Here is a 71,857-nt window from a genome sequence, read left to right as displayed (position 1 = left end):
AGGGCAACCAGAATGATCAAGGGGATGGAGCGACTCCCTTACGAGGAAAGGTTGCAGCATTTGGGGCTTTTTAGTTTAGAGAAAAGGCAGGTCAGAGGAGACATGATAGAAGTGTATAAAATTATGCATGGCATTGAGAAAGTGGATAGAGAAAAGTTCTTCTCCCTCTCTCATAATACTAGAACTCGTGGACATTCAAAGAAGCTGAATGTTGGAAGATTCAGGACAGACAAAAGGAAGTACTTCTTTACTCAGCGCATAGTTAAACTATGGAATTTGCTCCCACAAGATGCAGTAATGGCCACCAGCTTGGACGGCTTTAAAAGAAGATTAGACAAATTCATGGAGGACAGGGCTATCAATGGCTACTAGCCATGATGGCTGTGGTCTGCCACCCTAGTCAGAGGCAGCATGCTTCTGAAAACCAGTTGCCGGAAGCCTCAGGAGGGGAGAGTGTTCTTGCACTCGGGTCCTGCTTGCGGGCTTCCCCCAGGCACCTGGTTGGCCACTGTGAGAACAGGATGCTGGACTAGATGGGCCACTGGCCTGATCCAGCAGGCTCTTCTTATGTTCTTATTGTTGGATGTTGTATCTGGCGCAAGCAGATGCCCAGGATGCAGAACAGTATAGTGACAGGCTAGATGCCAGTTGAAGCAATGAGCCAGACAAGTAATAAGTTTTAAGAGTCACTTTACTGACAATAGAATATATCTCAAGCTCTCTCTCTGTACAAACTCCTCGACCCCCACACCAACTGGCCAGATTTGCTAAGTCTTATAGATAAGGCCAGCTGGTTGCCTTGGATACTTGTCCTTGAGATCTGCACGGACTCTGTGCTTCTTGGCGTAACTCTGCTGTGGAAAAATACATTCAGGCACTCTTTCTTTGCCAACACCCCCCACCTATTTTTCCATAGCATAAACCTTTATCATTTACATTACATCTTTCATGTTTCTTCTAACTTTTGTTATCACAATTACAGTTACATTTCTTGCAGTCACTTAAATTACATTTCTCCACATGATACATTTCTTTTCTTCAGTTTACATCAGCATCATTTGTAATACAGTTACTCCATTGCAATCTCAGCATCATTTTCATTATATTTCTTTCAGCAATTATTTTTCATGATTCCCATCATCCCACTTTTTCCAGTTACTGAAGTCTATATGCTTAATGGAATTTATTTTAAATCTAACAGGTGGAATACCTTTGGTTGTTCTCTCTGATCTGCGTGGTTGTATTTCTGCCTTAGTGTGTTTACACACGTGGCAGTCTACATATTTTTCACAGTTTCTCAATGTCACATCATTACTGTTCTCTGTTGTTTTCACCACATTTTCATATCCTATATGGCCTAGTTTTCTGTGCCATAAATGAACACAATTATTATGGGGTTTCTTATTAGCACACATGAGTACATGATTTGTTTGTTTCACGTGTAAGAAGAACAATGAGTTCCTCACTATTCCTTTCATGAATATTTTTTCTCCTCTCATTACATGTACTGAACCCCTTTTGAACATTACTGTGAACCCCATTTCATTGAGTTTTGACACAGCCATAATGTTACATTCGATATCAGGAACAAACAGCACATCAGTCATAATGGTATTGAAACCTGCTAATTTCACTGTTCCCCTACTTTTGATCTGTTTCTTAGATCCATCAGCCATTATTACATGATCCTCTACGTCACAAAATGTATGAAACATAGATTTATCTTTGATTATACTATGTTGCCCCACTGTCAATAGCCCATAAATCTTTACAGTTATTTCCCTGCTCATTGTTAATACATTGCTTATTCTTACTAGCATAGATCACCTGTACACATGGTTTTCTTCCTCTTTCTCTTCTTCTTGCTTCACAATTCCTTTGAAGATGTTGCTTGGAACCACAAAAATAACATGCCTTTTGTCCATACAGTCTCTCTTGCGCTGCTTTGTTGTTCTGCTTTTCCACGTGTTTAGACTCAGTCCTTTCTTGCTTTGCCATTTCCTGCCTCCTTTGGAATTCTTGTAAAAGTTTGCCTTCTATATAATCCATATTGAGATTTGCATCGTCCATTGCTTCCAAAGAGCTCACCAGACTATCATAACATGAATCTAGTGAAGATAATGTGATGTACACTTTTTGCGTTTGAGAATGTTCAATTTCACGTTCTGACAACTCAGTAAACAGTCTGTTTATTTCCAACAAATGCTCTGACATGGTTGTATCTCCAGATAAGCGCATCTGATACAATCTTCTGGCAAGATATATTTTAGAACTGGCAGTCTTTTTCACATGAATATTTCTTAAAGTTTCCCAGGTTTCCTTAGCTGTTGTTGCATCACGCACGTGCAGTAATTGAGAATCATCAATAGCAAGAACAATTAACGCCTTTGCCCTCTCATCCAGCCTTCTCCAATCTGCTGGAATTGGCACCACGGCGGGTGGGTCTTCTGCGATAGCTTTCCACAGGTCTTCTTTCACTAGAAAAGCCTGCATTCTCTGTTTCCAAGTGCCATAATTTTTCCCTGTCAGCCTTTCCAAGGGAATCCCGGCCGATAACGTAACAGACACACTTTCACTTTTCACAGTTCACCGCCTTTGTAATTAGAGTTTCTCACCTCTGTCCTTCAGTTAGTTTTTTTTTCCCACGGCTCTCTCACAGCTTTCAGCTCAGCTTTCGGTTTCTCCATCTCTCTGCTGGTTTTCTCGCTGGTCTGCAGTTCTGGCTTTTCTCTGCCACTTTTCTGCAATCCTCAGCACCAGGTAATCCTCAGCACCAGGTAACCATCAGCACCAGGTAACCATCCTCTGCTACCACTTGTTGGATGTTGTATCTGGCGCAAGCAGATGCCCAGGATGCAGAACAGTATAGTGACAGGCTAGATGCCAGTTGAAGCAATGAGCCAGACAAGCAATAAGTTTTAAGAGTCACTTTACTGACAATAGAATATATCTCAAGCTCTCCCTCTGTACAAACTCCTCGACCCCCACACCGACTGGCCAGATCTGCTAAGTCTTATAGATAAGGCCAGCTGGTTGCCTTGGATACTTGTCCTTGAGATCTGCACGGACTGTGTGCTTCTTGGCCTTGTAACTCTGCTGTGGAAAAATACATTCAGGCACTCTTTCTTTGCCAACACTTATGTTCTTATCAGGCTGCATCAACTGAAACCGATCCCAAGAAGTTGCAGCAGACTTTGCAATGGACACCTCACTAGGGACTACAGTTGATGTAGGGGGCATCAAGACTGCTACGGAGGCAAGCAAATTTACCCTCAAAGTGCCTAGCAAACAATTCAAAGTGGGCCTCCAAAGTACGTGGCCTCCCGCCCTTCCAGGCCCCTCACTTTTTCTTGCAACAGCACCACCATCTTGCACTTGTTGCACTTGTGTGCCATGTTGGTTTCAAGCAAGAAAACAAATCTTGGGTGATGGAAGGCATGTGCGTGCAGCACACTGATGCAGTGATGCAGGAGGTAGGTGGGGTGGGCAAGCCTATTTAAGCCAGCACTGCTTGCATGGCAAGTGTTGCCTGGGAGAGTGGACTCCTGCTCTGCAATCCACAGCAGCATCAGGTTGCTGGGTGTGATTTGCCCCATGACTCAATGCCAGCACAGATTGCAGATTGGGCACTTCACCCTCCCAGCATATGGAGGGTCCTTCTAGGCCACAGGGGCCCTTGGCCAGTCTCTGACCTGGCCACCTGCTGGAGCATGCCTGAATATAACATACAAAAAGGCATAGTATTTTTGCACACATGCCAATCTCTGAGTGGTGAGAGACTTCCGAGTTCCAGTGCTTACTGAGAGTTTGATTTCCTTGGAATGAAGGTTGGGAGGCTGTGGTCTCTTTAGAATATATGGGTTTATTTACACATATATACAACCTGAGTGTAAGATAGAGGGGCTCACAGCATCAACACCCCAACAGAACTTGCTTCCCCATTTGGCTTCTAGGGAGGTTTCTCAGACCTCTGGATTCAGCCCAGAGAGTGAGGAAGCCTCTCTGTGACTTTCCAGCTTCACCTCAGACTAACATAAATAAAACATCCTGCCCCAACCAGATGAGGGGGAGGGATACCCTTGTTTCTATGGCAACACATTGCTTTCCTCATGTCTTCAGACATGAAAATCAGGTTCATCAACCAAACAGACAAAATGACAGGCTAGGAGGGCACACATACACACAGCATCCAGACTAAACCCCAATCCTAAAACAATAGTAAGGAAAGTTGTCTGTGTATGTTAGGGAAGGTGCACACAAAGAAACTGATGGATTTTTGTGAGAACTATTATTTATTCAGAAACTAACAGGTCCAATAATTTTGAAATAGGGTCTGGAAACATTGAAGACTACTGCTGTAAAGCTTCTGCCATTAAAAAAAGAGGCTGCAATCCTACCCCCCAGTTACCTGAATTTCATCGGACTTGCTTCTAAGAAGACATCGGTGGATTATGTTGTGTCCTTAAACTGCCATAAGACTCTTTGGTGTGTTTTGCTGCAAAGGTCTGATACTTTTTTACCTCTAGCAAAAAACTAATACCATTATTTTAAAAGAAAGACGAGAAATGCCAAACAGCAGCTTGCTAGTTACAGGTAGATGTGAAAGAGGTTTGCTGTACTGCTTGTTCCCACAGAAACTCAAACCTGAAGATGCAAAGAACCTTGCTGTGTTCTACCCCTTTGCACTCTGACTCACGAATAAAGGTTTTTGCAAAGATCACATTGCTCATAATCATCTGCTAAAAGGATATATTGTTTTAAAAAATTATCCTGGAAAAGCATATAAGATTTGAATAACTAACAAATGGAAGCCAGCGCCCTTCACTGAACAATCCCTATAAATCAACCTGTACAATTAAGCCTGGAGACGGGAGAAACAACTCAAGCAAAATAGAGAAATTGTTTGCTGTGTTAATATGAGATAGATAGAAACACAGTACAAACATCCTTCCTCATATCAGTGTAATGAGAAATTTTAAATGTCATTCTTTGCGTACAGGTTCCTCCCAGATGAACACAATGCCTCAGTTCTACCCGAGTTTACTTCTTGCTGGGCTCTGTGCTTTTGCCCACTCTCACTACATCCCTGACCACCATGAGGACCATGACCACCACCTCCATCCTCCTGCTGAAGATCACAGTGATCTTCCCTCTTCAAAGATAGCCTTAGGCAATACTGAGTTTGCCTTTAAATTCTTCCACTAGCTTGCTTCAGAGGGTGCTGATATGAATGTTTGCTTCTCACCTCAGAGCATTTCCACTGCCTTTGCCTTACTGTCAATGGGAGCTAGATCCACCACACAGAGTCAGCTTTTGTCAGGACTTGGCTTTAACCAGACTGAGATTAGTGAGCAGGAAATACATGAAGGATTCCATCATCTCCTCCATCTGTTAAATAGCCCTACTGCTGAAATCCAGTTGAGCATTGGGAATGCCATGTTCACAGATGCCCAAATGAAACCCCTAAAGAAGTTCTTGGATGATGCTCAACATTTTTACGAGACAGAAGTTTGTCCTACTAACTTCAAGAATTCAACAGAAGCTGTGCACCAGATCAATAGCTACATAGAAAACTCATGGAAAATTGGTTGAAGTTGTCAAGGGTCTTGACCCAGAGGCTGTAATGGTCCTTGTAAACTATATTTTCATGAAAGGTAAGTCGGACGGGTTTGTTTTATACCCTGTTGTAGCCTTCCTTTGCTTCTTCTCAAATGTTTACAATTTAAGGCCTAGCCTTAAGCTTTGGTTCCAACTACAGATTTGTTGCTGCTTTAGTCACAGCAAGGTGCCACAAAACAGCAGTTTTCCTCAGTAGCTCACAGTAGTAGTAGTAGTAATATTAACAATAATAATATTCTGTCCCACCCTTCTTCCCAAAAAGAGTCCAGGGTGGCAAGCAAGGGGGGAAATGCTAAAAATATCTTAGAACATCTTAAAAACAAAACATATTTAAAACACCTTAGTAATAAAATATCTTTAAAACATCTTAAAATAATCTTTAAAAACAACTCGGATAACAGAGCTAGAAAGGCAGGTATTTCATCATAGCAAGGTACCACTAAAAGAGCAGCTTTCTGCAGTCTCTGTGCATATAATTATTTATTAATTAGATTTCTGTAATGACCTTCCTCCCAGAAGGAGCCCAGGCTAACAAACAAGGGACAAAACGCTCAAAACATCTTAAAAACAAAATGTCTTAAAAACAAAATATCTTAAAACATGTTTTTAAACAATCCTTAATAACATCTTAAATAGCAATTGCAGAACAGACTCAGATTAGGATAAGGTCTCTACTTAAAAAGGTGCCACAACACTAAAGACCTGCCTCCTATGTTGTATGGAACACATCCCTCATGCGATGGTACTGGGTATACAAAGGGTAAGACAATATTTCAGTTATCCTGGTCCCAAATTGTATCGGGCAAAACTAGCACCTTCAACTTGGCCCAGAAGCAAATAGGCAGCAAGTGTGATTATTCCAGCAGTTGGTAACATGTTGGCAATATCTTGCCGCAGTGAGCAGTCATGCCACAGAATTTTGCACGATCTGCAGCTCCATACCAGTGGAGCCTGTCAGAGTGAGGGAGGACTAACAGGAGGGACAGCTCCACTTCATCCAAATCCCCACCAGGCAGGTGGATCAGGAGATAAAATTTAAAATGTGCCAACAGTTAAACAATTCCAGTAAAATCAGCTTACAAGATTTAAAATGTTTTGGGGCTACACTGTTTTCATCAGTCCTGGCTATAGGAACCATTAAATCTAAGATCTCTAAAAATGAAAAACAGAAAAGTATTAAGAATAGCTGATGATTAATGTTCATGCCCTGAAATCCATTAACATGATTTAAGATTTATGGGTATCCATGTAATTCAGCCCTTAATTTGCAAAAGGAAAATTTTTTACACTTTCAAATACTTATTTTCAAATTCTAACATACTACTGAATGTTGAATTTGGGTAAAGTAGTTTTCCATCATGAACAAATTGCTTGGCGCTCTCTCCAATAACCTCTGTGCTCTTGTTCTTTTCATAAGCCTATTGGGAAGATCCTTTCAATCAAAGTACTAGAGAAGATGACTTCTTCATGGATGAGCAAACAACGGTGAAAGTCCCTATGATGAACAAAGTCAGCATCTTTGAGACTTACTATGATGACGATCTGCTCTGTCAGGTGGTGAAGCTCCCCTACAAGGGTAATGCTTCAGCATTATTCATTGTTCCTGACCAAGGAAAACTGAAGCAGGTGGAAGATGCTCTGGGGCAAGACGTTTTGTCAAAATGGTTGAAATCACTGAAACCAAGGTACATGTGTTGTAGGGGAAAGAGTGTATGACCAGGAGTGTGTATGTTTGGGTGTGGGTGTATACACACACAGAGTTGCATTTAAAGCTAATCCTACTCAGTGCAGACCCACTGAAAGTTGTGGACCAAATTTAGTCATGTCTGTTGATTTCAATAGATTGTCTCTGAGTTGGACTAGCATGAGATACAACCCATTGTTATAAAAAGGACATTAATATCTTCCATTTAAATTGCTTCCTTTTAATAAGTTATTCTCAAACATTTTTAATCTAGCCAAACTGTAAAATCCTATTATTTGTATTCTATATTTTCAGCAAGTGGTATTGAACAGGCCTCTGGTTCTTCTTTCAACAGAGTAATATGTCTATCCCTTCCAAGGCTCTCAATCTCTGGCAGCTATGTTCTCAAAGGGATGTTAAGAAGAATGGGCATTACTGATGTATTCACAGACCAAGCAGACCTCTCCGGAATTACTGGGAAGCCAGAGCTGAAGGTTTCCAAGGTGGGCGTCTCAAAGTTCATCATGCTGCAAGAAGCATGGTTAGGCATGTTTCTTTGTAGGCCAGAGGTGCGATCCTGTCTGAAAGTTCAAAGAAATGTCATTTGGGGACTACAGTACTTGCATCTGCCTCCGAGTGTTGCATCACCAATGAAGATTGTCTCCATGTAAAAATAATCAATGTCCACAGTAGCTTTGCCAATGGATGCAATTGCAGCCTCATAGACCCTTGCACAATTTGTCACATGTGGACGGATGCACACCTTTCTGTCTTTCCAGAAGTAGTGGAAGCAGTCAGGCAATGGGTGGTAAGGAGGGACAGGCACATATTCACCCAGTTTGAGAAGGAACCAGTGATAAGCACTATGATTCTGGAGCCAAGTGTGGATCCACCTGATAGTAGTTCCATCCAGTCCACATTTAGCTAGCTTGCTAATCGAAATATCATGGGGCACCTTGTCAAAAGCTTTGCTGAAGTTGAGATATATTATGTCCACAGCATTCCCACAGTCTACAAGGGAGGTCACCCGATCCAAAAATGAAATAAGATTGGTTTGGCAGGATTTGTTCTTCATAAATCCATGTTGTCTCCTAGTAATCACTTCATTGTTTTCAAGGTGCTTATAGATTGGCTGCTTTATAATCTGCTCCAGAGTTTTTCCAGGCATTGATGTTAGGCTGACTGGTGTGTAGTTCCTGTTGGACAGTGACGTAGGTTGTGAGACTCACAGACAAGGATGTTTTTAGTAGAGAGAGAGAAACCTGAAGCAGAAGGGTTAAGCTGTGAGAACAGAGTTCCAGACAATCAAGGTCAGTGGCTAGCTAGAAGTGTGATAAGGTGGGAACAGGCTGGAACTCAGAGTGTGGGGGAAGAAATGTCAATGGAGACGGACGTGTCTAATGTCTTTGCCTAGTAAAGACTCTTACATGAAACTTGCCTGGCCTGTCTTTATTCCTGTTCTATACGGCTTTTGAACTCATACCATGTCAGACCTACACACGCACGCACCAACAGTTCCCTGGTTTCTCCTTCTTGCCCTTTTTGAAGATCGGGACAACATTAGCTCTCCTCCAGTTATCCAGCACTTCACCAGTCCTCCATGATTTTGCAAAGATAGACAGCAGTTCTGAGAGTTCTTCAATACTCTAGGATGCACTTTGTCAGGCCCTCCCAATTTGAACTTGTTCAAAGTGATTAGGTATTCCTTGACCGTTTTGTCTGTCAATCTCAAGCTCCAATCCTGCCCCTTCTACTTCATGTTTCCCGGGAGGCCCATAGATCCTTTTTTGGAGAAGACTGAGCCAAAGTAGGAATTGAGCCCTTCTGTCTTTTCTTTGTCATCTGTTATCATTTTGTTATCCTCATTGAGTAGCTGTTCCACCATTTCCTTTCTCTGTCTTTTACTGTGGACATGCCTGAAGAAAGCTTTTTTGTTGCTTTTAGCATCCCTCGCTAACCTCAGCTCATTCTCAGCTTTAGCCTTCCTTGTTGCGCTGTGTATATTTGCACAGTGGGGAGGAGAGCCTGGCTGGGAGTCCAAAGTCTGTGAGTTCAAATCCCCGCTCATGTCTCCTGGGCGTAAAGGGCCAGCTAAAGATCACCCCCACAGTGAGTGGCTCAGGGGTTACATGCCCTGCCACCCGTGCAGCCGTGGGCAAGATGCATAGTCCCAAAGAGCACAGTTGCCCCCCAGCTGGCAGTTGTGGACAAGAAAGGGGCTGGCTTGTGCAGCTGTGGCAAGCTGAGCAGGCCCTAGCCAGCTAGGGAGGACTAGCCTCAGAGGGAGGCAATGGTAAACCCCCTCTGAATACCTCTTACCATGAAAACCCTATTCATAGGGTTGCCATAAGTCAGCATCGACTTGAAAGCAGTCCATTTCATTTTCCAATTTAGTTTTAAGCAACACCACAGCAAGCAGAGTAACAGCAGATATTGAAATGCGAGTGTGCCAGCGTGTGTGTGTTTACCTAAGAAAGCAGGCTTTTACCCTGAATCAGCATCACTGAGACTTGTAAAAGGTAAAGGTGTCCCCGCACTTTATAGTGCAACGTTTTACTAGGCAGACCGTATATATGGGGTGGGATTGCCAGTTGCTTCCCTGGCCTTTCTTTACCCCCCAGCATATGCCGGGTCCTGGATGGATACAAGGCTGACCTCGACCCCTTTTACCAGAGATTCGACTTCCTCCTTCCGTTGGAATCGAACTCCGGCCGTGAGCAGAGCTTCAGCTGCATTACTGCCTCTTACCTCTCTGTGCCACGGAGGGTCTTGAGACTTAGTAAAATAAGAAAAGCTACTTTATTTATAGAAATACATAGTCGATAGAAAAGCAAACCTAGTTCTAACTAACTAACTAAGTTGGAGGCGTAACGCCCAGGTGCAGGAGTTAGCCTTATGGCTTGGAGAGAGCAGAGACAAAGGGATGTCTCCTCTCTCCTGGACAGTCAGAGAAGAAAGGAATGGAAAGGGCAGAAGGAGGAGGGGCAGGTAAGCTTCCCTAAAGGCATCACAGTCTAGTGACAAAAGGAAGTCATTCAGAGCATCACAGGTAAAAGGTAAACAAGCCTATCCATCTGAAGGATCCTAGCCCTATCTTCCCTCTGGAGCACAAACAAAAAGAACAAAACAGGAGTTGCTCTTGCTCCACTTCCAACATTCCTGATGCCATCCCTGCAATTCCGTGATACCTGCCTGTCACTTTTCCTTTGTGGCCTGGCCTTCTTTCTGCTTCCTGTATGTGTCCTTTTTTGTTTTCAGGTCATCTCTAAGCTTTTTGTGAAGCCACATTGGCTTCTTCTGCTGTTTTACCCCTTTTTTCCTTGTTGGAATTGCTTCCCATTGCTCTTTTCGAATTTCCTTTTTTAGAAGGAGGAGGATGCATATCACAAAGGATCATTTGGGAGCAGGGCAGTTCTAGAGACTAATTGTTTCAAGAATATGATGCTGAGAATTGTTTTGGAGAGTGAGAGCAATAGATCAACCAGGCGAGAAATGACCATGTTGCAGTCTCTTAAGTTATTCAAGGAGTAGGTCTGTTTGAAGGACTAGATGTTTGCATAATAAAATCTGAGTCTCTATCTTGCACTAATTCTTGCTTACTTTCTCTGCAGGCTATTCACAAAGCTTATTTAAATGTCCATGAGAATGGCACTGAAGCTGCAGCCACCACCATTGCTGAAGAGGTTCCCATCTCCTTTCCCCTTGAAATGAAATTCAATAGGCCCTTCCTGACTCTAATCATACAAGGGGATTATATTCTGTTCATGACAAAAATTAAAAATCCTGCACAGGCATGATTTCTTATATGCAGCATGCGTGAAGAGATCCAGTCCCTGTCATGCATTCCCAAACTAGTTAAACTCTAAATGAGTCTAAATGTCACAGATTGGGAAGGAAGGATTTGTCACTTTTGGTTCTCTCTGTTTCTCATTTTTCCAATCTTAAATTCAGTTCTCCACATTTCCACAGCAATTTGCAATTTTTTAAAAAGAAATCCTCCTTATTATTATTTTTTTATTATTTATTATTTCAATTTATATACCGCCCTTAGCAAAATAGCTCTCAGGGCGGTGAACAAACAAGATAAAATACAATATATCATAATAAAATACAAAAACATATACAAACAAACAACAAAAAGCACAGCAAAAACAAAATAAATACTACAAAAATTAAAAATACAGATTAAAAGATTAAAAAAGATTAAGAAGATTAAAATGCCTGGGAGCATAAAAAGGTCTTTACCTGGCGCCGAAAAGATGGAAGTGTAGGCGCCAGGCATACCTCTTCGGGGAGGCTGTTCCACAACTCAGGGGCCACCACAGAAAAGGCCCTAGATCTCGTAACAACCCTCCGGGCTTCCCGATGGGTTGGTACCCGGAGGAGGGCCTTAGATTCTGAACGAAGTGAGCGGGTAGGTTCATAGCGAGAGAGGCGTTCCACAAGGTATTGAGGTCCCACGCCGTGTAAGGCTTTATAGGTCAAAACCAGCACCTTGAATCTCGCCCGGAAGCAAATAGGAAGCCAGTGCAGACGCGCCAGGACAGGTGTTATATGCGAAGACCGACTGGTCCTCGTCAATAATCTGGCAGCTGCGTTCTACACCAGCTGAAGCTTCCGAACTGTCTTCAAGGGCAACCCTACGTAGAGCGCATTACAGTAATCCAATCTTGAAGTTACCAGAGCGTGGACAACGGAGGCGAGGTCGTCCCTGTCCAGATAGGGGCGTAGTTAGGCTACCAGACGAAGATGGTAAAACGCATTCCGTGCCACTGAGGCCACTTGGGCCTCGAGAGACAAGGAAGAATCGAGAAGAACCCCCAAACTACGTACCTGTTCTTTCAGGGGGAGTGTAACCCCATCCAGAACAGGGTAAGCATCCACCATCTGAGCAGGGAAGGCGTTCACCAACAATGTCTCGGTCTTGTCTGGATTGAGTCCATCATCCAGTCCATTATCGCGGTCAGGCAATGGTTCAGCACATCAACAGACTCACCTGAGAAAGATGAAAAGGAGAAATAGAGCTGCATGTCATCAGCGTACTGATGGCAACGCACTCCAAAACTCCTGATGACCGCACCCAGCGGCTGCATGTAGATGTTGAAAAGCATGGGGGACAAGACCGATCCCTGGGGGACTCCACAATGGAGAGTCCATGGTGTCGAGTGATGTTCCCCAAGCACTACCTTCTGGTGACGATCCGCGAAGTAGGAGCGGAACCACTGCCAAGCAGTGCCCCCGACACCCAACTCCACGAGTCTCCCCAGGAGGATACCATGGTCGATGGTATCAAACGCCGCTGAGAGATCAAGGAGAATCAACAGAGTCACACTCCCCCTGTCCCTCTCCCGACAAAGGTCATCATACAGGGCGACCAAGGCTGTTTCGGTGCCAAAACCGGGCCTGAAACCGGATTGAAACGGATCTAGATAATCGGTTTCATCCAAGAGCGCCTGGAGTTGGCTGGCAACCACCCGCTCCAAAACCTTGCCCAAAAAAGGGACATTCGCCAGCGGTCTATAGTTATTCAAATTATCTGGGTCCAAGGAGGGTTTCTTTAAAAGAGGTCTCACTACTGCCTCCTTGAGGCTACCAGGGACTTGTCAGCTCTACACTGCGTCAGCAGGGCCGGTGGGGGGCTGGAAATTCCTGGGTGGTTGGCAGGGAAGTAAAGTCCTTAGCCGGCAGTCTGGTCATAAATCTGCCAGGTCTAGGAGGAGGGGAGCTGATAAGGGCCAGGCTTGTCCGAAGTGTACTTGCCGAGTCAGGAGTCCAGAAGTGAGGTCAGTAGAGGTCCAGGATCAAGTGCCAAGGGGTCAGTCTGAAAGAGGGTGCCAGGAAACTAGGAACACACAAGCCACGCCTGACGTTGCAGTCAGCAACAAGCTGCAGCCAAGGTGTGCCTTATAAAGAGCAAGGTTGACAGCAGGTGTGAGTCCTCAGCGTTTGGGCCTTAAGGAGACAGGCCTGCCTCTCTTCTGCCTGACCTTCTGCTGTCTACGTTCTGCAGGTGAGGGGGGAGTATCCTGTTCACTGTCTGTGTCTGGCTGCAGGGACTGTGCTGTATCTGGGGTGCTCTGCAGCTGAGGGGGAGAAGGAGCTGGATTCTCAGGATTCTCATGCTCCTCCATGTCTCCTTCTGAGTCTGCTGCTCCTGGGTCTGCTGCTGTTACTCCCGAGTCGTCCTCATCTGAGGAGTCCTCTGACGGGGCCATGACAGACTACTCCCTCCCTCAAGGAGGCGTTAACCACTTCCTTGGCCCAACCGGTGGTCCCAGCCCTGCTAGCTTTCACTAGCCAAGATGGGCAAGGATCCAGAACAGACGTGGTTGCCCGAACCATTCCAAGCACCTTGTCCACTTCCTCGAGCTGCACCAACTGAAACTCATCCAATAAAGAAGGACAAGGCCGTGCTCCGGACACTTCAATGGATTCATCTGTCACAACATCAGAGTCAAGGTCCCTGCAGATACATGCGATCTTATCTTGAAAGTGTCCAGCAATTTCGTTGCAGCGGGTCTCAGATGTTTCCATAGTATCGTGGGGGCCAGAGTGTAAGAGCCCTCGCACGACTTTAAAAAGCTCCGCTGGGTGGCATAAAGATGATCTAATAGAGGCAGCAAAATAGAGCTTCTTTGCTGTCCTTACCGCTTTTGTATACAACTTATTGGTGGCACTTACCAAAGCATAGTTGTATCCACTGGGAGTTTTCCTCCATCTGCACTCCAGCCTCCTCCTCTCTTGTTTCATCGCTTTTAGCTCTGGAGTATACCACGGAGCTGTATGAGCTCGACACCGGAGGGGGCGTGCGGGAGCGATCGTGTCAATAGCCCAGGTCAGTTCCGTATTCCACAGTGCGACCAAGGCCTCAACAGGAGCACCAGTCCTATCAGCTGGAAAATCTCCCAGAGCCCTCTGAAAACCTATGGGATCCATCCGGCTCCAGGAGCAGATCAACTTAATAGATCCTCCACCTTTGCAGAGGGAAAGAGCCACTGTGAGTCTAAATCTCAACAAGCGGTGATCTGTCCATGACAATGGGGTAGATGAAAAACACCCCACCGCCAGATCACCATCTCCATGTCCAGTGGCGAAGATCAGATCAAGAGTATGTCCCGACACATGCGTTGGGCCAGTAGAAAATTGAGACAGCCCCATTGTTGTCATGGAGGCAATGAAGTCCTGAGCTGCGCCAGATAAGACAGCCTCGGCATGGACGTTGAAATCCCCCAGTACCAAAAGTCTAGGGGATCTCAAGAGCACCTCCGAGACTATCTCTGTCAGCTCAGCTAAGGAAGCTGTTGGGCAGCAAGGTGGACGGTACACCAAATTGTGCAGCATTCATGCATACTTTCTCTTAATATATATATTTATCAACTTTCTTTGGTTGGAGAACTTCATCACAAAATTCAGATAAGTGCACATTTCAAAGGATGGCTGTGTTCTGGTTCCCATAATTGTTTCGGAAAGTGCAAACGTGATAGATTCAGCTTTAAATGAAACTGAATCAAATTTCTCATGCATCCCTAATCACAGATCAAATATCATAGGCAAAATATTCCATCAAGGTTTCCTATCTCCTGTCACCAATGCAAACATAATACACTTCAGTGGAAGCAACTACTTTGCACATTAATCTGCATATAATGGAATTATATGGTAACGTACAGGATGAATAATCTCTAAGATCAGTCTTGAAAAACAGAATTAATTTCATGTGAGCAACATGCACTGTACAGCAGCCCGCTTTCACCTCACAATGAATTTGTAGAGGTTGGTGTTGTTTGTAAAATCAAATGTTGCTCTTTGGCACACATAATAAACACCTAGGATGTACAGTACACCTACTGGATATATTTGTATTCATTTAATATATATGCTGCGTGTAGCACATGATGTCAAGACAAGATATTTGGGGGGCTGTCAAGGTCACTTGGGCATGGAATGATTCTGTTGTGTGATCACAGATTCGCTGCATTCAAGGCTAAATGTTTGTAATAGGAGCTAAGGACTGTAGATCAGAGAAAACACAGCTCTTAATCAAAAGTAGTTTCTGACACCAAACACACATCTCAGTTCCCAGAAGAAATGAGGCAGAGAGGTTGGTGGACAAGACCTCCAGAGACATTATACGACAGTAATGCCTCAGTTAATGTGGTAGATGTATTCCTGGACATTACTTCTTTAACAGAAACATTGGTACCATAGGTAGGAATAACATGGAAAGAAAAGGGATAGGTTCCTACACCACAATGAAGAAGAGCAGTTCAACATATTTCAGCAAACGTTTTACTCAAAACTAACAATATGCATGTCTGAAATGAAACAGCCAGGTCAGCCTTGCATACAGACCACTTGAAGGCTTCTTCCAAAATGCATCCAGAGATGCCTGCCTTGCCTTTTTCATTTTATCATGTAGCATCTTGCTATAGCAATCGGAGCTCTGAGCACAGTTCTCCTCTCTGTACACTCGAGCAGGCAGGCAAAGGGTAGCCACCATCACCATCCTGTGCTTCTCTCTCCACCATCCTGTGCCCCTCTCTCCCTCTCCCCACTCCCCACTCCCCCCTATCCCTCCCTCCCTCCCTCTCTGCCATCCTCCTCCAGACCGAAGCAGGCGTGTCTGCAGTAAACAGTGCTTCCAGGTGTGAGAGAGCTGCCTGCAGCAGCCACAATCCAGTAGACTAGGAGCCACATTCTGACTACGTAGGAGTATGCCTGCTCCACACACCCCAAAAGAAGACTTCGTTAAAAGACACTTCTTTCCTGAAGGATTTGTTAACTGGGGTATTACTGTGTCTTCTTCCAGCAAAGTTTGTAAACACTGTACTATGTATACTACTGCCACGAAGATAGTTCCCCCTGCTGTCAGGGAGAATGAGGGTCTTGGGGAAGGAGAGCATCCCCCTGAGGAAGAGGGAAATGAATCTTTAGAAAAGACTCATTCCTTTGGGGATGAGCAGCTATTGCAGCAGAACGTTGAAATAAGACACAAACACCATGAGCTGGGTTGAATTAAGGGCCACTTTACTAAACTTTAAACACAACTTTTTAAACTAAACCTCCAGAAGGCAAACATAGGTGCAGGGGCTGTCTATGAGCAAAACTGCTAACTACAGCTATAGGGCAACCAGCCCCTAATGGGGCAAGGGCAAGCCATTCTGCCTACCCTCTACCCCAGCCACACCCTGAAAGTGAGTTGGGGGGCCTTTCCACATCACCACCCCATGGAGCCCTACATCTCCAGGCAGATGAGATAAGTTGACCCCAAAGGCAGCACATATCCTGCCCCCCGGGCCCTATAGCCCTGAACTGCAGGCCTCCGGAACCACCAATCACCTCCACAGGTGCCTAAGAGGGCCACCTAGCTGTCCTAATCTGTTCCCCTTCCCACACCTTCCTGCCACAGGAAGGGGACAAATCTCAATTTAGACCCCCTTCATGCCACATCTGAGAACAATGTCTCAAAGGCATCTCCTTCAGGTCTGCCAGAAATATGTTGTTACCCTCATCTGTCCGGTGAATGCTATCGGGCCTATATAGCTCAATCCTAGTGTACTAGATCTCAGGGCGATGTAAGACAAAGCCCCCCAACCCAAGGAGAGCCAATCTAAGCTCCTGGTTGACCTTCTTGCAGGTCCTATTTATGCCCCTCGGATCCCCAAACAGTTCCACACCCTACAAGGTAGGATATCAGACAAGACCAAACAAAAGTGGGGCCAATGTTTCTTGATGTCCCAGAGGTCATGGCATGCCTGTAAACTAAGGGCCTTGCCCTTCCACAAACCAAGATCATCCTCTCCAAGTGAATGACCAGAACATGCAGAACTGTCTGCACCAAAGTTTGCTGGGACAACAAGGATAGAAGGCTATCACAGGGCATCCCCCTGTTGCCCAACCACTGAATGCAAAGTCTAACTTAGTGGTATCAATTAGATTAAATAGGAAACCTATTAATATAACCATCGAGCAAGTCTATGCTCCAACAGCAAATGCAGAAGAGGAATTGGAGAGATTTTATGCAGAAGTACAGGGAAAAATTGATCACACACCAATCATGGGGGATTGCAACGCAAAAGTAGGGAACAGAGAAGAACTAGGAATTGTGGAGAAATGGGGCTTAAGAGACAGAAATGTTCTGTTTCTGGCAACTTAGACATTATTAGCTGTGATAATGTGTGATGGTTTGTAAATGTTTTTAGATACTTTTAATGTTTTAAATGCATTCATTTATTTTTAACTGTATTGTCTGCCGTCCTGGGCTCCTTTGGAGGAAGGGTGGGATAGAAATTCACTTAAATCATCATCATCACATGGCATGCAAACCCCATGCAACACAATCCCCCCATTCCCCAACTTAAGATCCCTCAAGTCCTTGTCAGGCAATTTATACTTTTCCCCTTTAAATTTAAAAGTGTTACAATTCTGCATCCCCAGGTGACCTCCCAAATATGTAGAAACCACTCCCTTATGTATGGGTGGTCCTCCTTTGTTTCCAAACTGATCGGCACTCACCAGCTGAGCTCAGTATTAGGGAGAATAAGTGGCACCTGCAAAAAATGTATCCCTCTTACATGGTCATAAGAAAATGGAATGATGACAAATATTTAGGGTTCTGATAAATGCTCATTCATCTAAATCAGGTGTGTGGAATCTTTCGCCTTCCAGATTATGCAATAATGTTAATAATGATGATGATGATGATGCTGTTGCTGAATTACCACCCCCATCATCCCAGGCCATTGACCATGCTTGCTGGGGCTATGAAGGTAGTAGCTCAGCAATATATGGAGGGCCAAAGATTCCACATACTTGATCTAAAGTAACCATCCAGGAGTAACTTACATCTTTTCAAGAAAAAGAATTATCCCTGCACAAAGTCAATCACCTGGAAGACAATAAAGGGGAAGGCAAGGGAGGCCTGAAATATGCAAGCTTGCCATTGGATTTTAGAGCAGAATATAGCACCAATAAAATTCCAACCTGGCATGGAATGTCAGACTTTAAATTGTTAAGCAGAGCAGTCATCATGGATAGTTGAGGAGAAAAAAACAAAATGTGCTGGAAGATTTAGCTCACTGTTTAACTCAAAGTCAGAGAGGGCTATGGGACAAGATATTGAGTAAGAAAAGTTCCCTTTCTCCACCCTGTGGATGTTTCAGTCCAAGTACCACTTGATGTTTCTTGTGTTCTGTAATGCAAGTGGCCTCTACAGCTCTTCTGTCTAGATTTTAGGATTTTTAGCACATAGTTCCATGCCTCTTCTTGCATTGGCTGTACTTCCATGTTTAAATACATACCTGTTGCACACAACATTACCCTTTGGGGAATTAATGTCACACGACTCTGTTGCCTAATCTTTTTCTTTCAAGCTTACTGGGAAAACCCTTTTGACACTCACTTGATCAGGGAAAAAGACTTCTTTGTGGATGAAAACACAACTGTGAAAGTCAACCTGATGTATCGAAAAGGCTACTACAAGTACCTCCATGATGAAGACTTGTCTTGCTGGGTGGTGGAACTTCCTTACAAAGGAGATGCCGCTGCATTCTTCATTCTACCTGATGAAGGAAAACTGGAGCATGTGGAGGGTGCTTTGAGAAAAGAAAGTCTGTTTAAATGGATAACATCTTTTAAGAGACAGAAATGAAGCAGGAGAAAGACTTATTGAATTCTGTGAAGCCAATAATCTGTTTCTTGCAAGCACATTTTTTGAGCAACTGAAAAGATGACTGTTCACATGGACATCACCAAATGGTCAATATAGCAATTGAATTTATTATATAATTGGTAGCAGAAGATGGAGAAGTTTCAAACTTTCTGCAAAAACAAGACCAGGAGCAGACTGCAGTATAGATCATGAACTGGTAATATTGAAAATCAAAGTGAAGCTAAAAAAAGAAGAACAAAGCAATCATAATCCCAAATACAATTTAAATAACATCCCAGAAGAATATAAAGATCAAATAAGGAACAGGTTTGAGGCTTTAAACTTAGTTGACAGAGAACCAGAAGAATTATGGACTGAAGTCAGAGACATTATCAGGAAAGAATGCAAAAAGAAAATACTTCTAGTTAAAAAGAAAGACCTCAATGAGTGACAGAAGAAACTCTTAAAATGGTTAAAGAGAGAAAGAAAGCAAAGGCAGATCGAAACACAGTCAGAACCCTAAATGCAACAATACAGTGAATAGTAAGTAGGGACAAAGAGAACTATTACAATTGTCATTGTATAGAAATAGAAGAGGACAACAAAAGGGTAGAACAAGAGCCCTGTTCCAAAAGATTAGAGAAATGAAAGGGAAATTTAAACCAAGAGTAGGGATGTTGAATAATCAACAGAGGAATACACTGACTGACTGAGATGAAATAAAAGATGGAAGCAATACACTGAAGAACCCTATAAAAGAGATGCAAGGATGACAGATTCATTTATGGGGGAACTGTATGATGAAGAACCAGAAACTCCTCATGGGCCTGTTGTCAGAGCCATCTCGGTGAGTGTTGTACACCATAACCAAGGGGACAGAGAGGGGGGAATAAAGAACAGTTTGCCTCCAGAGAGAAGCTCCCCCAAACCCCTTTCATCGGAATGTAGGGAATGGGTTCAAACGCAGTTCTCAGAGCCCATCTATGTCAATTGTATCCAGGTCATGGGAAGAGTGGATACGGGGTCCGAGATTACCAGTATTGCTGAACACCTGGTTAAGCCAGAACAATATGTCCCAGACTTACAAGCGACTGTCACGGCGTATGGACCCAAGACAGTGCAAGCTTGTGTAGCTGAGCTGGTGCTTTCATATAAGAACTGGACTGGGCGCCACAGAGTTTTAGTTCACCCAACTAACAGCTTATGGGACGTTTTAATAGGATCAGACCTGCTTTTTCTACACCACAAAGAGACTGTACGCAGAGCAGAGAGGGATGCTCTTGCTAGGTCTCAAGTTCTGTTAAACGCCTTGGAATGTGATGGGAAGGAAGCCAAGGCTTCAAAAGAACAAGCTGTGTGCTTGCCTGAGCCGCAGGAAAAAGTTCCCTTTTGCAGCCCAGAGAGGGAGGGCGGATGGAATGTAAACTGCCGCTTGCTGGCTCTCACGACATTAAGACAGTTTTATTGGAGGAGGGAAGCCTCCAGAGTTGTAAAAGCAAGATGGAAGCTAATCCAGCTGCTTTGTTAAAGACTGAGAGACCTAATTCTCTTAATGAACATTTAATTATGGCTTGCACTAAGGTGTGTGAACTTGCAGAGGATTCTTTGGACTTGGTTACAGAGAGTCAACAAGAAGGGGGGATAACTGAAGCTACCCTGCCTGAGGGTTTGACTCCTGAGCAACAAAATCAATTATTCCAAGTCCTGACCGAATTTAAACCCATGTTTTCCAGTAAGCCTGGGAGGACTGATTTGGCTATCCATTCTATTGACACTGGGGATCATCCCCCCATGCAAGCTTCTCCGTACCGCGTCACAGGACGGAATGCGGAGGTGGTAGAGAGGGAAATCCAAGCTATGATGGAAATGGGAGTCACTGAACCCTCTACCAGCCCCTGGTCCTCCCCCATTGTGCTAGTGGCTAAACGGGAAGCTAATGAAGTACGTTTCTATGTGGATTACAGGAAACTGAACCAGATTTCCCAGGTGGATCCGTATCCTTTGCCTAGGATGGACCATTTAATAGAAAGGCTGGGAGCAGCAAAATACATCACTACTCTGGATTTAACCAAGGGGTATTGGCAAGTGCCTCTTGATGGGGACGCTGCTGCGAAATCTGCTTTTGTTACTCATATGGGCTTGTTCCAGTTCAAGGTTCTCCCATTTGGACTTCGTAACGCTCCAGCGACATTCATGAGGCTTATTAATTCCGTGATTAATGGTTTAGGCGAATTTTCTTGCGCGTATCTGGACGATATAGCCATATTTAGCCCTGACTGGAATTCACACATCAATCATTTAAGAATTGTTTTACAGAGACTGCAAAGTGCTGGACTGACCATCAAGGCTCAGAAATGTCAATTTGGGCTGGGGGAAGTTGTCTATCTTGGCCACAGAGTGGGTCAGAACTGTGTAAAGCCCCTGGAGGCTAAGATAGAAGTTATTCAAAATTGGCCTGTTCCTAAGACTAAGAAACAGGTTCAATCTTTTTTGGGGTTAGCTGGCTACTACAGAAAATTTGCCCCACACTTTAGCAGTGTTGCTACCCCCTTAACTGATTTGTGCAAAAAGACTATGCCTATGCGTGTTATTTGGACTGATAAGTGTCAAAATGCTTTTGATGCCTTGAAGACTTTGCTAGTAAACTATCCTGTTTTGAAAGCCCCTGATTTTTCAAGCCCCTTTGTAGTTCAGATGGATGCCTCAAACTTTGGGCTTGGAGCTGCCTTGCTCCAAAGGGATGCTGTTGGAGATTTGCACCCCATTGCATACCTTAGTAAGAAATTTATTCCAAGGGAACGCAATTTGGCTACTATTGAAAAGGAGTGTCTTGCTTTGGTCTGGGCTCTTGACAAGTTACGCCCGTACCTATGGGGATGTCATTTTCAGTTGCAGACAGACCATTCCCCTTTGTGCTGGTTAAACAGGATGAAAAACGCCAACCAGAAATTGTTGCGTTGGAGCCTAGCCCTCCAAGATTTTGATTTTTCGATCCAGTTCATAGAAGGGCGTGATAACGTAGTAGCTGATGCCTTATCTCGCTTACCTGTTCCAGTTGATTGATATTTGGCTCATACCTATTCCACTGACTGATTTCCCGGCTCTGATGACTTTTGGACTGTTTTTAGACCTTGTTTTATTCTTTTTACTCTTTTAACATGTTTTTTTTGACTTTTAAACTGATCTTATGGCTTATGACCTTTTTTGGATTTTTTGGACCAGCTTTTGGATTACCCCATTTTTATCATAGCTCTTTATTCATTTAATAAAGTCTTCTTTTTTATTGTTTCTATTTTTGGGGTATTTTAAGGATCCCTTAATTTTCTTTGGTGTTATTTTGTAATCTCTATTTGTATCTCTTTGAAATTTATTTAGAAAGCATAAGTCAAGAAGTAGCTCACTTGCTTTATTGTATTAATACTATATGTTTCTTTTAATGCTGTATATAGTGCAATTATGATGTATTGAGGTAATTTCTTGATGTTTCTCTTATCCTTGGTTGCTGTGGCGATGAAGCAGAACTGTTCAGAGTTCTGGCATCATCTTCCCAAAAAGGGGCGTGTCATGAACCTGTAATGTTCATGAGTTATTAAAAATCTAGAAGCAACACTTTGGCTCAAGCAAGGGGCTCTGGGAGATTTGGCAGTTAGGAAAAGACAGGCCTCTGCCAATGTACAATTTTGAGTTTTATTTTCCAGCTGAAGACGGTTAGAAGAAGCCTTAACAAGCTGCACCTGTTTATCTTTGCTGATTAGCAAGTGCCTGGTACCCAAGGTCATCCTTGGCCTGTACCGTTGGAAAACACAGTTGGGAGGGGGGCCTGCAAGGCGCAAAAATGTGAGAAACATCGAGAGGAAAGTTACATCAGCCAATTCCTGATTGGTCAATTCATCTTGGACCGTTAGGATCCTTTTCCTTAAGTATAGGGCTAGAGACCCATAGCCTTTGTTCTCTGATCTATGCTGCCTGGGCATCAGAGTTCCAAAGCCTTCTACCTTTTATGGTTCCAAGGGGTTGCTTATGGGAAGGTAACCTATGCCTGGTTCCATTGCTTTATGTTGAACATCCATCTCTCTTAGGAGAGATGCCACTACAACCAACTACCTCCTGTGTAAGTAGTTAGGTAAGCTAGTTTGTTATTTTCTTGTTGTGTGGATGAATTCTCTTATGAGTACCTAAACCCCTGTTTGGGTGTATGGTCTTAAAGGATTACTTGCTGCTATATCTTATGTGCACTTATATATCTTAATAAAACTACTTCTATTTAACCTGGTGTGTTCATTGAGAGAAGGGGTGGTTCTGGATTCAGTACCTTGACCATTCTCAGTCACTAACTACCAAAGAGGGTTAAGAAGTTAAAAGCTTGAATTTGAAGTAAGAACCAGAGGTGCCAGGCAAGGAGTGTAACTGTAACTCTTGCCCCATAGGACCTTGGTTTTACCTATCTCTGGGCTCAGAGATCCCCTGGCTCTGAGTGGACCAGTAAACAGGGGTGGTGGCAGCCTACCTTCTACCTTGCAGGGTTGTTGTGAGCGTACACAGCCTTGGCAAGGGTGAAGTAATAGTCTTTTGGTTCCAGTCTCATTTCCCTAAGGGTGGGGGTCTGAGTCTGACGCATGATCCCTGTGTCTTGACGGTAGGGATTCATGACAGGCATCACTTACACCAGCTTTCCCTGAGTTGGATTACTCCTATAGTTGTTTAGTTATGTATGTTGTTTGAGATTTATGTTTCATTATGTTATTTAAATGTGGAAATAGAGTATTGCTTGGTCTGTTTCTTATGTTGAGTCTTCTACTGGTACATGTAAACTGCTTAGAGATTTCTGTTGAAATAGAAGAGAGAGGAGGAGGAGCTCTGGTGAGACTCCGCGGCGCTCACTGCGAGGGAGAAGGGACTCGGGATTCCTGACCCTGAAAGACTTGGGAGGCAGCTGACCAAGAGAGGAGGAGGAGCTCTGGTGAGGTAAGAAGCTCATCTGCATACTTTCTTTCCCACCAGACTCAGCGGCGCAAGCCTAACAGCGCGCGAATTAAACACACAGACACACACACACAAACTACAGTCCATTCAACTAATTCCTGGCACTGACAACAGGAACAAGACTGCCACTGACAACAGGAATAGTAAACAACAAACAGAAAATGGAGAGGGATCAATCAGTTGTTGTCACCTGCAAGGTGTGCGCTATGTTCATCTTCTTGATGGAAACCAGCCGTGATTACACTTGCAGCAAGTGCAGATTGGTGGCACTCCTAGAAGAAAAGCTCAGGGGGCTGCAGCAACGCATCGACACCCTGCGACGTATCAGAGAAGATGAGGACTTCCTCGATAGAACACAAGAGGAAATAAGGGAACGACACAAAGTACAGGAAGAAAGCGACAAGGAAGAAGAGGACTGCAACAGCAACAAATCCCCATGGAGAACTGTCACTGTAAGGGCAAGGAAAAACAGGAGGGATTCACAACTGCTGCAACTAACAAATCGCTTTCAGCGTCTCTTGGCAGACAGCACCTCTGAAGAGCCTCAACAAACTCACCTGCATCAAGAGCCACTGGCTGCAAAGGAAGACTCCACACCCCAGAAGAAGGAAGCTGATGCAACCACCGCTCGCAGCAAAAAGAGGAGGGTGCTGGTGGTTGGAGACTCGTTGCTCAGGGGGGTAGAGGCACCTGTATGCCATCCGGACAAAATGAATCGGGAAGTCTGTTGTCTCCCTGGGGCACGCATCTGGGACATCGCTGACAACCTGCCAAGGCTCATTGGGAACCAAGATAGGTACCCCTTTCTCCTCATCCATGTGGGCACGAACGACACGGCCAGAAACACCTTGGAACAGATCACCTCAGACTATGAGGCTCTGGGTAGGAAGGTCAAGGATTTTGGGGCGCAGGTGGTCTTCTCGTCAATTCTTCCCATGAAGGATGGAGGACTACAAAGGGAAAGGAAGATACTGCAGGTCAATGACTGGTTACCCAGATGGTGTCGACGGGAGAGGTTTGGATTCTGGGACCATGGTCTAAGCTTCTTGGAGGGGGGACTGTTGGCAAGAGATGGGCTGCACCTCACGAGGACTGGGAAGAATCTCTTTGGCAGAAGTATGGCAAAACTCATCAAGAGGGCTTTAAACTAAAGCCTCTGGGGGATGGAAATCATAGCTTAAATACCAATCCAAAGACAGCGGGTTGTAAATGCAAGGATTTGAAGGGTACAGGAGACACTGGGAGAGAGAAAGGGATGCACGGCAAAGCTCACGGTATATTAACGGACGAATCCAATCAGAACAAAAGAGACTTCTGGTGTCTATATACCAACGCGTGGAGCTTGGGAAACAAGCAAGAGGAGCTTGAAGTCTTAGTGCATCAAGGCAAATATGACTTCATAGGGATAACAGAGACTTGGTGGGATGACTCCCATGATTGGAATATAGCCATTCAAGGATATAAACTCTACAGAAAGAATAGAAGCAACAGAAAAGGAGGGGGAGTAGCATTATACGTCAAAGACAAATACACCTCTATGGAAATCCAAGAGAGCAAACAAAGTGGTCTGATAGAGACCATTTGGGTAAAAATAAATGGAGAAACAAATAAAACCAACATGATAGTAGGTGTCTACTACAGACCCCCTGGCCAAGAAGAGGTGGTAGACGAGGCCTTTCTCAAACAAATCTCTGAAACCTCAAGGAGGCAAGAAGTAGTAGTGATGGGGGACTTCAACTACCCGGATATCTGCTGGGAGACAAACTCTGCGAAGCACAAAGCCTCCAACAAATTCCTGATGGGCCTTGCTGATAATTTCCTCTTTCAAAAAGTAGAAGAAGGAACAAGGGGATCGGCAATCCTGGACCTGATCTTAACTAACAGGGACAAATTGGTCACGGGAATTAAAGCGGTCGGTACCCTGGGGGAAATTGACCACATAATGCTGGAATTCCTGATTCTGGGGAAAGCCAAAGAAGAATATAGTCAAATATGGACCTTGGATTTCAGGAAAGCTGATTTTAGCAAGCTCAGGGAAATGATGGGTAGGATCCCGTGGCTAGATAGACTAAAGAAAAAAGGAGCCCAAGAAGCGTGGCAGTTCATGAAGAACGTATTACAAAAAGCGCAATCGCAAACAATTCCAAAGAGGAAGAAAAACGGAAGACATCGGAAAAAGCCAATGTGGCTACACGGAAGACTGGTGGAGGAGGTAAAAATAAAAAAGAGCATGTATAAAGAATGGAAGGAAGGACGCATCACCAAGGAAGAGTACCGACAAGCGGCTCGGGCTTGAAGGAATAGCGTAAGGAAAGCTAAAACGGAATGAGCTGAGGCTGGCGAGGGAAGCGAGGAACAACAAAAAGGGGTTTTTTCAGATATGTTTGAAGCAAGAGAAAGACCAAGGAAACGGTGGGACTGCTGCTCAGTGAGGATGGCAAAATGTTGACAGATAACAAGGAAAAGGCAGAAATGCTCCTCGCCTATTTTGCCTCCGTTTTCTCCCAAAAAAGGAACAGTGTGCAACCTTGCATCGGTAGCAATCTCAGTAAGGGGTCGGGATTTCAGTTCAAGATTGATAAGGAGATAGTCAGGAAATACCTAGTTAACCTAAATGAGTTCAAATCTCCAGGGCCTGATGAACTGCATCCCAGAGTATTGAAGGAACTTGCTGATGTACTCTCGGAACCTCTTGCCATCATCTTTGAGAAATCCTGGAGAACGGGAGAGGTGCCGGAGGATTGGAGACGGGCAAACGTCGTCCCGCTCTTTAAAAAGGGTAAAAAAGAAGATCTGGGGAATTACAGGCCGGTCAGTCTGACTTCAATACCGGGAAAGATATTAGAACAGATAATAAAAGAGTCCATTGGCAACTATCTAGATGACAAGGAGCCAGCATGGGTTTGTCAAGAAAAAATCCTGTCAAACTAATCTCATCTCTTTTTTGATCGAGTCACTAGCTTAGTAGATGGTGGAAATGCTGTAGATGTCATCTATCTAGATTTCAGCAAAGCGTTTGACAAAGTCCCCCACGACCTTTTGATTAGCAAACTGGTGAAATGCGGACTAGATGGAAATACTGTCAGGTGGATTCACAACTGGTTGGAAAACCATACTCAAAGAGTGGTCGTCGGTGGCTCTGCTTCGGACTGGAAGGAGGTTTCAAGTGGAGTGCCACAGGGTTCTGTCCTGGGACCGATACTCTTCAACATTTTTATCAATGACTTAGATGACGGGGTGGAGGGAAGTCTTATGAAGTTTGCGGATGATACGAAACTGGGAGAGATAGCTAACACAATGGAAGACAGGAATAAAATCCAAAGGGACCTGGATAGACTAGAAAATTGGGCTGAAATTAATAAAATGAAATTCAATAAAGACAAATGCAAGATTCTGCATTTAGGCCACAAAAACAAAATGCACGGGTACAGGATGGGAAATACCCGGCTTAGCAGTAGTGCGTGTGAGAAGGACCTTGGTATTGTAGTGGATCGCAAGTTGAACATGACCCAGCAGTGTGATGCTGTGGCAAAAAAGGCAAACACGGTTTTGGGCTGCATAAACAGAGCTATAGTTTCCAGGTCGAGGGAAGTAATAGCCCTATATTCTGCATTAGTCAGGCCTCATCTGGAATACTGCGTTCAGTTCTGGGCGCCTCATTTTAAGAAAGATATAGACAAGTTGGAGCGGGTTCAGAAGAGGGCGACGAGGATGATAGCCGGTATGGAGAACAAGTCTTATGAGGAAAGGTTGAAGGAACTTGGCATGTTCAGTCTGGTGAAGAGAAGGCTGAGGGGTGACATGATTGCACTCTTTAAGTACCTGAAGGACTGTCACATAGAGGAGGGTACAGATTTGTTCTCTGCTGCCCCAGAGGGTAGGACTAGGTCTAATGGTTTTAAGTTGCAGGAGCATAGATTCAGATTGGACATTAGAAGGAACTTCTTGACAGTAAGGGCGGTTCGGCAATGGAACCGACTGCCTAGGGAGGTGGTGGGATCCCCTTCGCTGGATGTCTTCAAGCAGAGGCTGGCCAGCTATCTGTGGGAGATGCTCTAGCTGTGGATTTCCTGCTGTGAGCAGGGGGTTGGACTCGATGGCCTACAAGGCCCCTTCCAACTCTATGATTCTATGATTCTAAGAGGTATATAAATCAATTAAATAAATAAAGCTACTAGTACTATTAAGCATTACTATCTTAACACACACAATCTCATAACAGAGAGCTATACAGGTAGGGAGATAGGATAAGAAATATAACAATGAATGTTAATGGCTACCATCATCACCTCAATAAAAGAGAGTTCAATGGAATTCACATTTCCGCAGATTAACATTAGTATAACAAATCATAGTTAAGTATGTCTTGGATATGAAAACAGCATCATTAAGTTCATCATACATAGATATAGATACATAGATACACACACACACACTTAATTAATATAATTAAAGATTACTAGCACTCTCAGGACACAGTGTGGAGGAGAGTCTGGCTGGGAGTCCAGAGTCTGTGTTCAAATCCCCACTGGTGTCTCCTGGGTGTAAAGGGCCAGCTAAAAAGATCACCCCCACAGTGAGTGGCTCAGGGGTTACCTGCCCTGCCACCTGTGCAGCCGTGGGCAAGCTGCATAGTCCCAAGGAGCCCAGTTGCCCCCCAGCTAGAAGTTGTGGACAAGGAAGGGACTGGCTTGTGCAGCTGTGGCAAGCTGAGCAGGCCCTAGCCAGCTGGGGAGGACTAGCCTCAGAGGAAGGCAATGGTAACCCCCCTCTGAATACCGCTTACCATGAAAACCCTATTCATAGGGTCACCATAAGTCAGGATTGACTTGAAGGCAGTCCATTTTCCATTTCAGCACTCTCAGGGTAAGCAACCAGCTCACCCCATTGGAGAACAAGCAAACAGCTGCAGAGCTTGTATTCACATTTGATTATTGCTAAATTCTCCACCATCTCTAGTATGCGCCATACATTTAAAGCACCTTACCGTCCCCCAAGAATCCTTGGAAATGTAGTTTGTGACACTGGGAATAGCTCTGTAAAGGGTATGGTTTTGTACAGTCTCATGCGCTGCCATTGGTCCATTTAGCTCAGTATTGTTAAGATTGACTGGCAGCTGCTCTCCAGGATTTTAGGAATGAGTCTCTCCCAACCCTACCTAGAGATACCAGGGATTGGATGAGGGTCTTTCTGCATGCAAAGCAGATGCTCTTCCACTGAGCTACAGCCCTTCTCCTGAAGCCTGTGGTGATCTAGGGTTGCCAGGTTCAGGGCCTGAGACCAGAGCTTAGAAAAGTTACTTTTTTGAACTACAACTCCCATCAGCCCAATCCAGTGGCCATGCTAGCTGGGGCTGATGGGAGTTGTAGTTCAAAAAAGTAACTTTTCCAAGCTCTGCTGAGACTGATCCTGTATCTTTAGGAGAAGAGAAAGTCAGCCAAGTGCAGGTGTTCTTGCAACACTGTAATGAGAAAAACCACAAGGTGGAATTCTCCCTTCCTCCTGCACATCTTTTAAAGACACAGAAGACCTCTCAGTTGCCAGGCCCTGCCTCCAAGAGGTTTTCTACATCTTTAAAAGTTGTGCAGGGGGAAGGGAGAATTCCACCTTGTGGTTTTTCCCATTACAGTGTTGTAAGAACTTGGCTGACTTTCTCTTCTCCTAAAGATACAGGATCAGTCTCAGGCCCTGAACCTGGCAACCCTAGGTGATACAGAGAGCCTTCTGTTATTATGGAGGATCTCTAAGCTAGCAACTTGTGTAAATACATTTGCAAAGCTGTATGTGGTCCCTGTTTTTGTGTATGGTTTAGTTTGAATCAGTTTTGCCTCAATCCAAATACATCATAGAAAGGTTTCCACGTGCAAGCTGTTGGAATGAAAAAATGGACACCCAGCAACAATTCCTTACAAAATGCCCTATGGTAGGGCCAGCACTACCAAAAATAAATAAAAGAAGGAGCTCTTTTCTGGATAACTGGAGGGGAGTGAGCATCACATTTCCTGTCTTCTTGCTTCTCCTGGCCTCATGCAACCTAAGACAACTCACAGCCTACAGAACTGAAGGCTAGGTGCAGAGGCTTCACCATCATCATGGAAATAAATTTAGCATGTTGAAAAAATCACAACATGAAATTGGGCTACTGAGAAATTAGTGGCCTGTGCTCACTGTGGTTAGGGGCAATTCACGTTTATTTGTTTAAAATCTGACTCGTGATACCGTTGGGCAAAGGTCAGAAGCAAGCTACAAATCCATTGCATCACATTTTGCCCTCACTCTATTTGATCATCCATATTTGCTCTGCTTAATGGTTAATAATGAATACTGAATGCAAGTCTAATATAGAAATTACAGATTGAAGAGGATTGTAGTCCAGGAGGGTGCTATAATATTCTTTTGGTGATCTGTAAGTATGCTATATATTCTTTTCTCTCTTTTTTTCTAGCTTGGTTTGTCATTGCTTATGATTTCTGCAGTATACCCAATCTTTATCCCATTCCCTTTTTTGGAGGTTAAAATCCACACAGGACTAAAACAATCTGAATGTAATGCTCAAATAGATCAGGTTTATCAGTTAGGCTGGATCAATGGCTTTATTCTATGTGGGCATAAATCTTAGATACAACATCTTGGAGATGCATGGTTGCATGGAATCTCACCCACTCCTAATACAGCACTTGTTCATCAAAAATGAGGGTCAAAGTTCCACAACAGGTAATTTATAATAGCCCCAAACCGAAAGGGCATGGGTTAGGCTCCTTGTATAAGCATCACAATGAATATGAAATAGTCTTACTATTTAGAAGATGATCTCAAAATGATATGGAGAAATATAAGCATATAATACACACACAATTAAAGAAAATTGGGCAAAATCAATATTACTGTGTTAGAGTAAATTGCAAGAAGTGTGAAAACTTTACAATATCCCACAGAAATATTCCATATTTAGAATGTTTCAGTGTCATTTTTTTTAAAAAAAAATACCAAAATATTGAAAAAACACAGTTGTGGAAAGAATTTTCTATCAAAACTTTAGTGAAATTAACAAAATTCTTTCTCATGCTACTCGCAGGAAAGGTGAATTATTTATGTTGTGTAAATTTATAGGTCTAGGACAGAATCCATCTTTGTTGCAGAGTACCCATGCATTTCTGGTTTATCCTCTAATGTCTTATGTGGGAATTATTAGCAGAAGAATTACAAATCCCAATGAAGTCCATCATCAACCTCTCCTTGTTACTGATTAGTCTCCAAGCCCATTGTCATCACCTCCCAGGATACAACAATGATCAGGATGGTCAAAGTGATACAAAACTACTGGAATACCCACATCTTTCTTTGGAAGAAGAACTGGTACAGAATTCCCCAGACTTTCATAAGATAGTTCCCGGCAATTCTGACTTTGCATTCAAATTCTACAGGACCATAGCTTCCAATGCAGCTGCGAGGAATATTTTTTTCTCTCCTCTTAGCATCTCCACAGCCTTTGAATTGCTGACCTTGGGTGCCAAATCTGAAACCCAGGATCAGATTCACAGAGGACTTGCTTTTAACCTATCTGTGATTGAAGAGAAGGAGATACAACAAGGATTTCACTATCTCATCCACGCACTTCACCGTCCAAATAACAAAGCACAGGTGAACATTGGGAATGCCTTGTTCATTGAAGAGTCATTGAAGTTCCTGCCTAAGTTTTTAGAGGATGCCAACACCTTGTATGAAGCCGAAGGTTTTCTCACTAACTTCAGTGTTCCCAGAATGGCTAAAAAGCAGATAAATGATTATGTGCAGAATAAAACCCATGGGAAAATAGCCCATGCATTTGAGGACCTTGATCCAAAGACTGTAATGGTTCTTGTGAACTACATCTTCTTCAAAGGTAAGATGGAAAACAGTAACAGGTGAGACTTGCAACACAAAGTCGCAGTATAGCCTAACTATTTATGAGTACAAGGACTTCTCCAATTCAGGGCTCCAGTCAGCCTGGAATAGGAGCCTTGTAGTGTTGTTCAGGGAGTTTCAGTACTGGGATAAGGGATACCTTTCCTCTCCTTCCTCCCCCTGCTGTGGTAAACAGCAATAGAAGACTGCCAGCCCTAAACCTGTTTTTTAGCTACATGGTAGAAATTAGCATGCAATGCTGGAAATTGGGGAAAGAGACAAAGTGCCTTTCTTTTCTTATGTGAGAGGGGGAAAGGTTCCCATTTCTTTCCCCTGCTGCCTCCTCCTCCTCATTATTATTATTATTATAATCAACAACAACAATATCATTCACTATGTTAATAATATTGGCATTATTACCATTCAGAATAAATTTTAAACCATCTCTCTTCACTCAAGATACTGAACAGATACTCTTTCTATATCCAAAAGATTCTGTTTCTGGCAACTTAGACATTATTAGCTGTGATAATGTGTGATGGTTTGTAAATGTTTTTAGATACTTTTAATGTTTTAAATGCATTCATTTATTTTTAACTGTATTGTCTGCCGTCCTGGGCTCCTTTGGAGGAAGGGTGGGATAGAAATTCACTTAAATCATCATCATCACATGGCATGCAAACCCCATGCAACACAATCCCCCCATTCCCCAATCCAAGATCCCTCAAGTCCTTGTCAGGCAATTTATACTTTTCCCCTTTAAATTTAATTAATTCTGCATCCCCAGGTGACCTCCCAAATATGTAGAAACCACTCCCTTATGTATGGGTGGTCCTCCTTTGTTTCCAAACTGATCGGCACTCACCAGCTGAGCTCAGTATTAGGGAGAATAAGTGGCACCTGCAAAAAATGTATCCCTCTTACATGGTCATAAGAAAATGGAATGATGACAAATATTTAGGGTTCTGATAAATGCTCATTCATCTAAATCAGGTGTGTGGAATCTTTCGCCTTCCAGATTATGCAATAATGTTAATAATGATGATGATGATGATGCTGTTGCTGAATTACCACCCCCATCATCCCAGGCCATTGACCATGCTTGCTGGGGCTATGAAGGTAGTAGCTCAGCAATATATGGAGGGCCAAAGATTCCACATACTTGATCTAAAGTAACCATCCAGGAGTAACTTACATCTTTTCAAGAAAAAGAATTATCCCTGCACAAAGTCAATCACCTGGAAGACAATAAAGGGGAAGGCAAGGGAGGCCTGAAATATGCAAGCTTGCCATTGGATTTTAGAGCAGAATATAGCACCAATAAAATTCCAACCTGGCATGGAATGTCAGACTTTAAATTGTTAAGCAGAGCAGTCATCATGGATAGTTGAGGAGAAAAAAACAAAATGTGCTGGAAGATTTAGCTCACTGTTTAACTCAAAGTCAGAGAGGGCTATGGGACAAGATATTGAGTAAGAAAAGTTCCCTTTCTCCACCCTGTGGATGTTTCAGTCCAAGTACCACTTGATGTTTCTTGTGTTCTGTAATGCAAGTGGCCTCTACAGCTCTTCTGTCTAGATTTTAGGATTTTTAGCACATAGTTCCATGCCTCTTCTTGCATTGGCTGTACTTCCATGTTTAAATACATACCTGTTGCACACAACATTACCCTTTGGGGAATTAATGTCACACGACTCTGTTGCCTAATCTTTTTCTTTCAAGCTTACTGGGAAAACCCTTTTGACACTCACTTGATCAGGGAAAAAGACTTCTTTGTGGATGAAAACACAACTGTGAAAGTCAACCTGATGTATCGAAAAGGCTACTACAAGTACCTCCATGATGAAGACTTGTCTTGCTGGGTGGTGGAACTTCCTTACAAAGGAGATGCCGCTGCATTCTTCATTCTACCTGATGAAGGAAAACTGGAGCATGTGGAGGGTGCTTTGAGAAAAGAAAGTCTGTTTAAATGGATAACATCTTTGATGCATGAGTAAGACTTTTCTCCGCACTGTTTTTTGAATGCTGCTGCTAAGTAGAATAGTACAGGCTAAAGCTCTTTGTTTTAAAATGAGACCAGGTATATTTTTAAGTATACTAGATGTTTTTAAAGATACTATATGATGTATTATTTATTTATTTATTTATTTATTTATTTTATTATTTCAATTTATATACCGCCCTAGCGAAATAGCTCTCTTGCTCCAGACACTGCCTAGAGTCAGGTGGGGAATCTCAGGCATGGAGGTCAAATGCATCCCTTCAAGCCTCTCTATCTCGCCCACAGGATTCACGCCACACCCCTTTTCCTCAGGCCATGCCCCTTTTCCTCAGGCCACACCCCTCACCAACCCTGCTTTGCACCCTTCCTGAGGGTTTTTGCCTAGCTAGAAAGTGTCCTTGAACTCTAATAATGCCTCTTGCTTGCCTGGATAGAAGATTCAAGGGGTTATGTGAGTATGGGCAGAAACTAGCCTACTGCTCAAAGGGAACATTTGCATTCATTGTTCCACTGACTTTTACCTCTGGCCCTGCCCACCACTAGTAGGTGACCCCTAGCAGGGCTGAAAAGATCTCTCAATTTTGGTTCTCTCCATTTCTTATTTATCCAGTCTTAAATTCAATTCTCCACATTTCTGCATCAATTTGCAATCTTTAAGAAAAAAAATCCTCATGAAAATTCTCCTGCATTTTAGTGTGAATTTCTGCCAATAAAGACGTTTTGTAGGCAGTCTTGACTAATGTACACATTTTTGCAAGCCATTTCTCATCATATGTTTTGATGTTCATCCCCATATTCATTTTTATGAACACTTTCTCCTAATATATGATTTTTTTGTAAACATTGGTTGGCAAACTGCATAGCAAAATTTGAATAAGTGCAAATTTCAAAGGATGGTTGTGTTTTGGTTCCCATAATGTTTTGGAAAGTGCAAATTTGACAGATTTGGCTTGAAATGTGAATTCTCGCCCATCTCTAGTTCCTAGAAGGTGGTCCAGAAGGGAATATGGCCCTTAGTCTGAGAAAGACTCCCTGCCCCTGCCCTAATTAGTAATAAGGACAGGGTTTTCTCTTATTTTTCCTGTTAATTTGTTAGATACTTAGGTCACAACAACACCATACATGCAATGCACATTTAAAACACATGGTTTACCCCCAAAGAATCCCGGAAACTGTAGTTTGCTAAGGGTACTGGGGATTGTAGCTCTAAGGACTGTTTGGGGGAAGCTATGTGCTTTAAATGTGATCTACATGTATGGTTGTGGATGAGGTCTTAGGTTAAGGGTCAAACTACATGCATGTTAAATGAATGTCAGCACTTAATACCCTGGCCTTCCTCTGTGTGACTACCTTTCAAGTACTTGAACAGTGCTATCACATCTTCCCTCAGTCTTCTCTTCTCCAGGCTAAACATGCCCAGTTCTTTCAGTCTCTCCTCATAGGGCTTTGTTTCCAGTTCTTTGATCATCGTTGTTGCCCTCCTCTGAACCTGTTCCAGTTTGTCTGCATCCTTCTTGAAGTGCAGAGACCAGAACTGGATGCAATATTCAAGATGAGGCCTAACCAGTGCTGAATAGAGGGGAACTAGTACTTCACACAATTTGGAAACTATACTTCTGTTAATGCAGCCTAATATAGCATTTGCCTTTTTTGCAGCCACCTCACACTGTTTGCTCATATTCAGCTTGTGATCACCAACAATCCCAAGATCCTTCTTGCATGTAGCATTGCTGACTCAAGTATCCCTCATCTTATAACTGTGCATTTGGTCTCATTTTCCTAGGTGTAGAACTTTACACGTATCCCTGTTGAATTTCATTCTGTTGTTTTCAGCCCAATGCTCCAGCCTATCAAGGTCCCTTTGAATTTTGTTTCTGTCTTCCACGGTATTAGCTATCCCTCCCAATTTTGTACCATCTGCAAATTTGCTCATGTTTCTAAATCACATGTAGAGCAGGATCCCTTCTTCGTACTCACCACCACCACCACCACCACCCAATAACAGCAACAGTTGAATTGTAATGTTGTAAGTTTGGGGGTTGAAATAGATAATTTCAATGAGTCCCCTTCAAGCCTCCGATTTGGAATCCTGTGCCTTGGGGTGAGAAACTCGCTCTGCTGGTCAAATGAGTTTCTTTCGTTAAGGTAATAGAGTGGCCAGGTTTGTTAATGGGTCTACCAGGTGCCCATCAACTGGTGAATGGGCCAGGAAGACCCTTTTGATATTGAAACTCTTCAGGAGAGCCTTCCTCCCCTCCTGGCCGCTAGGAGAGGCTTGTGTTTGAGTCGTGAGCAAGAATTGCTGGGAACTGGAGGCAGGGAGAGAGACTAGCTCTCTGCACCATGGCATTTGGAGTGCCTCCTGTGACACTGATGGGGAAGCTGAATATTGAACTGCTGATGCCTTGAACCCCTCCATCCTAAGCTCAGGTTGGAATGTGTGTAAATAAATAAGCCATTTTTCATAAAGACACCACAGTCTCCGCTGACCTTCTTCCCAAGGAAATCAAACCCAGGGCGAGTGCAGGGACCCCTGGAAATCTCACCGCTTGGAGATTGGGATGGCATGCAACAGTATATTAGCCCTAACATCTGAGGGCAGGGAGCATTCCCCCTTCTGTGAGATTTACAGTCACATGAGGTCTGGGGAAAGCCTGAAGGAAGTGTACAAGCTCCTGCACATTCTGTTGTTTTTTACTACCTGATGTTATCCAAATGGAATTACTCCATGCCCATTATTTAATGGAGTCACAATCAGCCTTGATTGTGATTCTTCTTATCTGAGAGAATAGGAATGGTTTTGAAATTCTCCTTGCCTAAACTTCTCCACTGGGGTTTTGAATCATCTCTTCTTTCTCCTGAAGTGGAATTGATATGCTGTATTATCCAGTGTTTGTTTCTTTTTTTATTTCTGGATTTTTTTTATGGAGTGCTCTGTTTCTGTAGTTTTCCACAATGTTCACTTCATTAGTGGGTTTCTCTGCCTCTGTCTCTGTCTCTCTCTCTCTCTCACACACACACACACACACACAAACACACAGAGACACATTACCTCATTCATGTGATTGTGTATTTATGCTTTTTGTGCAGAGTTTTAACAATGCATATGTGTACTTATGGTCATTCAGAAAACCATTGACATGATTGTCCATTTCACTGTATCAAGATTCTTGTGGTCTGGTGTTTTAGAATCTACAGGAGTGTACATGTGCTCATCAGTAAAACACCACACAAGAAGAATCTTAATGAAATGTTATGTGCAGCCACACATCAGCGTTGCCCTTTTCACAAACGCACATTATAAACTCAGAGTTGAAGACCATTGCAGATGAACTCATATTTTGAAGCTGAAATAGGTAGTACCAGGCAATTCCAGCATTAATTTTAGTAAGTCTCCTAGTTAAACCATAACAGGGAGCTGCCCTGGGGTCCTACTGGGAGAAATGGCAGGATATATTATTTATATATATAAATCTAAAATAAAATAACTGAAGAAGAATGGAATCCAAGGCTGGTTAAAACAGAACACAGTAAAAGAATGGAGACAGAAACCTTGTCCTTTCTATCCGTGACTCATCCAAAACCTCCCTTAATACCTAATCCTAAAATACCCTGGTTTTAATGGTCTGAAACTCAACTGCAAATGCAGTTTGTTTTCTACCACATCGAAATAAGCCTATTTGTTGTCCATTATTTAATGTAATCAACTTCGGCTTCTTTAGACCTGAGACCTATTTTTAATTATAAAATGTGGGAGCCATTTTTAGTTTATCATATGCCAAAATAATCAACACCAAAAAAGACAATTGTCACCAGCCTGATCAAACTAAGGGTTAGGTTGCAATATATAGATGTGTGACCAGGCGGGCTCCAAGTTCACAGAGAAACCAGAATGGAACAGTAGCACCTACTATAATGTAGATAAGTCCAAGTCACATGCTGTAAGATCAGGTCAAGGCAGGTAAGGCAGAGTCACATCTGATAAGATCAACCCAAACAAGTAAATCACAATCCCATCCAATAAGATTAGATTAAGGCTAGTAAGGCACAGCCATGTCCAGTAAAGTCAGATCAAGGCAGGTATGGCAAGATTTGGTTTAGATGAGGCAGAAGCAGTCAGGGCCTTGGACAGAGCACTGTGTGTCTGGCTGGACCTTTCTTGCCCATGGAAGGGAAGATGCTGTTTCAGCAAAGTATGTGGGCCTTCTGAAGACTAGTTGATCCCAGAACTGCTACCTCCAAGAACTGCTCAGAAGCATGTGAAGTTGAGCTATCTGTGCTCAAAAAAGGCTGCTGCCTTGTTTTACATCCATTGGCTCTTATAGTGTGAGGTGATGAGAGTTGCCCTGGGAGTGAGTCTTCTGAATCTGAGGAGTCCCATAAAACAGTGGTAGCACTCCCAATGTGTGGGCCTAATCAGGGTCAGCAGACATCCTAATTTGTCCCATTAGGTCATTTTCCCTAAGCTACATCAACCTGCTCATGCATGATGTCATATATGATGTTAGGACATGGCTCCTTGCTGAAACTGGAGTGTGCAGGTGCTGCATATCAGCTGATTATCAGCACCTACAAACCCCCAAACCTTTGCCAGCATGGTTTTCAAACCACCCAGGCAAAGGACACAGGGTTTGCTGGTGGTGCCAATCAGCTGATCACTGGTGCCTGCAAACCCCTGAGCATTTGCCCAGGTGGTTTACTTTCATCTGATATCATGGTGATGTCAGCACTACCTACCTGCAAAAATGCCCTACGATGGTTAGATGAGATCAAGATCTGGCCTACTGCACCCCTGCACTAAACCAATACATCCTCGCCTGGAAGGACCTGGAGTGGAGAAACAGTGATCCTTTAATAGGCAAGTCCTTGGCATCAGTGTTCTCTTATATGATTAAATGTGGATCAAGACCAGGGACCATGACAGTGTGGGTCATGACTCAATAGCTGAACACCAATGAATTAATGTTTGGGTGGTTTTTGTTTTTCTTAATCAGAAATATACGTCTATACATCCCCAAATTTTCCATTTCTGCATCATATGATGTCAAAGACTTATTGCAGAGACTGGGTGTGACAGCTGTCTTTAATGCCTCTGCTGATCTTTCTGGAATTACCGGAGAACGCAATCTGATAGTTTCCAAAGTAAGTGCTTTCCCTCTTTGATCAAATGCTTTTGTAAACTGTCATAGTCTGCCATTAGGCTCTTGATTAATATAGTTGACAAATCACCTCCAAAAACTGCTCAGAAGCATATGAAGAACATTGCAAAGCACCCCTGTATTTGCTGCTATTTTTTGTTTTTCTGGGAAGCCATTACAACGTTGCAAAATGGGGGTCTTAGATTTATCATTCTTCAGGCTTCAACATACTGTTGCAGGGGTCTCACAGTTAAATGTGGATTGGGTGGTGCATCACATGTCGTGTGGCTATTTGTTTATTTATTTATCAGGCATTCAGTAACCAAGGCTGTCAGGACATTGGATAAAAAATAACCTTCAAACAATTAAAATTCCAACAAAATCAGTGAATATGGCACAAAAATGTACCTTAATTCATGGACATGGACACTAACAATGCTAGATTGGTGCTTGGAGGGGTGATGGGCTGGATGTATGCCAATAAATTGAACCTGAATCCCAAAAAGACAGAGGTGTTACATGTTCCAAGGTATTAAGTCCAGGACGTAGGATGATGTCCTGTTCTGGAGATTGTTGCACTCCCCTGAAAGGAGCAGGTCTGTAACTTGGGGATATTCCTGGATCCAACACTGTCACTGAAGGCTCAGGTGGCCTCAGTGGCTAGGAGTGCCCATTTCCGGCTTTTTGAATAGAGATGACTTGGCCATTGCATTCCATGCTCTTTTGCAATGCAATCTATGCGTGGCTGCCCTTGAAAACAATTAGGAATCTTCAGCTGGTCCAAAATGCTTCAGCCAGATTACTGGCTGGAGGTCCATTTAGAACTCATATAACCCCTGTTTTAAAACAGCTGCATTGGTTGCCAGTTCGTTCCCAGGCCCAATTTAAGGTGCTAAATGACTTAGGTCCCAAATATCTGTAAGACTGCCTCTATCCCTATAGACCCTCTCAGGTCTGCTTCTATGGTGTGGGAAACAGACCTCCTGATGACATGGTATCTGCAGGCGGCCCTTACCTGCAGAGCACGCTGCATAAGACTTTATAAACCAAAATCAACTTTGTATCCAGAAGGTCCCAGTTTCAATCACTAGCATCTCCAAGAAGGGCTAGAAGAGAATCCTGTCTGAAATCCTGGAGAGCGGCTGAGTCAGTGTAAACAATACTGAGCTAGATGGACCGAGGATCTGACTTGGTATAAAGCAGCTCCCTAGGTTTTTCTGGAATTTCTGTAACTCAGGGGTCTCCTGTGTGATGTCTAGGGGCACACATATGCCATAGTGGCTTCCCTGGCACCCACAGGACCCCCCTGCTGAAATTAGCCTTGAAGGAAGCATCCTGTTATAGACAATAGAACAAGTTGTGTATGCGCTTGGCTAAAGTGTGTGGTGCCCAGGGCAGTTTCAGTCTGTTTGCAAATGTGCCCACAGGCCCAATAAGTTTGGTGAAACCTTCTTTAACTGAAAGAGGAAATACTATATTGGGTGTTAAGGCAGTTGCAGGCCAGCCATCACAGAGCAAGTATTTATTTACTTATCTGTCACCTTTCACACATACATCTCAAGGTGATATACATGAAACAATAAAACCAGTTAACAACCAGCTAAAAACAGCACAATAAACAATAATAATTAACAGTAGCAAATGAATTTGAAAAACAATACAAAATAGACGCCCATGGCAAAGGCCCATTCATCCCACTGGGAAAGCTTGTCCAAACAAAAATGTCTTCAGTTGTTTCTGGAAAGTGCAAATAGTAGGCCCCTATCGCATCTGAAGAGGAATGATGTTCCAGAGAATAGGGCAGCCAGTTACTGTGCAGCAGGCTTCTGTTATCTTTGGAGCTTGCACGAGAAGCTCTCCCACATACCACAGTGTAGGAAGTTGATCTGTGAAAAATTGAAAGATATGGATCAATAGACAATAACATGTTGCTCTTTCCCTATAGGCTGTTCACAAGACTGTGCTGGATGTCAATGAGAGTGGCACTGAGGCAGCAGCGGTCACCACTATAGAGTTCATGTTCCGTTCAGCTCTGCCTCCACCTGCACTTACCATCATGTTCAACAGACCCTTCCTGATTATAATTTGGCATAAGACAATATCAAGCATTCTCTTCTTAGGAAAAATCATGAACCCTTCTGAAAACTGAATATCAGAAGAACAGAGGCTGAAAATTACAGCCTTTTTAGGAGATTAAAAATGGATTTCCCCCTTTGCATTTTCTTGGCTTAGTCCCACTGGTGCCATAACTAGCTGTATTAGGGATGAACAAGACAATGACTGCAAAACCATTTTTATAATAAAAATGATTTTTAAAACATTGTGATCCTGTAAATTAACTTTGCACCACCTTTTTTAAAATCTGCAATATGCTTGTCTTTGAAAAGAGCCCATTAATCCCTAGGTGACTTCCTAAATCCCATAAAACATAACTTCCTAAGTGACGGGTGGGCAGATGGTAGATCAGGATCTACTGGCAGATCTCTAGGTAATTTGCAGGAGAGTTTCTGCCTCCCAATTATTCAAACAATAGCAAAACAACTCTTCCCATGAAAATTGGGCTGCTGAAATTATTATTATTATTATTATTATTATTTGATTTATATCCCGCCCTTCCTCCCAGCAGGAGCCCAGAGCGGCCAACAAGAATGCTAAAAACACTTTAAAACATCATAAAAAGACCTTAAAATACATTACAACATTTTTTAAAAGCTATAAAAAATCTTTTTTAAAAAAAAAAAACAGGGTTAAAAACGTAATATTGAAGAAAACATATTAAAAGCAATTCTAACACAGACGCAGACTGGGATAGGTCTCAACTTATTTAAGGGGAGGGAATTCCACAGGGTAGGTGCAGCCACACTAAAGGTCCATTTCCTATATTGTGCAAAATGAACCTCCTGATAAGATGGTATCTGCAGGAGGCCCTCACCTGCAAAGCGCAGTGATCGACAGGGTATATAAAGGGTAAGACGGTCTTTCAGGTATCCTGGTCCTGAGCGGTATAGAGCTTTGTACACCAAAACTAGAACCTTGAACTTTAAATGGGCAGCCAGTGCAGTTCTTGCAGGTGGGGGGTGACATGTTGGCGATACCCTGCCCCAGTGAGTAGTCTCACCGCCACATTTTTCACCAGCTGCAACTTCCAGACCAACCTCAAGGGCAGCCCCATATAGAGCACATTACAGTAATCCAGCCTGGAGGTTACCAGTGCGTGGACAACAGTGGTCAGGCTATCCTGGTTCAGAAACGGCCGCAGCTGTCTTATCAGCCAAAGCTGGTAAAAGGCACTCCTAGCAACTGTGCAACTGGCTGTAGCTGGTGGCTCTTGAGGTCACCTGGACCTCTAGTGACAAAGACGGATCCAGGAGCACCCCAGACTATGGACCTGCTCTTTCAGAGGGAGTGAAACCCCATCTAAAGCAGGCAACTGACCAATTATCCGAACTCGGGAACCACCAACCCACAGAGTCTCCATCTTGCTAGGATTCAGACTCAGTTTATTGGCCCTCATTCAGAAATGAAGAAAGCTAACCAGAAGTGGGCTTTTATTTGAAAGGATTGTAAGGCCAGTTCAGTCCCAGTTCTGAAAATGAATTCATAGGCTGAATGTGCAGAGAGGCACCCTGATCCAACTGTATCTCTAGATATTGAGGCTCTGGACAAAAACAAAAACAATAGATCGGACAAGTCTTCCATACCCCTTATCCTCAAGAAAGATTCCCACATGGAGACACATGGCTGAGACTATGCCAAGAGGATCAGGCATGATTCTTAGGTGCATGCAGATGTGGGGTTTATTTCATTAGTTTTACTGGTTATAATGCTAGTGCTTCTGTGCTGATTTCTAATGTTCCCTTCACACTGCAGTACCTGTTGCAATGTGGAACGGTGGCTTTTTGATTGATATACCCCCATGCCACACTAAATGTCATTCATACCAGTGGGCCTGGTGTGGCACAACACTCATCAGACATCTTGCCACTCCCCTACCCTTTCCACATATGTGCACTTCTGTTCCCCTGGAAACAATTAACACAGAAAAAAGTGCAAAACACCTGCTAGATTCCACTAGATTTGTAAAAGTGGGTTTTACAGTGTGTGAAAGGACACATAAAATGCAAAAATCAAAAGGTAAGGAAATGCCAGGAAGGTGGAGTAAAGTGCCATCTGATTGCAGCCTTAGTGGCTCTCAGTTTTGTTCCGTGGGACAAAGTAAACAGGATGCAATCCAGACAAGTCAATCAGGAAGTAAATGTGTGATGAGAAAGGCAAAAGAAAAAAGAATGTTGCAAATGGAACAGCTGACTGAAGTTCTATAAAAGCGGCATTTGGTGCTAATATAGTGTTAGGTGTCTAAAATGAGACAACCTTCCCAAGCAGAGGTGGAGAACCTTTTTCGCCCAGAGGGTTCATTCCTGTCTGTGCTGGTCCTGTCGGTAATGAACAGGACCAAGAGCAAAAGTGAACGGATGGACAAAAGTAAATGTTACCTTTGCACAGTAGGGTGGTTTCTACACCCCTCTCTAAACTCCATTGAGATAAGCAGGAGGCGTGATCAGAGTTCAAGGGCACAATCCTGCCAGGCACAAATGCCCAAGGTGCCCAGTAGAGCCAGTGAGGGGTGTATCCCGGAGAGGAGGGGTGGCCTGTGGAGAGTTGAGAGAGTCAGATAGAGAGGCCTGAGGTTCCCCACCCCTGCTCTGAAACCTAAAGAGATGAGGAAACATAGTCAGACAGCCTCAGCCCCTCAAAGGCATCTTGTCATTTCTGTTGATGACATCATCTGGGACTATCGTAGAAATCAGCCAAAAGAGCACATCCATGTCAAGACAAAAAAAATATACTTGTTACAAAGGGGTTTTCAATACCACTGGGGTTATATTGGACTCCATTGAAGGATTTTTGTAAAAGTTAGGAGCTACCACTTGGGGGGGGCTGTGGGCACATTTGCAAACACGGGCACCAACCAGGCGCCACAGCCTGTTCTATAGGCTACAAAGGAATGCTTCTTTCAAGCCTAATTTTAGCAATACAAGGGGACCCTGTGGTTGCCAGGAAAGGCTTCTGTAGGCACCTACGCACCCACAGAAGACATGTTGGCAATCTCTGGTATAAGATGGAAATGTGGAAGAATGCCATATCAGATGGTAAAGGAGCAGAAAAGCACAAAGAATGTATGAGACTTGGTGCATTCCAGTTCTTTAGACTGACAAGCAAGCGTCATCTTGGGTGCCAGGCTTCATCTCCCTGCTGCCACTGAGGGGAGTTGATCTATAAGCATTCTCTGCCACTGGATGAAAGGATTGTCCACTTGACTAGAGCATCCTGTGATCTTCATTTCTTAGGGGGTCATGCTAATGTGCTCGAATAGCATGATTGGCTTCTCAAAACACTTAAAACTAGTTTGCATAGAGATGCAGGAGTGTTGCATGTAGGGACAGGAGAAAAATTCAATCAGTTTGCATTTAAATGCAAACTTACCTAATTAGCATTTTCCAAAACAATGCATGAACAACCATACCATCATCCTTCAAAATTCACACTTCTCTGAATTTTGCAATGCACTTCTCCAGCAAAGTAATGTGTTCAAACCAACACATACAATAAAAATGCATATATTCTTGAAAGTGGCATCAAAAACGCATTATATAGGCAAAATTACTTTGCAGTGTATATGTACATTAGGCAAAATTGCACACAAATGTGTATTTTAAGAGAAATTTCACAGTAAAATGCTGATGGATTTTCATGGAGAACTTTTTAAAAAGGAAAAAACAAAACCATGAAGTGATGTAGAAATATTGAGAACTGATCTTAAGACTAGAAACATGAGAAACAGAGAGAAACAAAAACTGACATATTCACCCATCCACAGGTGCATGGGATCAAGGAACGTATGTTACACAAACACAGTGTTGAGAGGAAACATCTAGTGCTCTCTTTCTTTCTCTGTCTCTCAAAAAAGGCACCCAAATCCTTCTGACCAGCTGTTGAGGTATATATTATATTGTCATATCTCTGATGTTGATATTTCCTTTCTGTTAAAATGGAAAAAAATTCCCAGACATTTAATTTATTGACTATATAATGCATACCTATTTAATGTATGTGTTTGGGATTCATTTAGTCATCCCAGGGATAGCATTCATTGACATGAATGGGCCTATTCTCATCTGGGAACTGTTCGTACAGTATGAGAAGAGCTGCAGGGGCGCAAAATGGCTTGCGACCATCAGGTGTAGAGACCATTCAAATGACCCCTTATCTTGGCTGCTGATACCATTATGCAAAGTCCAGAGACCAGTTACAAATCCATTGCAACACATTCTGCTCTGTGTCCTCTTTGATAATCCATATTTGCTCTGCTTAATGGTTAATGCTGAAAACAAGGCCTTATGTAAGTCTGGTACATAAATAACGAAGCAAGGAGTTGCATAGGACAGCAGAATGCCCTAAGATTCATTTGGAGATTCTGTAAGTATGATATACATGTTTCTTTTTCCATTTACGCTTTGATTGATTTCTCTGCATAGGAGCAGGAACAGTACAAGAGTTTTCATCCCTTTCCTCTCTTTCCCGACCTTCCTATCCCTTATCCCTCAGCCTGATTTGTAATGGAACTCAGGGCTGGAATGTGTGACAGTCAGAAGGGCAAAGCACACTCATTAACTCAAGCACACAATTAGAATCATAGAGTCATAGAGTTGGAAGGGGCCTATAAGGCCATCAAGTCCAACCCCCTGCTCAATGCAGGAATCCAAAAGCATTAACAAAACATAGGTCAGAAATGGTGGAATTAAAATTCCACTGAAGTCAATGGCAGATCTCCACCAACATGCTGGACACATATGGGTGAAAGAAGACCCAACATCTTGTTGTTCAAAGACTAGTAGACTTAGATCTACAGTACCTGAGAACTGCACCTAATAAATCTTATTACTCTGAAATAACTCTTTAAATTATGGAGTCATCCCAGCTCCATACTTTATGCATTAACCATTTCAAAGCACAGGAGAACATTTAGTCTGGTTTTCTTCAATGTGCTGCTTTTAGTACTGTTACATGGACAATTCAGTAAGACCCCAGTTAATGAACAGCTGTATTTGTGTGGAGCGGGAGCAATAGAATCCGTTGGCCATGTTCTTCTGAACTGTAACCTGCATACTGAGTGTAGGGGGTAGTTAATTATTCCTCTATTAGGGATCAAAGAGGATCTCCTTAAAATTTAGTGTGCTGTTTAAGGAATGCATCCTCCTATATCACTGAGAGGGTTGCCAAATTTCTGCTGATCTCAGTGCACATCGGGAGAATATTGTTGGCAGAGAGGGGGGTATATTATGTGCATTTGATTGTAACTGTTCTTATGTATCTTCAATTTGTATATTAAAATTTATTATACAGCCACAAGAGTGGCTGTATACTATAACCATCGTGGATTTTTCACATTCCACAATGTTAAATTGAAAAAAGCCCCCCATGCCATTCTGATGCTTCCCATAAGCTCATTTCAAAACAAAACCTTACAAATCTTATAGTCCTGAACTCAGAAACGCTTGCTTAACAACCCTCTCAATTCTCATAGCGATACACAAAACAGTCAGAGAGAATAGAGAATTCAAAGTCTAAAAAGAGAGAGAGAAACCCCAGAGCCTTTTTGGACTTTTTTCTGTCAGAGTTCTCATAATCTGTTGAAATTCATTAAAAATCAGCCATGTTCAGAGAGTACCTGCAGTCCTATTACTGACCTTGCCCCATACTCTCACCTTTACCTTCTGCAGTTTAAAAGTTAAAAAAAATCTCTGGCTGATTTTTAATTCATTTAAGAAATTTTGGCTGGAACCCAATGATAATGTCTGGCATGCTCAGAAAGAACCAACTGTCAGAGTTGTAAAAGCCAGACTCACAGCTGCTGAGCTTGTCTAATCAGGGGGCCATACCCACACCAGACATTGATTTCATGTGAGACAGTCATGGCTTCCCTCAGAGAATCCTGGGAAGTGTAGTTTGTGAAGGGTGCTGAGAGGAGACTCCTGTTCCACTGAGAGAGCTCCAGTGGCCAGTGTGGTTTAACAGTCAGTCATTCTGACTGAAGGTCTGTGAGGGGAACAGAGCATCTCCTAGCAACTCTCAGCACCCTCCACTAACTGACTTCCCAGAACTCTTTGAGAGAAGCCATGACTCTCCAAAGTGAAAGAAAGGCCTGGTGTGGATGTGGCCAGGGACAGCTTTGGTTTAAATTTGGGTGGGAGGCTACATGTGCCTGCTGTAGAATAAAAAGTTGAGCCAAACAGTGAAAAGCAATGATATTGTTAACAATGTTTTCCTTTTGGAAATGAAAGGGGCTTTCCCTCTGCCCAGTGCCCACCCACCCAATCTCCTCGCTTCCCCCTCCTCCTACCCTCCCTGGCTCTCCCCTGGGTCAGTGTTGGCCTACGACCTGGGAGACCAGGGTTCAAATCCCCAAAAAACCATGAAGCTCACTGGGTGGCCTTGGGCCCATTCACTGCCTCTCAGCCTCAGAGGAAGGCAATGGTAAAACCACCTCTATTTACGATTTACCATAAAAACCCTATTCACAGGGTTGCCATAAGTCAGGATTGACTTGAAGGCAGTCCATTTCCATTTTCAAACACAATTGTACAGAAAAATCCCATTGAACTCAAAAAGAATGCAAATGATCAAATCCACCCTCCCTTCTCCTCCCTCCTATCCCCTCTCTCTTGCCGCTTCCCTTCTCCTTCCTTTGCCCTGCATCCCCATTCTCATCCCCTTCCAATCCCCTCCTTCCCCTGCCCCCTCCTCCCCTCCCCTTCCTCCTCCTCATGGTCAGTTTTACCTATCTTAAGCATGATTTCATGGGAGTAAATACCACTGAACTCTATAAGCATGCAAATGATCAAACCTGCCCTCCCCTCCCCCTTCCTTTCCCCCCTCCAATCCACTCCCTTTGCCTCCCCCATGGTCAGTTTTTCCTATCCTAACCATGATTGCAAGGGAGTAAATCCCACTGAACTCAATATGAATGCAAATGATCAGAGCTGCCTTTCCCCTCCTTCCCCTCTCCTCTCCCTTCCTTGTCCCCTCCCCTCTTCCTTCTTCCTCCTCCCCTGCCCACTCCAGCCCTCCCTCCCTCCCCCCAGTCAGTTTTACCTATCCTAAGCATAATTGCACAGGAGTAAATCCCACTGAACTCAATAAACGTGAAAATGATCAAACTTGTCCTCCTCCCCTCCCCCTCCTACCTGCTCCCCTCCCCCTGCTCCCCTCTGTCCTCCCTCCCCTCCCTCCTCCTCCTCCCCTCCCAATCCCCTGTGGTCAGTTTCACCTATCCTAAGGATGATTTCAGGGGAGTAAATCCCACTGTACTCAATAAGCATGCAAATGATCAATCCATTCTCAGCAAGCTTGCACAGGATCCCATTTCTTACCTCCCGGATTAAAAAGCAGAGAAATTCACTAATAGACAAAAAACTTTGCAGTTTAAGAATGTACCTATAGCCCACAGATATTTCTATCAAACTATAAAAAGTAGGGAAATTGGGCAGCTATAGTGAATGCCCCAAGGGAGGAGGAGACCTGACCTCCTCTCTGAGATATTGGACTGCCCTAAAATTCACTATAGCTGCCAATTTCCCTGTTTTTAAAGATTGATAGAAATATATGTGGGCTATAGGTACATTCTTAAACCGCAAGGTTTTTTGCCTATTAGTGAATTGTTCTATGACCATAATAAACGAATTCATTCATTCATTGATATGTTCTAATGGATCTGAAATGCACCCTGGTTCCTATCAGTGCACAGAAAGGTAAAAAGAGACAACACTGGAGCTCCCTGAAGCAGAAGAGTTAAACCCTTCATCCAAATCTGCACATGGAAATCAAACAGGCTTCTTCATTTTTTACTTTGAGGAAGATGAATTGATAATGATGCAAATATATTTTAAAATGAAAACATTATCTAAATGCATTATGAACAGATGAGAACTGTGGTTCCCGAACTTTTTTCCCCACTTGAAAATTTCTGAGGGTCTTGGCAGACCATTTATTTATTTTTCTGCTGTTGTAGCAATTGTAATGCTCTGTGCTAGATGCTGTATGCTTTTTAGTTGCATTTTAATTGCTTCTTTTATTTCTTGTATATTGTGTTTTACAAATAATTGGGTGTTAGAACAAATTAAACCAGAACTATCACTAGAAGCTAAAATGATGAAACTAAGGTTATCATACTTTGGACACATCTTGAGAAGACCTGATTCACTAGAAAAGACAATAATGCTGGGAAAAACAGAAGGGAGTAGAAAAAGAGGAAGGCCAAACAAGAGATGGATTGATTCCATCAAGGAAGCCACAGACCTGAGCTTACAAGATCTGAACAGGGTGGTTTGTTACAGATGCTCTTGGAGGTCGCTGATTCATAGGGTCACCATAAGTTGTAGTCGACTTGGAGGCACATAACCACAACAACAAATATTGTGTTTTATTGTATTACAATTTGGATTTTATGGAACTCAGATTGTAATACAATAAAATGCAATATAAGAAATAAAGGAATCAATAAAATACAGTTTAAAATCAATATGAATATTTAATGCAGATGAGCCACAGTCCGCCTGAATGAAGCTCAAGGACTACTGGTGGTCCATGGACCACAGCTTGGGAACCCCTGCACTAGAATACAAGCTAGGCAGTTTGCAAACTTCAACAAACACACTTGATATTTAGAATATTATAAAATTATTCTAAATAATATTTGTATTTTTATCAAAATGTCATTGCTCTATACAATTTAGTATAACTAACTTTTAAAATATCTTGTTATGCTATTCGTAAAAGCCATGAATGATACATGTTGTGTGAATTAATAGATTACTAGCACCATCCACCATCTTAAAAGCCCCATTCATTTCCAATGGACTGCACCCTTTAACAAAACTCAGCCCTTTAAATGGAGTCGTGCAAGATAATTTGATTAAAAATTGTGCCTTTACTGTCCATAGGATTACTTTAACTTTTTGGCAGAAGAATTACCGATCCTAATGAAGTCCTTCATTTACCTCTCCTTATTACTGAGTGCTCTTCAAGTCCACTGTCATCATGACTCAGGAGATAGAATTATATTTGAAGATCCACCTCCGTCTTTGGAAGACAAGAGAATGAAGACCAGATACGCTTCTAAGATAGCGCCCGGTAATGCCGACTTCGCATTTAGATTCTACAAGCAAATTGCTTCTGATGCAGCTGCCAAAAATATTTTCTTCTCCCCGCTCAGCATCTGCACAGCTTTTGCAATGCTGACCCTGGCTGCCAAATTTGAAACCCAAAGTCAGATCTACAAAGGACTTGGTTTTAACTTGTCAGAGACTGAGGAGCACGAAATACACAAAGGATTCCACCAACTCCTCCACTTGCTGAATGATCCAAACAACAAGGCACAGGTGAACTTAGGGAATGCCTTATTTGTGGAAGAGTCATTGAAAATACTCCCTAAATTTCTGGAGGATATCAGAATGGTGTATCAAGGGGAAGGCTTTTCAGCTAACTTCCAGAATTCAGCAGCAGTTAAAAACCAGATAAATGATTATGTGCAGACTAAAACTCATGGGAAAATATCCCATGCAGTTGATGACCTTGATCCAAGGACTGTTATGGTTCTGTTGAACTATATTTACTTCAAAGGTACGTTGAAAGAAAAATAAGTTAATTGGGGGCTTGTAAAAACTTCAGGCATCTTCTTCTAATCTGTTTTTTCAGTGTATTGCAATTTTGTATGAATAGCAATATGAAGAATAGTAACAATAATAATAAAAACAAATCTTCAACCGTCTTCAAAATTAAAGGGATTTTCTAAATACAAAGTGAATGGCCAGGCAGGCAGGGGTAAGAAAATTACTAGCGACTGGTTTTGAGGCAGAATAGGGTAGAGTGAAAGCCATGATAATTATTTGTATTTATGTGTTGGATCTTTCAGCTGGTTCAAAATCACAGAGGGTCATGGGATAAGGGTTACTTCTAATGGGTAGTAAGTAGTGCTCTCCTCCTTAGTGCTTATCTCTGCTTTGCCCGCTACTGGTCTGTCCAGAGGGAGACAGCCTCTGGTCCACAGGCCAGATGCCACCCTCCACCCCTCTCTGTCTGCACCTCTGGACTTTCTCCAGATTATGACACCTGGGGCCATGCCCCCCACTGGCACTGCTCTGTATTCACTTTGACGATGATTTTCCTGGCTGGAGTATGTCCCTGAACTGTGGCCGGAATGTGCAGTAATACCTCAGTTAACAAAGTACATGCATTCCTGGACATTACTTCTTTAACAGAAACATTAAACTAGAGGTAGGAATAACATAGAAAGATTAAGGCTAGGTTCCTACAGCACAAAAAGAGAGCAGGTCAACATATTTCAACAAACTTGTTACTCAAGACTAACAATACGCATGTCTGAAATGAAACAACCAGGTCAGGTAAGCCTTGCATACAGACCACTTGAAGGCTTCTTCCACAATGCATCCAAGGATGCCTGCCTTGCCTTTTTTCTTTTATCGTGTAGTGTTTTGTTATAGCAATCTAAAGCTTCAAACACAGTTCTCCTCTCTGTACACTCAAGCAGATAAGACGCAGGCCACCGAAGTGACACTCAGAAGCTCAGTGAAGCTCAGAGTGGCCAACCGGATGTCCTGATGGGAAGCCCACAAGCAGGACCTGAGTGCGACAACACTCTCCCTTCTTGCAGTTTTAGCAACTGGTATTCAGAAGCATACTGCCTCCGACGGGGGAGGTAGAACATAGCCATCATGGTTATATTTTATTTTATTGATTATTTACTTATTTATTTATTGAATTTATATCCTGCCCTTCCTTCCAAAGGAGCCCAGGTTGGCAAACATAAATTGTTAAAATAATTTAACAAGAAAAAGAAGGGGAGGAACAGTAAAACAAAACCCTTCCAACACACAAATACAATTAAAAACATTCTAAAAACCAGATGAAACATTTCAAAAGTGATATTTAGGTTGCCAGGAAATATCTCCTTCAGCCATCAAATGCCTGAGTAAACAGGAATGTTTTCAAATTCCTCCTGAAAGTCAATAGTGATGGAGACAGACTTGCCTCACTGTAGCCTATAGCCATGGTTAGTAGCCATTGATCCTGCACTGAGCAGGGGGTTAGACTCAAAGGCCTTATAGGCCCCTTCCAACTCTACTGTTTCAAGATTCTATGATAAGAGGTACGCAGGTATTGTAGAGAAATTTGCCTATTTGGGAATTAACATTCACATTATTTTTTACCCTCCAAAGCCAACTGGAAAGATTCTTTCAGCAGTGACTTGACAAAGGAAGATGATTTTTTTGTTGATGCAAACACAACGGTGAAAGTCCCCCTGATGTACCGAAATGGCAATTACAACTACCTCCGTGATGACGATCTGTTTTGCTGCGTGGTGGAAGTTCCTTACAAAGGAGATGCCACTGCATTCTTTATTCTGCCTGATAGAGGAAAACTGGAACATGTGGAGACTGCTTTGGCCGTGAAAACTCTGGCAAAATGGAAAGCGTCCTTCAGATCTGAGTAAGACTTCTCTGCACTGGTTTTAAAATGTTGCTGCTGTGTTATTTTTAAAAAATATGCCCTCCCCCATGGAGAGGTATAGAAGGGGAGAGAAGATATTATGAGAAATTTCATGAGGAGGGAAGTGTGGGGATTTGTGTGCTTGCTATATTTCATATATATTTTACAGTACTATATGCTGCCCTGGGCTCCTACTGGGAGAAAGGGCAGGATATAAATCTAATAAATGATATAATTTCCCACAGGTTGGGGAATGTATGGCTCTCCAGATGTTGTTGGGCTCTTATCAGCCCCAACCAGCACAACCAATGGTCAGGGGTGATGGAAGTTGTAGTCCAACAATGTCTGGAGGGCCATGGATTCTCCACCCATTTTACAAAGTGGCTGACTGACCCCTATATTTAACTTTAACAAGAAGAAAAAGTTCTGCACTGATCTCCTGAATGGCTGCAAGATCCAGTGCCTCCTGGAATGCCCTAGTTCTCCTCTAGGAAGACCAGAGCTGCCTGTGAAAGTGCCTGCACAGTGCCTGAGAAAAGCAGATACCATTTCAGAGCTTGGAAAAGTTACTTTTTTGAACTACAACTCCCATCAGCCCAATCCAGTGGCCATGCTGGCTGGGGCTGATGGGAGCTGTAGTTCAAAAAAGTAACTTTTCCAAGCTCTGCGCATTGTTAAAGGGAGGGCGGGAAGCAGAGTGACCACTAATCCACCTCATACAATATGATGAGAGCCAGCAGATAATCTCCCACACTTCCTCCTCATGAAATCTCTCAGAATTTCTGTTACCCATGAGAAAGCAGTAGAAAAGGCACCCCACTTTCTCAGGGGTTGAAGAGGTTTTGGAAATGGGGTGGGGAGGGGGACTGGCACAGCGCTACTTTTATTCTAGATAATGCCTTGTAGTACAGGAGAAAGTTTGGGATGGATACATAGGAAGTCAGACAGCTGAGCCGTCTAGCTTAGCCTTGGCTGGCTGGCAGTGGCCCATCATTGGTCTTTCCCAGCCTCACATGAAGATGATTAAACCTGGGGCGTCTTGCATGCAAAGAAATTCAGAAGTGGTTTACCTGGTGGGGCAGAGCCATGAAGCTAGCTCAGGGTGGCTTGTGGCTTCATGTCTATGGGGCAGTGGATATGGGATTGTGTTTGTATCCCTGTTGTATAACTCTTTTGAGTAAGGTGTTTTTTCCTCTGAGATGCAGTAAGCCAGCTGTATATGCATCAACATCTGCACTGTTTCTAATTTTAACTGAATTTAAATGTATTGTTTTGGAACAAATTCAGTTTGAAGTGACTTGCGGAGGTGAAATATTATGGCGATGGCTCTCAGGTATCCGTTGCATGAGCAGTTTGGCCCTTCAGTTATTGAAGTTTGACATTCCTGAGTTGGCAGGGCTCCAAGAGAAATCCATTATACAGGGGGCCAGTCCTTGCTTCCCACCATTTCTCCTGTACTCATGGCACGCCTTGATGCTATGGAGCAGCCTTCCTCAACCTGGTGCCCTCCATATGTTCTGTACCATGCAGCACAAGGCTGACGGATGTTGTAATCTAAAACATCTGGGAGGCATCAGGTTAGGGAAGGCTGCTACAGAGGAAGATGAAAAACAGAGACATCAGATGGGAAAAGAAACCACACCAGTAATGATACACCAAGCAGCATGCATATCCAGTATTTCTCCCAGTTTAAATGTATGACCCCCAGATGCTGCAAATTATTATTATTGTTGTTATTATTTCCATTTATAGACCACTTACTAACTAAAGATCTCAAAGCAGTTTACAATAGAATACACAAAGTACAATAAAAACATATCAAATTAATTACAAAGCAAACTACATAAACAATATCCATATACATAAACATATACATAAACACAGCATAAAAGTCAGAATACACCAAGGGAAGCCCATAAGCCCTCCCCTCTCTATGAGAGTGTCAGAAAACTGAAATTATGTTGACCATGGAGGAGGGCGACAAGCAGGTAAAAGGTTATCGCTCCCCTGGTACTGCTTGCCACCATGTCTCTTTCCTCTCCTTCCTCCAGGGGGTGGGGGTAGGACTGCCTGCTGGCTGTGAGGCTCCAGGACTCAAGTCTCAGTGGGCCTGTGTGTCCATTGTTTTGAAGGCGAAGCATCTCTCCAGGTGGCAGGTTGTGATCAGAGTGCAGGACAGGCTTTAGCTGGGGGCTAAAAAGGGTGGCCGTCATGTTGATGTTGGACTACATGTGCCCCCCACAATAGGGAAAATCAGAGGTCCACTCTGCCTTGTCTGCATAGCTCCAGTGACTGGTCCCATGGCCAGGAGGACTTGCCTCCGAGGGGGTGCCCTCCGAATCTTCTTCACCGGCGTCTCTGTCTACACCAGCTAGTTGGGCAGCCAGCAGCAGCAAGAGGAGCAGGAGGAGGTGGCGATGGTGGTGGTGGTGGGAGAAGTCCAACCTCAGCCTCTCCCAGGCACGCATCCTCATCATGGCTCCATGCAGGGTCTCTCCAAGCCCATTGGAGCATTCAAGCATCATTTTGTGCTGTGTCTGGAGCAGCTCCTCCAGCCCCACATCCTGGTGACTTTGTTGCCCATGGCCTTCCTGCCCGGCCCGAGAGAGCCATGCTGTCCATAAACGTAAACACCACTAACAGCATCTTCCTCAAAGACATCAGAACTTCTCTTGCCCTGTGATGTTGGATCAATTCAGAGGCAGCGACGAATCATGGTTACAAGGATGAGTATGCACAAGCCTCAACCTTACGTGCAGGGATGACTCCAGAAAAACAGGTCACCATTGCCCAGTGCTCCTTCTATCACCAAAAGGCTGGGTTAGATGACCCCACTGGTGGAAGATGTCATTTGCACTGCTGATGTGACCTTAACAAAAGTATCTGTGCTCATCATTTAAAGTTTGGAGTTTTGCTGTTTATTTGTTCACCAGAGAAATACATCTGTACCTTCCAAAATTTTCTATTTCTGCATCCTATGATGTCAAAGACTTGCTGCAGAAACTGGGTGTGGTTGATGCCTTTAGTGACAATGCTGATCTGTCTGGAATTACTGGGGAACGTGACCTGAAGGTTTCCAAAGTAAGTATGCAAGTAGGGTAGGAGCTGAATATTGTTGTCTTGTACATTTCTTGAGACATGGTTAGGTTGTGAACGTTTTATGAATGTCATTGCCAGTGATCTATGCATTGGCAGTAAGCAATTATTATAATATTAATATTAGCCTTTCTTCTTGAATTGAAAAGGCTTTCTTCATTAATTTATTATTATTATTATTATTATTATTTGATTTATATCCCGCCCCTCCTCCCAGCAGGAGCCCAGGGCGGCAATTTATGCATGTGGGCATAAAGTGTCTATGAAGAGCAGGTGCATGTGCGCTGCTGCCCTGCCCTCAATGTCCTCATCCAGGCCCCCTCCATCCCTGACCTTCCTACATTGAGTGGAAAGGTCTGAAGGTAACTTTTAAGCACATTATCATTATGAGGCTTCTACACGGCTTCAGCCAAATCTGTTTACAAGCCCTCTTCAGACCTTCCCTCTCAACTTGAGTAGGCTGGAGGTGGTGGTGAAGTGGTTGCACCCTGCTTGATGCAAGGGCATTGGGGCTGGACCACCATGCACACACCTGCTTCTCCTGCACCCTTTACACCCACACACATACATTGGGATGTATGAAGAAGGCCAATGAGAAATTACTTTTTACATCCTCTACAAATGGAAGCCTGTGGTATGAAACCTGTGGCCTTTCAGATGTTGGTGGACTCCAGCTCCCATCATCCCTGACCATTGGCTATGCTAGCTGGGACTGATGGGAGTTGGAATCCAACAACATCAGGAGGGCCATAGCTTCCCCATCTCTTTTTTAAAACTAACCAAAGAAAGAGGCAAAGTAGCAAGTAGCAAAGTAAAAGGCAGAACTAGGTGGACGAAGTAGCTACAGGAAGACAGAGAGACAGAGAACATTTGGATGCTCTGGAAGGCAATCTCAGTGCCCACCAGGGAGCAAAATGAATAGCTTCATGTCTAGCTAGTCACATAGCATTCAACACAGGAGGAAAATAGGAAATTTCAATCAAATGCCCATACTGTGACATCATGAGTGATTATTCTGTGCATTTGCATATTTTAAACATAATGTGTAGTTCTACCCCAGGTGTAAGGAGATGCACATTGGGTCAAAAGTCTTAGCTTCATATACTGATGGGGTATGGATTAGCACTGATTGACCAAGAAAAGGATCTTTGGGTTGTGCTGGATAACTCAAGAAAACATTGACCCAGCGTGCAGCAGCTGTGAAAAAAGTGAATTCCAGGTTAGGGACTATAGGGAAGGGATCGTAAATAAAAATGCCAATATTGCAATATCTTTGTGCAAATCTATGGAGCCAACACATTTGGACTTTTATGTACAGTTCTAGCCACTGCATCCCAAACAGAATACTGTAGACAGGGATAAAGAAAATCAATTCAGTTGAAGCTGAATCTATCAGATTTTCACTTTCCAAAAGAATATGAGAACCAAAACTCAGTTTCATGGCATACAGAGGTAGTTTTCCAGTCATCTCAAGTGAAGGGCCGAGTTTAAAGGTAGACCTTCCTCCATCATATGCAGACAATTAAATGTCATTATTTCTCTGCAGGCTGTTCACAAGGCTGTCGTGGATGTTCATGAGAGTGGCACTGAGGCTGCTGCAGTCACAGTTGTAGAGATTGCACCAAGGTTTGGTTCTGCCAGTCCTGATACAATCATCAAATTCGACAGCCCCTTCTTGTTTACAATTGTTGAATCATTTACAGACATTCCCCTCTTCTTAGGAAAAATTGTGAACCCAACTGAAAAATGATCATTAGGTGATCAGACACGGATTTCCAGTTACAGCCCTTCATGACTGTATAGAATCATAATAAAATAATTCTAAAAAATTGCAATTGTAGACTTTGTTTTTCTACACAACGGTTTCTTACCTGCAGCACATCTCTGATCATGGCAAGAGATCTCTATTTCATTGGTAAGGGGTTAAATCCTCTAACAATGCCTGGTTCTAAAAAAGAAAAGCCCAGAGGGATTCTGCCCAATTCTCAGGGGTCCCTCATGATTTCTGCCAGACCAAGAAACAAGGGAGTCAATCAAGATTGGCCCAAGACATTTTGCTGCTGGAGGCAAGGGGCAAGATGGCACCTGCCCCCCTTTCATGCAGAGAAGCCGACTGGTCTGCTGTTGGACTTTACCTCACAACTGGCATCCACCACCACACCTGAGGGCAGCAGACTTGCTCAGGGGATGCAAGCCAGACCTTGTGGCACACACAGTCCTGTCCTCCAGCAGATGGGGAAGTCTGAGGAAGCTCACAAAGAGCACCTGGGGAGGCTGCTGCCATTGCCCCTCTCACTGCACCAGCATCCACCACTGGAGGCAGCTTCTCCACTCTGCCTAGTAGGTTCAGCCCTCAGTGCAATCAAGAAGAATGTTGAACTGGGAGAGCAAGAGAAAAATGGAGTAAGCATAGTGGCCCTGCAAAATATGAGGTTGGTGACTAGGGATGGGCTGAAGCAGTTTGCTTGAGTTGCTTGAGCCTCAACCCAGGAAACGTTTGCTAAAACAGGGGCCTGAAACAGGACGAGTCATTTTGCCCCTTTTGGGGAGGCGGTGGAACCTATTGTCATTGTCTTTACTTTTTAAACAGCTCTCTCCCTCCACAACAGCAAATTCATGGGGCAGGCAATGTAATTCCAGGAAAGCATGTGGGGAGGGGCAAGGGATAATGGTGGTTTCTAGTTGCTAGGCATGGAGGTAGCTTTTTAAAAAGTTAAGGCAAGGAGAAGTAAGAATGGAGCATTTCAGACTGCCAGCTGAACTGATCATTTCCAACAATGCAGCAGAACAATGCAAGAGTACAAGTTATATCTGAACCCATGCTTAACAAAATGCAAGTCAATCCCCTCTATTTAGAGTATAAGGGCTTATAATGGGGGGCCCATTCTAACCAAGGGCATGTGTAACCTAGTAATCAAGCACAAGGGCAGTGCCAAACTTGTACAGTTTGTAATTGTGTCATTGTAACCAGTGCCAGTCATAGGGTTAAAAGCATGCAGAGACCTAAACTCGATTAAGGGCATAGACACCATCCCATCCCATTTTTGGATAAATAATGATTACAAAATATTCACTCCTATTTTAACTCGGAGAATCAATTAAATTATTACACATTCAATTCATTCAGATCAATCTGACTTAATCCCACTCAGGCAAATAGCTGACCCTATCCGGGGGATTTTACTTGTGATTAGATATTATAAATGTAATTAATTTTCCTTTGCTTTTTCATCCCTTGTTATTTTTAAGTGTTCAATGGCATGAACTGGTTGGTCATTCTTAAAATACGTTTCTAGCCAAATGAATTTGTGTCCTGAATTAATGATTATAGACAAAATATACAGTGATTCCTATGTCACAAATAAAGTGAACAGACTTGATTTCCACCAAATTACACTTCAAAGGGGAACAAAGCAAGGCAATCATCTCTCTATTGTTCCCACTCACCATAGAACCTCTGGCACAGCAACGCAGATCCTATCTATTAAGGGTGTAACAAATGGAAAAGAAACCCACTTGCTAAGCTTGTATGTGGACAATATGGCTCTTCTGCTGGCAAACCCTCTGGAAGTAGCCCCGCGCATTATTTCAGAGTTAAGGCACTTTGAATCGGTTTCAGGCCTAAAGGTTAATTTTGGCAAATCAGAAGCATTGTGCTTCCATATATCCCCTAGGGATCAAAAAATATTTGGGGGTGTTCTGGGTATAAGTATCTGCCCCACACGATTATGTTGCCTTGGGGTGCAAATCCGCAAGAATCTGACAGCGACAATAACTGCAATAAAAATGAATGCCACCTCTAAGTTGAACATAAGAACATAAGAAGAGCCTGCTGGATCAGGCCAGTGGCCCATCTAGTCCAGCATCTCGTTCTCACAGTGGCCAACCAGGGGCCTGGGGGAAGCCCGCAAGCAGGACCCGAGTGCAAGAACACTCTCCCCTCCTGAGGCTTCCGGCAACTGGTTTTCAGAAGCATGCTGCCTCTGACTAGGGTGGCACAGCACAGCCATCATGGCTAGTAGCCATTGATAGCCCTGTCCTCCATGAATTTGTCTAATCTTCTTTTAAAGCCGTCCAAGCTGGTGGCCATTACTGCATCTTGTGGGAGCAAATTCCATAGTTTAACTATGCGCTGAGTAAAGAAGTACTTCCTTTTGTCTGTCCTGAATCTTCCAACATTCAGCTTCTTTGAATGTCCACGAGTTCTAGTATTATGAGAGAGGGAGAAGAACTTTTCTCTATCCACTTTCTCAATGCCATGCATAATTTTATACACTTCTATCATGTCTCCTCTGACCCGCCTTTTCTCTAAACTAAAAAGCCCCAAATGCTGCAACCTTTCCTCGTAAGGGAGTCGCTCCATCCCCTTGATCATTCTGGTTGCCCTCTTCTGAACCTTTTCCAACTCTAGAATATCCTTTTTGAGATGAGGCGACCAGAACTGTACACAGTATTCCAAATGCGGCCGCACCATAGATTTATACAACGGCATTATGATATCGGCTGTTTTATTTTCAATACCTTTCCTAATTATCGCTAGCATGGAATTTGCCTTTTTCACAGCTGCCGCACACTGGGTCGACATTTTCATCGTGCTGTCCACTACAACCCCGAGGTCTCTCTCCTGGTCGGTCACCGCCAGTTCAGACCCCATGAACGTATATGTGAAATTCAGATTTTTTGCTCCAATATGCATAATTTTACACTTGTTTATATTGAATTGCATTTGCCATTTTTCTGCCCATTCACTCAGTTTGGAGAGGTCTTTTTGGAGCTCTTCGCAATCCCTTTTTGTTTTAACAACCCTGAACAATTTAGTGTCATCAGCAAACTTGGCCACTTCACTGCTCACTCCTAATTCTAGGTCATTAATGAACAAGTTGAAAAGTACAGGTCCCAATACCGATCCTTGAGGGACTCCACTTTCTACAGCCCTCCATTGGGAGAACTGTCCGTTTATTCCTACTCTCTGCTTTCTGCTTCTTAACCAATTTCTTATCCACAAGAGGACCTCTCCTCTTATTCCATGACTGCTAAGCTTCCTCAGAAGCCTTTGGTGAGGTACCTTGTCAAACGCTTTTTGAAAGTCTATGTCCACTGGATCACCTCTATCTATATGCTTCTTGACACTCTCAAAGAATTCTAGTAGGTTACTGAGACAGGACTTTCCCTTGCAGAAGCCATGCTGGCTCTGCTTCAGCAAGGCTTGTTCTTCTATGTGCTTAGTTAATCTAGCTTTAATAATACTTTCTACCAGTTTTCCAGGGACAGAAGTTAAGCTAACTGGCCTGTAATTTCCGGGATCCCCTCTGGATCCCTTTTTGAAGATTGGCGTTACATTTGCCACTTTCCAGTCCTCAGGCACGGAGGAGGACCCAAGGGACAAGTTACATATTTTAGTGTGCAGATCAGCAATTTCACATTTGAGTTCTTTGAGAACTCTCGGGTGGATGCCATCCAGGCCCGGTGATTTGTCAGTTTTTATATTGTCCATTAAGCTTAGAACTTCCTCTCTCGTTACCACTATTTGTCTCAGTTCCTCAGAATCCCTTCCTGCAAATGTTAGTTCAGGTTCAGGGATCTGCCCTATATCTTCCACTGTGAAGACAGATGCAAAGAATTTATTTAGCTTCTCTGCAATCTCCTTATCGTTCTTTAGTACACCTTTGACTCCCTTATCATCCAAGGGTCCAATTGTCTCCCTAGATGGTCTCCTGCCTTGAATGTATTTACAGAATTTTTTGTTGTTGGTTTTTATGTTCTTAGCAATGTGCTCCTCAAATTCTTTTTTAGCATCCCTTATTGTCTTCTTGCATTTCTTTTGCCAGAGTTTGTGTTCTTTTTTATTTTCTTCATTTGGACAAGACTTCCATTTTTTGAAGGAAGACTTTTTGCCTCTAAGAGCTTCCTTGACTTTGCTCGTTAACCATGCTGGCATCTTCTTGGCCCTGGCGGTACCTTTTCTGATCTGCGGTATGCACTCCAGTTGAGCTTCTAATATAGTGTTTTTAAACAACTTCCAAGCATTTTCGAGTGATGTGACCCTCTGGACTTTGTTTTTCAGCTTTCTTTTTACCAATCCCCTCATTTTTGTGAAGTTTCCTCTTTTGAAGTCAAATGTGACCGTGTTGGATTTTCTTGGCAATTGGCCAGTTACATGTATGTTTAATTTAATAGCACTGTGGTCACTGCTCCCAATCGCTTCAACAACACTTACATCTTGCACCAGGTCCCGGTCCCCACTGAGGATTAAGTCCAGGGTTGCCGTCCCTCTGGTCGGTTCCATGACCAACTGGTCTAGGGAATAGTCATTTAGAATATCTAGAAACTTTGCTTCTTTGTCATGACTGGAACACATATGCAGCCAGTCTATGTCCGGGTAGTTGAAGTCACCCATTACTACCACATTTCCTAGTTTGGATGCTTCCTCAATTTCATATCTCATCTCAAGGTCTCCCTGAGCATTTTGATCAGGGGGACGATAGATCGTTCCCAGTATTAAGTCCCTCCTGGGGCATGGTATCACACCCACAACGATTCTGTGGAGGAGTCTGCCTCTTTTGGGGTTTCGAGCTTGCTGGATTCAATGCCTTCTTTCATGTATAGAGCGACTCCGCCACCAATACGTCCTTCCCTGTCCTTCCGATATAGTTTATATCCAGGGATAACCGTATCCCACTGGTTTTCTCCATTCCACCAGGTCTCCGTTATGCTCACTATATCAATGCTCTCCTCTAAGACCAAGCACTCCAGTTCTCCCATCTTGGTTCGGCGGCTCCTAACATTAGCGTACAGGCACTTGTAAGCAGTGTCTCTCTTCAAGTGTCTTTGGCACTTGTGGTTAGGCCTGTGGTAATTTTGCTCTTCTGAATTTATATCCTGTGCCCCTGCTCTCACAATGCCTACTTCTAGGCCTACCCCTTTTAAAATTTCAACATTTCTTTGGTTTTTATCCCAGGGGGAAGGTTTATTCCGAACCAGACCTTTCTCAGCTCCTGTTGGGTTTCCCCCCTCAGTCAGTTTAAAAGCTGCTCTGCCACCTTTTTAATTTTAAGTGCCAGCAGTCTGGTTCCATTCTGGTTCAAGTGGAGCCCGTCCCTTTTGTACAGGCCCGGCTTGTCCCAAAATGTTCCCCAGTGCCTAACAAATCCAAAACCTTCCACCCGACACCATCGTCTCATCCACGCATTGAGACTGCGAAGCTGGGCCTGTCTGGCTGGTCCTGCGCGTGGAACCGGTAGCATTTCAGAGAAAGCCACCTTGGAGGTCCTGGCTTTCAGCATCCTACCTAGCAACCTAAATTTTGCTTCCAGGACCTCACGACTGCATTTACCCATGTCGTTGGTGCCAAAGTGCACCACGACCACTGACTCCTTCCCAGCACTGTCTACCAAACTATCTAAACGACGGGCGATATCCGCAACCTTCGCACCAGGCAGGCAAAACACCTTGCGGTCTACATGCCCATCACACACCCCACTGTCTATGTTCCTAATGATCGAATCACCCACTACAAGGATCCCTCCAGCCCCTGGAGATATATCCTCGGCACGAGAGGATAGCTGCTCATCCCCCAAGGAATGGGTCCCTTCTAAGGGATCGTTTCCCTCTTCCTCAGCTGGATGCTCTCCTTCCCCGAGACCATCGTTCTCCATGATAGCAGGAGAGCTATCATCGTTGGAGTGGGACACAGCTATAACGTCCCTGAAGGCCTCCTCCACACACCTCTCTGCCTCTCTCAGCTTTTCCAGGTCCGCCACCTTGGCCTCAAGGAAATGAAGTCGTTCCCGGAGAGCCAGGAGCTCATTGCACCGAGAGCACACCCACGACTTCTGTCCAACAGGCAGATAGTCGTACATGCTGCAGGCGGTGCAAAACACTGGAAAGCCCCCACACCCCTGCTGGCTTCTTACCTGCATAGTTTTGTTTAAGGTTTATTAAGTCAGAAATTTGATCTTTCTTTTCCATGCATTACCAGTGCAGATCTTGGAGTGGCAGTTCAGGATATGGCAGATATAACCTTAGCCCAAACAACCCAGGATCAAAAGAACGTTGATTTACAGGCAATCAAGATTTGTGGGTTGGGGAGTTCTACAGATACTCTTCTATTATGAGGCTAATCAACTGTATCATTTAATTTTTCCTGTGTTGGACAGTACCAAAAAGAGGTGGGTGCAGATGGAAAACATCAATTACAAAGATATTCCTCTCAGTGCTATGTCATTTACAAATCTTACCAAGCACAACATTCAGCACGTAACAGAAAACCAATTTACAAGGACTCTTATAAGCCAAACTGATCAATATGCCATCATCATTGACTCTTTTCTGCTTCTACCCTGACTTTTATAACAAGTCAAGGCAAATGCCATGACAAGAGTGGAGGTTAAAGGGATTCTTCAGGTGAAAGGACTTTTTTTGTTAATTGTTGATTGATTACAGAGCACGATTTCCGTGTTGCATTGGGTGACACTCCTATTTCTTGGACTCAATGGCATCGATTGCATGATTTTCTCTCCTGGGAAAGAGTTAAGGAACAGGGTCTTAAGCATACTTCTGTTTGTGAAAGTATATTTCTGGCAACTAGAAACAGGGAAAGAAGCATAGTCTCTAAACTATTGATAACATTTGAGGATGAGGAACTATTAAGTCTTAAGAAAAAATGGGAGAGGGATTGGAACAAGGAGACTGATTGGAGGTGCCTCTTCAATAACCCTATAATTTATACGGCTTGCACGGCCTCTCCCGATTCAGATGTTACAGAGGAATAGAGCTGGGTATCGTCAGCATACTGCTGACACCTCACCCCAAATCCCCTGATGACCACTCCCAGGGGCTTCATGTAGATGTTAAAGAGCATGGGGGACAAGATGGTACCCTGCGGCACCCCACGGCACAACTGCCAGGGAGCCGAAAGACTATCACCCAATGCTATTCTCTGAAAACGACCCTGGAGGTAGGATCGGAACTACTGTAAAACAGTGCCTCCAATACCCATTTCACCAAGTCTTATAGAATATATGGTTTTTATTAACACATATTCGCAACCTGAGCTTAAGATGGAGGGGTTCACAGCATCAACAGTCCAATAGATCTTACTTTTCCATCAGGCTTGTAGGGAGGTACCCCAAAGCCATGGTGCAGAAAGCAGGCCTCTCTGTGTGTTTCCTAGTTCACAGCATCTTCTGACAAACTCTCACACAGACACACAAACCACTTCCTTGTTGGGACAAGCGAGTTCTGTGTCTTGAAAGAGTTCTTATGGCTCACACTTTTCTCCCTGCTGATCCTTACACACATTAATGAAGGCACTTGACAGACTTGGATGAATCCACTAACTTATGAATGGAAATAGTATGACCAGTAAAGCAGGTTTCTTCCTTTGCAGATCCCAAATCAGAGGCTGGCAAGGGGATTCATAGATATCATCCATCTCACACACACATCCAAATCCCATAACAATATAGAATATCATCAGCCCCAGGGATTGGGTTCGTGGGAGTTGTAGTGCAAAAAAGTAACTTTTCCAAGCTCTGGATTCACGTGGTGGTGATGAAATGCCTTGTGCTACCATTTTACTACAGTAAATTTGTTATTACTAGTTAATATACATTTGCCATTTATGAAGGAGTCGGAGTCGGAATCGGAGTCGGTACATTTCTACCGACTCTGACTCCACCCAAAATTGCTCCCGTCTCCAACTCCACGACTCCCACTCCACAGCCCTGCTCTTGATCCTAATTGTTCATAGACCAATGCACAGCATCCTCTTCCTGTACACCCCCCTTTTTTTGATGAACAGCCAGAGATTTTCAAATACAGGTTTTCCCTATTATAGGCAGTTAAAGATGGATTTTATCATTTGTAGCACATATACCTTATCATCAACTGAACACCAGTAGTGCCATAACCCAGAGTTCTATGGATGATTTGTTGTTGTTGTTGTTTGATTTATATCCTGGCCTTCCTCCCAGCCCAAAGCGGCAAACAAAAGCACTAAAAACATTAAAACATCATAAAAACAAACTTTAAAACACATTAAAACAAAACATTGTCAAAAACGTTAGTTAAAAAAGCTTTCAAAACATTTTCTAAGATTAAAAATATCTTTAAAAAGAAGGTTTAAGAACATATTAAAAAGCAATTCCAACACAGACGCAAACTGGGATAGGTCTCAACTTAAAAGGTCATATTTAAGGGGAGGGAATTCTACAGGGTAGGTCCATTGCCTATGTTGTGCAAAACAGACCTCCTGATTAGATGGTATCTGCAGGAGGCCCTCACCTGTAGAGCGCAGTGATCAATTGGGTATATAAAGGGTAAGACGATCTTTCAGGTATCTTGGTCCTGAGCTATATAGGGCTTTGTACACCAAAACTAGAACCTTGAACTTGGCCTGGTAGCAAATGGGCAGCCAGTGCAATTCTTTCAGCAGCGGGGTGACATGTTGGTGATACCCTGCCCCAGTGAGCAGTCTCGCCACCACATTTTGCACCACTTCCGGACCAACCTCAAGGGCAGCCCCACATAAATTGCATTACAGTAATCCAGCCTAGAGGTTACCAGTGCGTGGATAACAGTGGTCAGGCTATCCTGGTCCAGAAATGGCTGCAGCTGTCTTACCAGCCAAAGCTTGTAAAAGATGCTCCTAGCCACTGAGTTCACCTGAGCCTCTAGCAACAAAGATGGATCCAGGAGCACCCTCAGACTATAAACCTGCTCTTTCAGAGGGAGTACGACCCCATCCACAGCAGGCAACTGACCAATTATCTGAAATCAGGAACCACCAACCCACTGTGCCTCAGTCTTGCTAGGATTCAGACTCAATTTATTGGCCGTCATCCAGCCTACCACCGAGTCCAGGCAGCGGTCAAGGGCTTCCACAGCCTCTTCCGATTCAGATGTTATGGAGAAATAGAGCTGGGTATTGTCAGCGTACTGCTGACACCTCACCCCAAATCTCCTGATAACCACTCCCAAGGGCTTCATATAGATGTTAAACAGCATGAGGGACAAGATGATATCCTGCGGCACCCTACAGCACAAATGCCAGAGATAGTCACCCAATGCTATTCTCTGAGAACTACCTTGGAGATAGGATCAGAACCACTGTTAAACAGTGTCCCCAATACCTATCTCACCAAGTCAGCCCAGAAGGATACTGTTGCGCGTCACCCCAATCTCTGAGCAATGAGATTTCCAGGGGTCCCTGCACTTGCCCAGGGTTTGGTTTCCTTGGGAAGGAGGTCAGGGGAGACTGTGGTGTCTTTATGAAATACGGTTTATTTATTTACACACATTGCAACCTGAGCTTAGGATGGAGGGGTTCAAGGCATCAGCAGTCCAATAGATGTTGCATTTTCCATCAGGCTTACAGGAGGCACCCTAAAGTCATGATGTAGGGAGCCAGTCTCTCTGCCTGCCTCCAGCTCCCAGCCTTTCTCAGGCACACTCACTACACAAGCCTCTCCTAGGCCCCAGGAGGTGGGGGAGGCTCTCCTGAAGAGTTTCAATGACAAAAGGATCTCCCTGGCCCATTCACCAGTTGATGGGCACCTGATAGACCCATTAACCCACCTGGCCACTCTATTAGATTACCAAAATAAACTTATCTGACCAGCAGAGTGGGTTTCTCACCCCCAGGCACGTCTCCAAATCAGAGGCTGGAAGGGGAGTCAGAGAATTATCCATCTCAACTCCATACCCATAACACTACCTTTGTCAATGGTATCAAAAGCCGCTGAGAGGTCAAGTAAGAATAACAAGGTCGCACTCCCCCATACTTCTCCTGTGCGACTCAGTCCCATAACCAGGCCTGACCCAGACTGGAATGGGTCAGGATAATATGTTTCATCCAAGAATACTTGCAGTTGCTGCACCACAAACTCTCAATCACCTTCCCGATGAAGGCGGTATTTATGACCAGTCGGCAATTGTCGCAGACCAATGGGCCCAGGGTGGGCTTTTTCAGGAGTGATCGGATCACCACCTCTTTCAAGGCGGCTGGGACCACTCCCTCCCACAATGATGCATTGACCACACCCTGGATCCACTCGGTCAACCCCCCTCGGCAAGCTTTAATAAGCCAAGAAGGGCAAGGGTTGAGAGGACACGTTGCTGGCCACATCATCGCAAGCACCTGGTCTACGTCATCAGACTACATCAACTGAAACCGGTCCCAAGAAGTTGCAGCAGACGTTCCACTGGACACCTCATTGGGGACTACAGTTGATGTAGAGGGGTCATCAAGACTGCTACAGAGGTGAGCAACTTTACCCTCAAAGTGCCTTGCAAACAATTCACAGTGGGCCTCTGAAGGGTCTAAAACTCCATTTCCTGGAGATAATGTCAACAGACCCCTGACAATACAGAAAAGCTCCACTGGACGTCTACTTGAGGATGCGATGGAGGCAGAGAAGTGAGCCTTCTTTGCAGCCCTCACCGCCACACAGTAGGCACGGTTATGATGTTTTATTCGTGCCTGATCAGCCTCACAGCACGTCTTTCGCCACTTGCACTCTAGCCGTTGTCCAACCTGTTTTGTTGCCCTTAGCTCACTGGTGTACGAAGTGGCAAAGCGGGCTCCACAGTGCCGGAGAGGGCACTCAGGGGCAACAGTATCAAGAGCCCAACACGTCTCGCTGTTCCACAGCGTGACAAGGGCTTCAACGGGTCACCTGCTCTATCTACTGTGAACTCCCCCAGGGCATTCAGGAATCCTGTGGATTCCATTAGGCTCCGGGGGCGGACCATCTTAATGTGTCCATCACCCCTGCAGGGAAGGATTGGAGCCATATGTCTAAACTTCACCAGGAAGTGATCTGACCATGACAATGGGGTGACATCCACTCCCTCCCATCCCCAGACCACCCCTTCCTCCATCTGGAGAAAAATCCAAGTCAAGAGTGTGCCCTGCCCTGTGTGCTGCGCACTGACAACTTGAGACAGCCCTATGGTCATCATGGAGACCATGAAGTCCCGAGCTGGAACACTAGAGGCAGCCTCAGCATGGACATCGAAATCACCCAGCACTATCGTTCTGGGCTCCTCCAACACCACAGCCGAGACGCCCTCTGCCAGCTCGGTAAGAGAAGCTGCAAGGCAGCAGGGTGGATGGTACACTAGAAGCAACTTTAGTTTACTGTCTCCTCGGCCTGACACCAGGCAGAGGCCCTCACAGCCAGCTCCAAGACAGAGTGATTTCCTGGTGACAGAGATGGAAGTTCTGTAGACCATAGCAACTCCTCCCACCCCTGTCCCTGCAGCCTGTTGCACCAAGTATCCAGGTGGGCAAAGCTGGGTCAGATCAACTCCTCCAAGCTCACCCACCCAGGTCTCGGTAACGCACACCAAATTGGCACCTTCATCCACAATCAAATCATGGATGAGTGTGGTCTTATTGCGTACCGATCTGGCGTTAAACAACAACACACACAGGCCAGTGGGCACAGCAGATGAGCAATGAGGAACCCACCCATGAGAGGAGTGGCAGCAAGGAACAAAGCGCAGATAGCCTTGCCCTCATCTTCTATGGTAATTCACCACATCCCCATGGCTATATTTCCCTCTACCCGTGATCACTGAAATTGGGGTGGCACCACCCATGTTCCACTGTACTAAGGGTCCTCCTCAACACCTGATGTGGACCCAACATGAGCCCACCAACAAAACCAAGGATGAGGGATTTAGACCAAGGATGGGGAATCTGGGGCCCTCCAAATATTATTGGGCTCCAGTTCCCATCAGCCCCAGCCCAGTATAACCAATGTTTGTGTTTCTGTACGTTGCCCTGAGGTTTTGCGAGAAGGTGGTATATAAATGCTGTGCCTCCATAGCTGGACAGCAACAGAAAGTGGCTAGCAAGTAAAACCAGGGGAATATGAGGAAGGAAACCAAAATGCTAGAAAAATAAGGGTTTATTTGGATTTATTTGGACTTGGATTACAAATAAACTCTTATTTTTCTAGCATTTTGAATTCCTCCCTCATATTCTGTTACCATCTGCTGACATGTAGTGAGAAATGTAGTTTTGATCCCCATAGATGCAGGGGAATATAGGGTTAAAGAGTCATGAGTGAGCTGAAACAAGGCTCAGGTTGCAGCAATCACACAGCTGCAGGAATTTGTCTCTAATTGTTAGAGGGCCATAAAACTGAGTTAGAGATTCCAGCAAGTGTGGGGGGTTTAAGGAGAAAGGCCTATGTGGAGTTTGTTGCTGAAGGTGTTTGTGCTGTGTAAGTGTCTGTCTGTCTGTCTGTCTGTCTGTCTGTCTGTCTGTCTGTCTGTCTGTCTGTCTGTCTGTAGAGCTTATTTGTGTGATACAAATAAAGTTCTTCTTTACAATGCTCCTGTGTATGTCTGCCTATTACGTTCTACCTGGTTCTGAAAGTCCACTGCTAACATAGGGTTATGGGCCCAGATTACAGCTGGACCCAACAGAACCAGTAAGCAGACAAACTGGAAAAAGGAGCATACACAGGCAAGGAAGCAAGCACCACTGAGCTCCTGGAAAGAGAGGCCAGGATGGTGATGTCTTATGCATCTGGACTGCCTCTAGAGCATCTCAGTGAAACTAACTATGTGAGTTGGTGCATTAAAATGCAAATGCTGCTCATACGAGAAGATGTATGGCATGTCGTTGAGGCAGATGCTCCAGATGACCCCATGGAGGAATGGCAATGCCAGGACCAGAGGGCAAAAGCCACAATAATCCTGGGAATGCAAGACTCTCAATTGCTGTATGTGAGAGACAAAGAGACAGCAAAAGATGTATGGGAGGCACTTCGGAACGTGCATGTACATACTACGGCTGGCAGCACAGTGTTACTCGCAAGAAGGCTGTTTCAAACCTGCTTAAAGGAAGGCATGAGCATGCATGACCATATTCAGACTGTACGTAGCCTGTTTGCACAGTTGCAGGACAGAGATGTGTATTATTCTGACCAGCAACATGTTACAAAAGGAGTCAAGCCTGAATGGAGGCCAGACTGATAGGAACTCTATATTCCCCAAGGTGCCAATAAGGAATAGAGACGAGACCAGAGTACCGCAAATGTTTGCCTTTATTGAGCCTTTGCAAAGGGAGGGCCACCCTTAAGTGACTCTCCAGAATTGCTGACATCCATCATATTTATAGGCTATAGGTACGTCACATACATATCATTAGAAATGCATAGCTAATCAGAAATACATCATTATTTGATTTCTCAGCATCTGTCTATTCTGGTCCACTTCTGTGTTCCCCCTCCAAACTTCCTTTATCCTTGACCTTTGGTCCAGTAAGCTGGGAACAACATTTTTAATTGCAAATGAAGCTGATAAGCGGAAAAACTCCCGTACTTTCTCATAAGGGAGGCAAGCATATGTTTCATTTAACATTATTTGATTTTATTCCACTATAACATTTTTAATTTTAACTCATTACAACATTTGCCCCTCAGATACTTTCTTAATTCCTAAAATAAGAAAGTATCTTCTTAATTATCAATAGTAGCATAAACGTTTTCTTCTCCAGTGATAACTGACTGGGGAGCGTAAACAGTGTGGTTCCATACCTCCTCATGGGATGGTGCCATTTCAGTATAATCCCCTTGCATTTCATGTAAGGCTAGTTGCTGATACATCATTAGTTGGGCCTTTCTTTTCAAGACCCGAATAAGCATGCCAGATACACAGGATATAATACATGGTAAACACATAAGAATAAGAAATATAATGCAGCCAATAACAAAGAGATGCTTCAGCCAGGCCCAGTTTGGCAGCCAGCTGGTAAGCCAATCCCAGCTTAGGCCCTTCCATTGCTGGTCACCCACATACGCCGTGATTTCTGCATGGTCTACTAATTGATTAATTACCTGTGACTCATCTCCGATTTCAACACAGCACTCACTGCTCGTGTTTAAGGTGGCGCAGAGCCCACCTGAACTGGCAAGGAGCAGGTCGAGGCCTTGCTGGTGGATTATTAGCCTTTTACGTATTTGCTCAGTTTCTTGCGTTAAGGTGCGTATTGCTTCACCAGTGGCATTAGTAACCACTTCAACTACAGCTTGTAACCTTAACAGGCCATTTGTCATGGACCTAGCTCCAACAATTCCAATAGAGCTCCATGTTAATGGTTTGTACCCATCAATCAAGTCTTGGGGGGTCCAGACTTCACTTCCCCAATTATGATTTCCAGCATGTAAAGCATGCCTTTTGTCTCGGGTATTGGTGTATAAAGGCCTGAAAATGTGCTG

At 43.7% G+C, this 71,857-nt stretch overlaps 2 protein-coding genes and 1 pseudogene across 4 annotated transcripts; all 3 read left to right on the top strand.

Annotated features, from left to right (window-relative positions):
- Positions 1 to 5,010: 5,010 nt before the first annotated feature.
- LOC133378417 (alpha-1-antitrypsin-like) lies at positions 5,011 to 11,282 on the top strand (annotated as a pseudogene).
- Positions 11,283 to 30,234: 18,952 nt separating this feature from the next.
- On the top strand, positions 30,235 to 41,278 carry LOC133377637 (alpha-1-antiproteinase-like). 3 transcript variants are annotated; one of them, XM_061612051.1, is made up of 5 exons: positions 30,235 to 30,342; positions 31,047 to 31,818; positions 33,543 to 33,813; positions 38,817 to 38,964; positions 40,906 to 41,278. In XM_061612051.1, the coding sequence occupies exons 2-5, from the start codon at positions 31,113 to 31,115 to the stop codon at positions 41,107 to 41,109; spliced, it is 1,329 nt and encodes a 442-aa protein (XP_061468035.1). In that variant the 5' UTR covers positions 30,235 to 30,342; positions 31,047 to 31,112; the 3' UTR covers positions 41,110 to 41,278. The 3 variants fall into 3 exon arrangements, with proteins under 3 accessions (XP_061468035.1, XP_061468037.1, XP_061468036.1); XM_061612053.1 differs by having other exon boundaries at positions 30,236 to 30,342; positions 31,129 to 31,818; XM_061612052.1 differs by having other exon boundaries at positions 30,237 to 30,342; positions 31,076 to 31,818.
- A 4,052-nt stretch (positions 41,279 to 45,330) lies between these two features.
- Positions 45,331 to 57,446, top strand: LOC133377634 (alpha-1-antitrypsin-like). The gene is made up of 5 exons (XM_061612043.1): positions 45,331 to 45,437; positions 49,961 to 50,639; positions 52,256 to 52,526; positions 55,460 to 55,607; positions 57,169 to 57,446. Exons 2-5 carry the CDS (start codon positions 50,000 to 50,002, stop codon positions 57,370 to 57,372), a joined length of 1,263 nt encoding a protein of 420 aa, XP_061468027.1. The 5' UTR covers positions 45,331 to 45,437; positions 49,961 to 49,999; the 3' UTR covers positions 57,373 to 57,446.
- Positions 57,447 to 71,857: the final 14,411 nt, after the last annotated feature.

The sequence above is a fragment of the Rhineura floridana genome, chromosome 2, assembly GCF_030035675.1.
Source record: "Rhineura floridana isolate rRhiFlo1 chromosome 2, rRhiFlo1.hap2, whole genome shotgun sequence".
Lineage (NCBI taxonomy): Eukaryota > Metazoa > Chordata > Lepidosauria > Squamata > Rhineuridae > Rhineura > Rhineura floridana.
This window is presented reverse-complemented; position numbering and strand designations above follow the sequence as displayed.

What these genes read in the sequence shown, in the direction of transcription:
- LOC133377637 (XM_061612051.1), top strand. Translation starts at nt 31,113, where the DNA reads ATGTGGGAATTATTAGCAGAAGAATTACAAATCCCAATGAAGTCCATC. An exon ending in GAACTACATCTTCTTCAAAG is followed by an intron (nt 31,819 to 33,542) that starts GTAAGATGGAAA and finishes TTTTCTTTCAAG; the next exon opens with CTTACTGGGAAAACCCTTTT. An exon ending in ATAACATCTTTGATGCATGA is followed by an intron (nt 33,814 to 38,816) that starts GTAAGACTTTTC and finishes TTTCTTAATCAG; the next exon opens with AAATATACGTCTATACATCC.
- LOC133377634 (XM_061612043.1), top strand. Translation starts at nt 50,000, where the DNA reads ATGAAGTCCTTCATTTACCTCTCCTTATTACTGAGTGCTCTTCAAGTC. An exon ending in GAACTATATTTACTTCAAAG is followed by an intron (nt 50,640 to 52,255) that starts GTACGTTGAAAG and finishes TACCCTCCAAAG; the next exon opens with CCAACTGGAAAGATTCTTTC. An exon ending in AAAGCGTCCTTCAGATCTGA is followed by an intron (nt 52,527 to 55,459) that starts GTAAGACTTCTC and finishes TTTGTTCACCAG; the next exon opens with AGAAATACATCTGTACCTTC.